Source organism: Macrotis lagotis, chromosome 1, assembly GCF_037893015.1.
Source record: "Macrotis lagotis isolate mMagLag1 chromosome 1, bilby.v1.9.chrom.fasta, whole genome shotgun sequence".
In the NCBI taxonomy this organism is placed as follows: domain Eukaryota; kingdom Metazoa; phylum Chordata; class Mammalia; order Peramelemorphia; family Peramelidae; genus Macrotis; species Macrotis lagotis.
In genome coordinates, this window is record NC_133658.1 from 308,180,912 (window position 1) to 308,253,000 (window position 72,089).

Sequence of the window (72,089 nt, forward strand, 5' to 3'; positions counted from 1 at the left end):
AATCAAGTCAGGAGACCAAGACCAAAGAGGAGCCTATAGTTCAGTCAATATGATACTGTAGAACTTCTCAATGTGTCCAGCAGTAGTCTACAAAAATTCAATAAACCCAATTTATAGAGATCAGATTTGAAAGGCAGTGAGCAGACCTCTCTCTAGATCACACCACTTTAGGAACACTGAAAAAAATAATACCAAGTTGTAAAAGAAGCAAAAGAAAATAAAAAGACAAAACCTCAGGTCAGACATATTCTCCTACTCCAAGAAATGAATAGAGTCCAACGCTAACATAAAGTCCAAATTGAGTAGCAGACTGAAAGAATGAGTAAACAAAAAAAGTTTAAAAATAATCTGAGCATACAGAGATACTCTGGGGACAGGGATGCTCAAGACTCACATACAGAGAAAAACAATAGCCTGAACACATCTAGGCAAAACCCCAAAGAAAAATTCAGATTGAAATCAATCTCAACAAGAATTCCTAGAGTAAATTAAAGAAAAGTAGAGGAAAATTATTTTATTTTTTCTCTCTATATTTAGTTTTCATTTTATTTTTCCTTCAATTACATGTAAACAAACACTTTTTTTTTTTAGTTTTTGCAAGACAATGGGGGTTAAGTGGCTTGCCCAAGGCCACACAGCTAGGTAATTATTAAGTGTCTGAGGCTGGATTTGAATTCAGGTACTCCTGACTCCAAGGCCGGTGCTCTATCCACTGCGCCATCTAGGCTCCCCTAAACAAACACTTTTAATAATCATTTTTAAAATTTTTGAGTTCCAAAATTTTCCCTTTTCCATATCCCTTTCCTCTCCGTCCTTGAGAAAGGTAGTAAATTGATAGAAATTTTATCTGTCTATGTATATATGTAAAACATTTCCATATTAACCATGTTGCAAAAGAAAACAGACCAAAAAACAAAAAACAACCCAAGAATAATAAAAGGAAGTTTTAAAAAAGATGCTTTAGTCTGCATTCTGAGTCCATCAGTGCTTTGTGTAGAGGTGGATAGCTTTTTGTTCATCATAAGTCTTTCAGAATTGTCTTGGATTGTTATATTGCTAGGTTATTCACAGTTGTTCATCCTATAATATTACTATTAATGTGTATGATGTTCAACTGTTTCTGTTCATTTCACATTATATCAGTTCATGTAAGTCTTCCAAGGTTTTTCTGAAAGCATCATTTCTTATAATGCTACTCATCATTTCTTATAGCCCAATAATATTCCATCACAATCATATACTACAATTAATTCAGCTATTTCTCAATGGCTGTGCATCCCCTCAATTTCTAACTCTTTGCTACCATAAAAAGAACTTCTTAAATATATATTTTTTAACATATAAGTCCTTTTCCTTTTATTTTGAAAATCTCTTTAGGGTATAGACTTAATACAGGTATTACTGAGTCAAAGGATATGCATGGTTTTATAGACCTCTGGGCATGATTTCAAATTGCTTTCCAGAATGGTTGAATCAGTTCTCATCTCCATCAGCGTATTAGTGTCACTATTTTTCTTCAACCCCTCCAACATTTGTCATTTTCCTTCTTCTTAGTCATATCAGCCAATCTGATAGTGTGAGGAGTGCCACAGAATTGTTTTTAATTTGCATTTCTCTAATCAAAAGTGATTTAGAGCATTTTTTCAATTGATTATAGATAACTTTTATTTCTTCTTCTGTAAACTGTCTGTTCATACCTTTTGACCATTTAGCAATTTGGGAATGATTTGTGTTCTTATAAATTTGATCCAGTTCTCTCTCTCTTTTTTGTTTAGTTTTTTTTTTGCAAGGCAAATGGGGTTAAATGGCTTGCCCAAGGCCACATAGCTAGGTAATTATTAAGTGTCTGAGGCTGGATTTGAACTCAGGTACTCCTGACTCCAGGGCTGGTGCTCTATCCACTGCACCACCTAGCTTCCCTGTTCCAGTTTTCTCTTAAAATTATTTGTAAAAATAAATGAGAACTATAGGAAAATGACATGAAAAGAAAACTAACACTATGGTAAAGGAAGTACAAAATCTAACCGAAGAAAATAATTCCTTAAAAATTAGAATTGTCAAAATGAAAGCTAATGATTCTATGAGACATCAAGAAATAATAAAACATCAACAAAGGACCAAAAAAATAGAAGAAAATTTGAAATAACTCATGGGATTTATTTGACTTAGAATAGACTTAGAAAATAGATCAAGGAGAGATAAATAATTTTAAAAATTATTGGAATAGGATTGTAGGAGGAAAAGGAAGAGGAGGAGAAGAAAGAGTTGGGGGAGGGAGGAGGAGGAAGTGATCAGTAGGGAATGATGACTTCAAAGTCAGAAATGATAGATCACTAAGCCACTTCCACCAGACAGCAATTGCCAGGATATATGGCAAAGGCTGTATCAAAATCTTTCTTTTAAAGAAGCAAAGACTGGCCAATACCCCCTAAAGAAAAAAATCTAATGCCTTGATTTTTCAGGTTCAGCAGATTTCAAAGAAGATCACTGAGATCAAAATGATGTTGAATGAAATTACATGAAAAGCTGTTTTTTTCACTTGTTGAGGTCAAATTCACAGCTGGCAGCTTAATTACCACTATTATTTGGACTATGAACAAAACTGAAGTGATTATCAGGGCAAAGAAAGGTAATGGAACAGGTGTCACTCTGCCAAGAATTTGAGCATTATCAAGAAGAAGCTGATAGTTATGAATTGATTGGTTTGGTCAAAGTTGGAAAATAACTGTCTAAACTGAAGTCAAACTATGCCAAACAGAGGAGCTATTGGTGGAGCTCGCATCACTACAGACATCATTTGTTACATTAAATGAGGTCATTAAAATAACAAACAGATGAGCAAATGTCAATGAACATGTGATCATTCCCTGGATTGTGTGTACATTTGCTTTCATCATCACAGAGCTTGAATGAACAAGAACATGAAGAATTTGGCAAGTTAAAGATAATACAGGAAAAAAAGATTCTCAAAGAGAAAATAAGAGAGAACTGGAACTCCAGAAAGTAGCTAGAAATGTCTTGGGGCCTATTAATCTACTGGCTGAAGAGAAGAATGAAAGTCTTCTGTTCAAATAATCCTTCCCGGGGGCAGCTAGGTGGCACAGTGGATAGAGCACCTGCTCTGGAGTCAGTAGTACTTGAGTTCAAATCCAACCTCAGATACTTAATAATTACCAAGCTGTGTGGCCTTGGGCAAGTCACTTAACCCCATTTGCCTTGGGGAAAAAGTTCCCTAAAAAAAAGTTCCCTCAAATAATCTTTCCCATTCTATAGTCTTTGACACTTTGGTCTTGTGATTTTCTGATAATACATGGTATCCAGGTTCTATATTTAATGTGGCTATTTGTTATGGTCTAAGAGTTATACTAATTTATATTTATTATTGGGATTATTTAGAGAGGTCACTATTTGTATGACCTATTAATATTTCCCCCTTTATTATTTTCTGTATGTAAGCAGAGTTGTGATGTTCTATCTTCTAAACATATTTCAGAAACATTCCTTTGAAAATAGCAATGATTCATGCTGAGATATAGCCTAACTACTACATATACAGACATAATTTTGACCCACTTTCAACCTCTGCATTATGTCACAGTGGTGTTTCAGTTAATAGTCTTGTGTAAATAGCTTCACATATTTCCCCCCTTGCTTGACTAGTCTCAATCTTGTGGAAGGAGATTTTTTTTTAGGTTTTTACAAGGCAATGGGGTCAAGTGGTTTGCCCAAGGCCACACAGCTAGATAATTATTAAGTGTCTGAGGTCAGACTTGAACCCAGGTACTCCTGACTCCAGGGCCAGTGCTCTGTCCACTGAGCAACCTAGCCACCCCCCATGGAAGGAGATTTTTTAATCTCCATTATGGAATAAATTCTGTTGATTCCTTGTCATTGCGGTATAAGCAAAGTTGTTGGTATTGTTATTGTTGTTATTCAGTCCATTTGCTGTGTCCAACTTTTTTGTGACTCCACTTGGGGTTTTCATGGCAAAAATACTGGAGAGGTTTGCCATATCTTTCTTTAGCTCATTTATCATATGAGGAAACCGAGGCAAACAGATAGTAAGTGGCTTGTTCAGGAATTCAGGTTGTAAGTGTCTAAAGCCAGATTAGGGGGCATTTTTATTTAAAGATTTTATTTATTTTGAGTTTTACAATTTTTCCCCTAATCTTACTTCTCTCCCCCCCCCCAGAAGGCAACTTGTCAGTCTTTATATTGTTTCCATGGTATACATTGATCCAAATTGAGTGTGATGAGAGAGAAATCATATCCTTAAGAAAGAAACATAAAGTAAAAGAGATACCAAGATCAGACAATAAGATATCAGTTTTTTTTTCTAAATTAAAGGTAATAGTCCTTGGTCTTTGTTCAAACTCCACAGTTGTTTCTCTGGATACAGATGGTATTTTCTGTTGCAGATAGCCTCAAATTGTCCCTGATTGTTGCACTGATGGAATAGCAAGTCCATCAAAGTTGATCATCATGGGGTCATTTTTTTAAATTAAAAAAGGAATCATTGGACTACCTAAGACCTAAAAATAAAAAAAAGGAGCCTGAACATACTTTTCAAGAAATTATAAAGAAAAATTGCATCTGGGGTGGCTAGGTGGTGCAGTGGATAGAGCACCGGTCCTAGAATCAGGAGTGCCTGAGTTCAAATCTGGCTTCAGACACTTAATAATTACTTAGCTGTGTGGCCTTGGGCAAGCCGCTTAACTCTATTTGCCTTGCAAAAACCTTTAAAAAAAAAGAAAAAAGAAAGAAAGAAGAAAAACTGCATCTGAGGGCAAAGTAGAAATTGAAAGAATTCACCAGTCACCTCCTGAAAGAAACCCCAAAACAAAAACTTTCATGATTATTACAGTCAAAATTCAGAACTCCCAGGTCAAGGAGAACATTTTCATTTCATTTCAAGTCCAATAAGAAAAAAAGAACTCAAGTACCATGGAATCCCAGTCAGGATCACACAAGATATAGCAGCCACCACTATCCCAAAAAAGAGGTCTTGGAATATGATATTTTATAGAAGGCAAAGAATCTAGGATTACAACCAAGAAAAACATATCCAGAAAGACTAAATATAATCCTATGGTGGTGGTGGTGGTGATGGCAGGGGAACTGGACATTTTAATGAAATAGAAGACTTTCAAATATTCCTGATGAAAAGACCATTATTGAATAGAAATTTGACATTCTAATACAGGATATTACAGAAGCATAAATGGGTAAATATGAGTGAGAAGTTATAAGAGTCTAAACAAGGTTAAATACATTCTTATATGAGGAAATGATATATGTAAATCCTCAGCACTTTATCATCAGGGGTTTTAGAAGAAATGTAATTACACAGAGAGTCTTGAGCATGATTTTATTATGTTTGAATGATCTCAAAAGAAGAATGGAAGCATGGGGAAGAGTAATATATTGTGACAGAATAATAAAGGATAAGAAGAATGAGGAAAATTATCACACATGAATGTGATGTACAAGAAAGAATTTATACAATGGAGAAGGTAGTGGTCAAACTTGAACCTCACTGTCATATATATTGATTCAAGAAGGGAAGAGTAAATTTTAGAAAGTCATTTTATTCCACAGGGAAATAGAAAGGAAAGGGGTTAAGAGAAGTGGGGAGGGGGCAGCTAGGTGGCACAGTGGATAGAGTACCAGTCCTGGAGCCAGTGCCAAGGTCATCCACTGCATCCCAGGTCATCAACAGTTATCTTGTCTTGTTCTACCACTGAGCTTCGATGATTCTAGAAAAGAGTGTGCAACTTTGCATTATTTAAATCGAATTCATGTGCAAGTCAAGACATTATCCCATGATGTCATTAGTCCTCTTCAAAAATGAAGGATGAAGAACAATAACATTTAGTGGTAAAATAAGGGATTGGGGGAGGCTAGGTGGCATAGTGGATAGAGCACCAGCCTTGGAGTCAGGAGTACCTGAGTTGAAACCCAGCCTCAGACACTAATTACCTAGCTGTGTAGCCTTGGGCAAGCCACTTAACCACATTGCCTTGAAAAATCTAAAAAAAAAAAAAAAAAATAAGGGATTAGAGCAGAATTTATTATGATTTAGATAAAGTTAAAAAAGAGAATGTTTTCTAAATTAATGGTTCCACTTCTTTTCCTCTCACTCTTTTAACTTTCTTCAAGATGACTACTAAGCTGATCTTTTCATTGAAATTTCTTTTTTCCAAAGTTATCAATGATCTTTTAATGGACAAATCTGATGACCTTTTTCAGTCCTCATCCTTTTTGACTTCTCTGCAGCCTTTGGAACTGTTGATCATCTCCTACTTAATGTTCTTTTTGCTAGGTTTCTGTAGTACTACTCTATCCTAAACTCCTTTGCAGTATCTTCATCTAGGCTACTCATGATAATGGTATGTTTCCCCCCCAAGGACCTCTTTACCCTATGTCTCTAGTCAATTCAGTTCATTCAAAGTGATCCTCCTAAAATACAGATCTAGTCATACCATTCCTCTACTTGTAAAAAAATTGCCTCTAAGATAAAATATAAAATCCTCTGTTAGGCTTTTAAAACTTTTCATAATTTGTTCTCTACTTTTTCCAGTCTTCTTACACTATACTCCCCTACATGTATACTACATTTCATTGAGTCTGGTATGCTTGCTATTCCTCACAAAAGACAATCCAACTCTGTACTTTTACTGTTTATCCTCTTTGCTTGGCATTTTTATCTTTGCCTTAGGAAACTGGATTCCTTCAAATCACAGCTACAATTCCATTTTCTACAAAAAGTCCTTCCCTGTCTTTAATGCTACTGCCTGTCTTCCCTCTAAGATTTTCTCTATTTTTCCTATTATCCCTATCATTCCTATTTTCTAGTAGGTATTTATTAAATTTTTTTGGTTTCCTGACTTCAAGTTTAATTGAAGAGACGCAATAAAAACATGTGAAACAAGTAAGAATAGGTGGCAGGGTATGGTACCAAAATGAGGGATACTCACAACAATCACTTAGGGAGTTAAGAGAAGGGGGAGCAAAATTTCACCAAAAAGGTGGACTTTTAGTAGATGAGGGATTTGAATTGATGGGGGAAGGTGGGTCAGTGTCATTTAGGGGCAAAGGAATGAGCAGACTTGGAGTCAAGAATGAGCATAACAAGGGCAGCTAGGTGGCGCAGTGGATAGAGCAATGCCCTGGAGTCAGGAGGACCTGACTTCATTTTTTTTTTAATTTTCTTTTCTTTTTTTTTTTTTTTTTTTTTTTTAGGTTTTTTGCAAGGCAAATGGGGTTAAGTGGCTTGCCCAAGGCCACACAGCTAGGTAATTATTAAGTGTCTGAGACCAGATTTGAACCCAGGTACTCCTGACTCCAGGCCGGTGCTTTATCCACTGCGCCACCTAGCTGTCCCAGGACCTGACTTCAAATCTAGCCTCAGACACTTAATAATTGCCTCGCAGTGTGACCTTGGGCAAGTCACTTAACCCCATTGCCTTATATAAATAAAATTTAAAATAATAAAAAAGAATCAGTATGACATATAATTATACATTCTTAACATTTAAAGAAACCTCAAAAAACAGCTGACCCAGTCTCCTAATTTTACAGGAGAGGAAACCTTGACCCAGAGAAAGATAGTGACTTACCCAAAGTCACACAGCCCATTATTTGGGGATTTAGGAATGGAACCCTGAGTTTCTTGACTTGCATCTCAATTCTCTTTCTATTTCACAATTCTGGCTATGAATGAAGTTCAGGTCCTGTGTATTCTCTGAGACTGGATAGTAGAGAATGGGATTCCTAAACTTCAAAGCAGCAGTCTGCTATTTGAAAATGCTTAAGCTCTGTGCTTATTAAGTTTCTGTAACTGTTGGTGACTTCCCCTTATCCTCAAATCCTGGTAGCCATGATGATTAGTCCATGAAGGTATTTGAGGATTTTCATTGAAGATCAGAGGGACTCAGATGGTTAAGGAAGGAGAAATTTGTATATGCTCATTTACATATATATATATACATATACATATATATACATATATGTATATATATACATATATATAGATAGATAGATAGATAGATAGATAGATAGATAGATAGATAGATTATTTCCCCAGATAGGATATAAACTTGATGACAAGGACTTTTTCATTTGGAGTTTGAATTTACAAGACCTGCCTTATAGTAGGTGCTTAATAAATTCCTTTTTGGTTGATAGAGCATCATGGATATTTAGTTGGAAAAAGATTAACTGATTATTACTCATTCCAATGTCTAATTAGGCCTGTCCCTCACATAAAAGTTGTTAGAACTTTTTCAGTCCAATTTTATGTCTCCCCTTGTGCAAAACTTCTGGGCAAAAGAAAGGCTTACCCTCTTCAGGAAACTTAGCATTTAGTTGAGGAGATAAGACCTAAGTGCCACACTTTTATGATAAGAACTAACATTTATATAGCATTTTTTCCCCTAATAAGCTTGTGTGAGCGAGGTACTGAAGGTATTATACTCCCTTTAGAGATGAGTGATTGGGGTTTAGAAAGATTGAGTAACTTCTCCAAAACACATAGTCAGTGAAATGAGAACTGGAGGGGGGGGCTACTGGCCCTGGAATCAGGTGTACCTGAGTTCAAATGTGACCTCAGACACTTAATAATTACCTGTGTGGCCTTGGCAAAAACCTAAAAAAAAAAGAAAAAAGAAATGAGAACTGGGCTTGAAACCAAATCATCTGATTCCTTCCACTAGACCAAGTTGCCTCTTATGGAATGGGTTGGTCCAGGCAGACTATTGTGGTAGTAAAAATAATTTTAAGAGACAAAGTGTGGGGGTAAATTATAATCAATTTTTATCAATCACAGTCAGCAAGTGAATGGCAAAAAGGGCTCATAGTCTTTTCAACAATCAAAGAGGAAGTATGACCAGTTCTTGAAGTTTATGTGCCCTTGGACAAAAGATGTTCCAGCAGATGGCAATCAACTCTGATAGGTTAACAATTAATGAGAGGTGTGTTTTACAAAGAGAAGTGAACTCTCTTCAATGAGGTGCTGAATTGACAATCTAGTCAAAGAGAGAGAGAGAGACTATCCCTATACACAAACCACCCCCAGTCTAGGGCAATCTAGACAAAGCATTGACTTCCACTCTGATTTGAGTGGAATTCACCTTAAATTGGAGATTCCATGTAAAGGTAGGGGTCTGATAGAGAAGAAAGTACTCAAGTTTTGAAATAAGGACTTTGGAAAAAGTAGTGGGGAGGAACTCTGGATTTCCCCAAATCATTGGTTATTAATATTTATTTCTGTGGGGCTTTTTTGAACCCCATCCCTCCCAGAAGGCTGTGCATGAGCTCATAGCATGAGAAATCTCTGAACATGAGAAATCTCTGAACATGAGAAGATTTGAATAGCCCTGGGGGAAGTCTCTTAAAAGCTAAGAAGTGGAATTGGAGATTTGAGGGAGAGACCAGATGAAAACAGCTATGAACTGAGCACTATATCATCTGGACTTTGATGATGATGGTAAGAGGTGCTGTCCAGGTTGCTAATGAGAGATTATCCTCCTTTGCCAGGAGTTCAGTGCTCTCCAGACTGCAGTACTTCTCAGCTTGTGTAAAAGAAATCGCCACTCTGCTGTTGTTGTTCAATAGGTCAGTCATGCCATATTCTTTGTGACCTTAGTGGATCACCTGTTCTCCTCTATGACCGGTCCAGCTTGAGGAACCTTGCATGTCCTAGCTCATAGTTTTAGTGAGTCTCTCCACTAGGGACAAGTCAATGATCCCTAGCCCATTGTAAAACCCCAGGAAGCCCTGTATTCTCTAAAGTGGCAGCAAATTTCCCTAGTACATTTCTTTGAATTACTGTTTTATCTTCCTCCTCCTCTTAGGTTGGAAAGACAGAGTGATTAATAAAGAGCTGAGGCTATCATTGCACAGGAGACACATATGGAAAGAGAAATCATTTGGGAATGAACAGCAAGAGCATCTAATGCCTGATTCAATTCCCTGGTATTTTCTTATTATTTTCCCCTTAAATGTCTTTACTTTGAATTCGAAGTCATCTTATTTGATTTGATTTGATTAAAAAAAGAAAAAAGATTTAATGGGGGCTTATGAGCTAGAGAGTGGAATACATAGCTACTTCAACCATTCTGGTGTAGATGGAAAGGGAGCCCCATTGTGAGACCCTGGGTGCTGAACATACAAAAAGCATTTGTGAATCAATATTCAACTGTAAAAGATAATAGAAAATGATACTCCAAATGCAAGTACATGAAAAAGAACAATCAGTCAATGGAAAGAAACATTAATCAGGGAAGACTTCTTGGAAAAGGTTAATTTTGAACCTGGGACACCTAAAGAAGGGACAGGATTAATGAAAAGAGAGTGGGAGATGGCAGTGGCAGCCCAGTGTTGTTTCCTGCCCCCCAGACAATGGTGCTTGTTGCTCTGTTGGTTGTGGAAATAGATGCTTATTACATCCCAGTGTTTCTGAACTTGAGGGATTGCCGATGGGATGTCTATATATAGTAGGATTTGTAAATCCATTTGCCAAGTTGCCATAGCCCTGAGGGACCCCTCTGGAGGAGATGCTCTGTGGCAGGGGGATCATCAGTGTTGTCATTACTGGCAGGGCAAGGCACAAAATCTCAGTTCTGGAAGAGAGGAGAAGGAAGGTAAAAATGAGAATCATAACACCTGTATGGTCTTCTTCACAGGGTGAATAAAAGTACTTGGCTCATTTGAAGGAACTAAGGGGGTTAGGCCTAGAGACTACTTAGAAGAGGGTGGCATATTCCCTGTGTTCAAGAATTTGAAAGGCTACTATGAGTATGAGGGATTATATTTGTTCTACTTGGTCCCCAAGGAAAGAATGAAGAACAGTAAATGGGTAGAAGTTTTAGGAAAACTTATTTCAATTATGAGTAAAGCAAAATTTCCTAATAATCAGAGTCTCCCAAACTTGAGATCCAATGTTTCAATAGGCAGTGGATTCTCCATCTATGGATTCTCCAGCAAAGGCAGTGGATTCTCCAGCAAAGTCTGAATAACCACTGGTTAAAGGATTTTAGAAAGGTTTATTGCTCATGTAGAGATGGTCTCCAGAGGCTCTTCTAACCCTAAGGTTCTATAATTCTAGATAAAGGGTAGGAAGCTTCTAGTAAGGGTAGAAGCTGGTCCCTTTCTATATTTCTGTACATCCAAATCACAACAGCAAAGAATTCTGCCATCACTGTACTGTCCTACACTGCTCAGAAAAGGAGGGAGTCCTTGTTTGCTCATCTGTCTTCTTCAAAACCCTGTTGGGGAATGGGTTCATTACTCATCCAAGGGGCAAGTTGAATGGGACCTGCATTGTTTATCTTCATTAATTGGTCAGTCAACAAATACTTATTAAACATTTAAGGTGCTCCAGGTGTTATATATACTATGTACTGGGGACATTAAGACAAAAATGAAACAGTACCTGTCCTCAAAGAACTTACATTCTAATCAGGGAAAAAAGCTTGTATATCTAGTCTAACCTCCTTCCTTTGCAGAGAAGAGCCATGAGGTTCAGAAAGAGGAAGCAACTAACTCAAGGTCATATAGTCATTATTTGCATAAGAACCATGACTAGAATCTAGGTCTGACTCCTAGTCCAAATTCTCTTCCATTATGCCATACCAGCACTTTCCTTCTCTCATTAGATGAAGTCAAAGCTTGGGGTCTGATGGGGCTAAAAAGGCTAAAAGACAAAGACATTGCAATGTAAAATGGGAAGGCCTTCACTGGGTATCCTATTTCATTTTTCCCAGACTTCATGCGGGCAGCTTATTTCATCTTACATTTCAATATGTTTTTTAACTCCTCCAGATCTCCAACTTTTGCTAAAGTCTCACTGGGATATATGATTTCATTGGTACAGTCAAGATGTATAGAAATCAAATATAAGGGAACCTTCTGGGGAAGACACTGGCATTTAGGGATGGGGTGCTACAATAGATTAATGCACAAGTGAAGCTTAAACTGAGTCTTGAAATAAATTAGGTATTCAAGGCTGCAATTCAATTTAGCAGTGAGGGTACCTGCTCCCAGGGTTCAAGGAAAGCAGTTTCAGGAACCTTCGCTCAAATAGCAAATTCCATCACTAAGCCCCCAAAGTACCACCAGGAGAAACAGGGATAATCTGGGATTTTTCTTCCTAGAATTTTTTTTTCCCAGAGAATTCTTGAAATAATTTTCTTTAAATTCCTGTTATAAAATTTCATGGGCAATTAAAAATGATGAATTGATGGCCTTAATTATACAACCTGGTGGCACTTTGTTTAAAATTATAGATGATTTAAAAATACTCCATAGAAAATACTCTCCCAGATCAAGCAAGCTTTGCCCAAAGAAACAGGTCATTGTTCCAGAGGTAGTTTCCCATCTCCATCACTCAGCTCACCATTTCCTAGGGTTTCATAGCTCAGTGGACTAACTAGACCACCATTCTTTGCCTCTTCTGGGGAGGGAGGGGAAGAAAGGGGAATAGTCTCAGGAGATCCTCCTTCTCAGAAAACAGGGTGAACACCCCTCCCCTAGATCTCAGCTCCACCCATTCCCCCAGGAACAAACTACAATTCTGAAAAGCTCAGTCCTCCTCTTCTGGGGTGGAGCCCAGACCAGGAAAAAGCAAGCATAGAGGACCTGGGGCCCCAGGCCCAGCTACCGCGCCTAACTTGATGAGGGGGAGCTGTGGTTGGGGCTGGGAAGGAATCCAGAGGCTGGGAAAGAGATCCCAGATGTTGTTTGCCGCCGGCCGTCTGACAAGTGTTGCTGCTTGGCTCTGGGGTGCCTGTTTGCTAGTTCTCTGAGGAATTCCAACCTAGCTATGTATGAGAACAGTTCCTAATCTATTACCGTAACTGGAACTAGGCTGAGGGTTTCTATTGTCCTCTCTTTTACCAGGCTGGGGGGGGGGGGGCTCTGTGTCAGCCTCAGAACTCTAGATGCTGGAGATGGAGAGTAGACTAGTTTATCCAGCACCCCAGGGGATGTTAGAACTGAAAAGGCAATTAGAGACCATCTAGTCTAACCTCAATTTGCAGAGAAGAGCCATGAGGTTCAGAAAGAGGAAGCAGCTAACCCAGGGTTACAGAGTCATTATTTGCATCAGAACCATGGCTAGAATCCAGGTCTGACTACTAGTCCGAATTCTCTTCCATTGTGCCATACCAGCATTTTCCTTCTCTCATTAGGCTGTGAGTTCCTGGTCTTTTGTTTCCCCGTTCCCATAGTAGGTACTTTATGATTGTTTATTGATTGAGTTGATTGATTCAATGCATTTAGACAGAGATGGGATCCAGACATCCCCTGTCTTTTAGCTCCCTGTATCCTCAAACGAAATAACTGATACTGTCTTGCCACAACATCTCATAGAGCCCAAAGTTAACTGATAAAAATAGAGTTCCCTTTTAGCCCTAGTTGACTTTTCATTGAGAAAGTAAAGGATGATGGGCAGAAATGTTTACAGGAGAATGTGGCTACTTTACATCCTGCAAAGTGACAGGTGTGTTGGTCTGGCTCTTTCTTGGGAGGTATTCTGAATGTCTCCAATAGGAAGGGTAGAAATGTCATTATGAGCAGGACCTCCAGCTGTTCAATGGTTGGGACTGTAGCTTCTCTGTCTCACCAGTTGGAATTTTATCTGTGTCCTTGCAGTCAGAGAATGCAATATTTACAGAATGCCTATATTAACACGACTCATATACATAATAATTCCTTATATTCAAGCAACTTCTAATCCAAGTTCCAGAAATTGGATCCTTGAATGTCAAAAGTGTCAGAAACCATTAATCCAATTCTTTTTTTTTATAAAGGAGGAAAGAGAGAGAGAGAGACACCAGTGTAGACAGTCAAGAAGCTGAGTGTGACATTACTCGCTAAACATATACATATATATATGTGTATATATATATATATATATATATATATATATATATATATATATGTATATATATTTTGGCAAGGCAATGGGGTTAAGTGGCTTGCCCAAGGCCACACAGCTAGATAATTATTAAGTGTCTGAGTCTGGATTTGAACTCAGGTACTCACGATTTCAGGGCTGGTGTTCTATCCACTGCGCTACCTAGATGCCCCGACATTACTCACTAGAGGTGAGAAAGGCTGTACCTGAATCTCCAACTGTAAAAAGATTTGCATCTTCAAAAAACAAAGTGATGCTAGTTTGGACAGCTTGGGTTAGAGGATGGGAAATGGATTCTAGTGGATGAACCAACAGAATTGTAAGGCAAATAGTTAAGGACTAGAGAAGGGCAGTTTACAGGAGGATTATTTTATGTGTTGAACCAACATCAAACTAACTGGGGAATAAAGGCACTTCATTACCTATCAATAGTTAGTACCCTTCGTCTCCTTGACATTGGGGTACTAATATTTTCTTATGCACTCACTGTGTATGCTGGGCATCAGTGAATTGACAAGGTGACAGAAAGAATTGTCACCAGAGAATGAAGAGTCAGGAACGACTAGAAAGTAGGGGTATTGAGTTCATAGGAGACATTTCCCAGTTGGTACTTTGATTGTGAAAAGTGGAGCTGAACCCTAACTGGGACTCAGAAATGGGACAGAGAACCATTTACATCATTTGACCAAGATTTCATTCCCTCCCTTCTCAATTTCCCCTCTAAACACAACCAGAGCTGAATGTGTTTGAGGCTGCAGAGAGAGGCTCTGGGGGAAACCAAGGAAAAGCTGTATGTAAGCCTGGAGAAGGGTGAGAAGGGGAAAGAGTACAAAAGCAAAGTTGCTTCCTTGATGGATTTGTTCCCTCTGATTAGAATCACATCTGGTGCTACTCAGGCTGAGATGTCTGACCTGTCCAAAAGGCAGCGATCCATGCACAGCCCACTCCCAGTAGTGCCGACATACAGACTTTGCTGACAGGAAATAGCACAAGTCAAGATGACGGAAGGAAGCCTGGTCTCCCAGAAATGGTCCTGAATTCACCCCAATGCCAGAGGTCCCAGCTCAGTTGGTAGGAAGCAAGGCAAAGAGGAGTTTCCTTGACAATCCCTTCACCCTCACCCTGCCTACACTAGAGCATCTTTCTTTTGGGTGTATAAAAGATCTCTGTGGATAGCGGAGTCAGGGCAAGTTGAAACCATTTGCTTTAATTGAGATGGTCTGGTATCTTACTTTTCCTAAAATAAGTGAGTAGACAACAAGAGAGTACAACTAGAACTACTGTGGACATAGGATGGTACTTACTTGGTAGAATGGATCATACCTAAGTAATGAGTTCTAGAGAGGACTTGATCCTCTAGTTTTCATCATACCTTCTGGGCTCAATTTCTACTTAGTAACTAGAAGAACCCAATACCTCCCCACCCTGCCGTGCCATCTCCAGCCTTACTTCTGGAAAGTCCACTCTTGCCACTCTTTACACACCCCAAGGAGCTTATATTTCAATGAGACAACTCACAAAGGGGAGTAGTGGTCAGGGATTATGATTTATGATTATGAAAGTCACAGACAAAGTGAATGGCATCTTTAGGTAATTGACATTGGGCGGCTAGGTGATGCAGTGGATAGAGCACTCCCTGGAGTCAAGAGTACCCGAGTTCAAATCTGGCCTCAGACACTTAATGATTACCTAGCTGTGTGATCTTCGAGAAGCCACTTAACCCTATTGCCTTGAAAAATCTAAAAAAATAAAAAGAGGAATAGTGTTATTGATTTGATTACCATTCCTAGAACTAGAGGTGGAAAGTTACAATGGGGAATAAGAGATGTGGTGACTGTGGAGGAGGGAAAGAAGAAAAGCCTATAGATGCTATATTGTGGCATAAAAATTGGTGGGCTGCAGTATGGTGTATCTATGTTTGGGCTGGTTATGGTGAACGTTCACCAATCAGACATCCAGAGCTTCGGTGTGGGAGCTGTAGTTGCCTCATTGAAGATGGAGATTAAAGCACAGGAGTGTAGCTTGAAGAAGACCAGGGAACAATATGGCACGTCTGGGTTAGTTCTTAGAAAAACCAAGAGTGAATGAAAAGAAATATTCTACAGGTATTGCTTCAGTGATCAATGCTAAGTAATTATGAAATTCAGTTCCTTTCCTTAAGGAGCTTATGGTCTAAATGAGGAGATGAACCATTTATATGAGAAATGCTCTGGGAACAATGAAAGACATATAGTTGTCAAAAGATGTGCATGTACAATAGAAAGAGTTGGGCTTAAGAAGTGGAGAATGTTGTTGGAAGGAAAGTTTCTTGAAAAACATCAATTTCAACTGGAATTTAGAGACTGTTCTCAAAAATTTTCAAGTTGAAAATTAAAAAGAAGAAAAAAGGAATGGAAGGCAAAATCTAGGGCCAGTGTTAACAAATTTATTTTCTTTCCATTGGGTTGCTTCTTAAGTTCTAAACAATATCCAGCAGCAAAAATAAACATTTAAAAACACACATTTTTTAAAAAATATAAGATAAAACTATAACCTCTGAATTATACCCAGTTTGTTTTTTAAAATGCATGTAAACTTTAACAATATCAATACATATTATCTGAGACCTTTTCCCCATGAATTCCAAGAAGCCAACCAAGGTTCTATACAGGTTGGGTGATCATTTTGGGGGTTTTTTTGGTCTTTTTTTTTTTTTTGCAAGGCACTAGGGTTAAGTGATTTATTTGTCTAAGGTCACACAGCTAGGTAAATATTAAGTGTCTGAGTCTGGATTTGAACTCAGGTACTCCTGACTCCAGGGACAGGGCTCTATCCACTGCGCCACCTAGCCTCCCAGGGTGATCATTTTCAAACCATAGTTGATGAACCACCACTGATATGTTTTCTTTTCTGTGTCAGAGGATACACTTAGTTAAAAACAAAGGCATTTAATAAAACCTAATATTCGAGGGATCTGTAATCTCCTCTATGTAGATATTAGCTACAATAACCCTGACTACATCTGCTTCACTATTGTCTATTCATGTTCTTCCTTCAGTTCACGCCAAGTCATCCACCCTGTGTTGAGGGCTTTCCTCATGTTCTCTTGACATTGTAAGCATACCTGAAGAGCACATTAACCTTCAAAAGATTATCCTTTGTTCTTGCCATGTGGCCAGTTCATTTTCTTTTTAAATCATAGTTTTCTTTGATAATATCCATTATTCCCATTCTTCTTCATAGTTATTTATTATGTGGTATGACCTCCTCACTCACCATGTATTTTTCCATTGCTTTCTGAGTAATACTCAAATTTTAATTCTTCAGAGACTTGTGTTCCATGACTTGTGAACATATAAAAACACTAGTAGAATATTAATAATTTAAAGGGTAGATCTTCATTTTAGGGAGAAATTTGGAATCATTAAAGAAGTGTTGTAACTCCAACAGGCAATTTGATCTTCTTTAACTTTGAGACCAACTCATCCATCAATTTTGTTCAAGGTACATAAACTTATGGATAATCTATAAGATGCCCAAATAACTCAGGAGTTCTTAACAAGGACTCTGCTAACTTTTTTTTTTTTTAGTTTTTATTTGCAAGGCAATGGGGTTAAGAGGCTTGCCCAAGGCCACACAGTTAGGTAATTATTAAGTGTCTGAGGTGGTATTTGAACTCAGGTACTCCTGACTCCAGGGCCAGTGCTCTGTCCACTGTGCCACCTAGCCTCCCCGTTACCTTGTTTTTAAAAACATGTTTTAATAACTGAATTTCAATATATTTGATTTTCTGTATAATTCAATGGATATTAATTTAATACATTAAAAAAGAACATTATTCTGAGAAGAAACCTTTGGTTTTACCACATTGCTAAGGAGTCCATGACAAAAAAAAAAGATTAAGAACCCCTAGCTTGGACAAAGTGTTGTGTTTACAGAGGAAGGGAAGGAATAATTGTCTATGTCTCTGTGTTGTGTGTTGTGTGTTTGTGTGTGTGTGTGTGTGTGTGTGTGTGTGTGTATAGAAAACTGTATCAGAGACAAATGAAGGAAAATACAAACCTATCTTTCATAACTTTAAAAATGAATGGATTGAATAATAGAATATAAAGAAAAAAGTGATGGATTGGATAAGAAAAGAAAACCCTGCAATTTATTGCTTAAAGGAAGATGTCTTAACATCTAAATTCATTAAGGAAAGAATAACCAAACTACAATAACACATAGACAGTAATACAATAGTGGCAGGAGATTTCAATGTCCCTCTCTCAATTTTGGATAAGTCCAACAGAAAGATAAATAAAAAAGGAAAATATAGAATTGAAAAATTTTTAGAGAAATTAGAAATAAAAAGTTATGGCACCTTCACATTGGGATTGTTAAAGAATATATGTATTTCACAGCACTGCATGGAACTTTTTCAAATATTGACCATGTACTAGGGTAGAGATATTGCAAACAAATGCAAAAAGATATAAGTAATAAGCACATCCTTTACACACTGTGATGCAATAAAAATCATAATCATCTCATAGACATAAACCAAAGACAGAACCCCCCCCAGAGAATTAACAAAACCCTAAATAATAAGGGGACAAATCAAAGAATAAATCATAAAAACAATAATTATTTGAAGGAAAATTATAATATGAAACAATATACTAAAATTTCAGTTAAAACAGTCAAGCAGAAAAATAATATCCCTACATTAATAATCTAGACTAAAATACACCAATAAGATAAAAGGAGAGATTAATAAAGTAAATATGAATAGAAATACCAAAAAATGAGAAAACCTATAATGAACACAAAAAGGGACATTAAAAATTAGAGCAGAAAAAATAGAAACCAAAAAAGCAATAGAAATGATAAAGTCAATAACTAGTTCTTTGAAATTTTTAACAAAATTGATAAGCTTTTAGTCAATATGATTAAAAACAAGAGAATAGGGGCGGCTAGGTGGCGCAGTGTATAGAGCACCGGCCCCGGAGTCAGGGGGTACCTGAGTTCAAATGTGGCCTCAGACACTTAATAATTTCCTACCTGTGTGGCCTTGGGCAAGCCACTTAACCCCATTGCCTTGCAAAAACCTAAAAAAACGCTCTTTCCCCTTCTCTCAAGTTGGCGGACAAAAAACCTCCCAAAGCCTCCAAAGGAAAAGAAGGTCAAAAAGGAAGATGGGGCTGAAAAGGTGGTGAAAAAACCTCGAAAGCATTGCAGTCGAAACCCAGTCTTGGCCTGAGGGATAGGGAGATACTCCAGGTCTGCAATGTATTCCCTCAGAGCCATGTACAAGTGGAAATATGCTGCACCAAAAACCCGGATTGAAAGGAAAAAGAAAGACAGGGTGCCTGCTACTATCTCAAAGCCAGTTGGTTGTAATAAAAATGGAGGAAACCGAGTGGTAAAGATTCGCAAAATGCCCAGGTATTACCCTACTGAAGATGTGCCCAGAAAACTCCTAAGTCATGGCAAAAAACCCTTCAGCCAGCATGTGAGGAAACTTCGCTCTAGCATCATCCCAGGCACAGTTCTGATTCTGCTCACTGGCCGCCACAGGGGCAAGTGTGTGGTTTTCCTGAAGCAGCTGGCTAGTGACTGGACCTCTGACCATCAATCGGGTTCCTCTACGAAGGACCCATCAGAAATTTGTCATTGCCACCTCTACTAGGGTTAACCTTTCTGGTGTAAAAATTCCAAATCGTCTTACTGATGCTTACTTTAAGAAGAAGAGGCTCCGTAAACCCAGACACTAAGGAGAGATTTTTGACACAGAGAAAGAGAAATATGAGATTACAGAGCAGCGCAAGGCTGATCAGAAAGCAGTGGATTCTCAGCTCCTGCCCAAAATCAAGAAAATTCCTCAGCTCCGCGGTTACCTGCGTTCTGTATTCTCTCTCTCCAATGGAGTTTATCCTCACAAATTGGTGTTCTAAATGCCTTGCAGAGAACTCTTATTAAAATATTTGGAATAGCGAAAAAAAAAACCTAAAAAACAAAAAACAAAAACAAACAAAAAAAGAATAGGAAATAAACTAACAAAATAGAAAATAAACTAGCTTACATGACAACAAAATCAGAACAAAAATTATCAAAACTTACTATGCATAGTTACATATTAACAAAACTAAAAAACACAAAAGAAATAGAGGAATATTTGCAAAAACAAAATACTCAAACTAAGTGAAGATTAAGTAGAGATCTTTTAAAAATCTGCTTGCAAAAAAGAACTAGAACTAGTGATAAGTAACTTCCCTTTTTTTTGGCAAGGCAATGGAGTTAAGTGACTTGGCCAAGGTCACACAGCTAGGTAATTATTATGTATATGAGGTCAAATTTGAACTCAGATCCTCCTGACTCTAGGGCTGGTGCTCTGTCCACTGTGCCACCTAGTTGCCCGGATAAGTAATTTCCAAAAGAAAAAAACTGGTCCTTTTGGATTCACAGGAAAATTTCATCAAACATATAAAGAACATTAAAAAGCAATACTACACAAATTTTTGTGAAAAATTGAGAAAAAAATCACCCTGCCAAAGTTCTTTTGAGACTATTTATTCTTAATATCTAAATCAAGAAATGATATATCATAGGAGAGCTCTTGGCCAATATCATTAAAAGATACAAAAATCAAAATTTTATTTTATTTTTTTAGGTTTTTGCAAGGCAATGGGGTTAAGTGGCTTGCCCAAGGCTACACAGCTAGGTAATTATTAAGTGTCTGAGTGCCACCTAGCCACCCCCAAAATTAAAATTTTAAATAACATCTTATCAAACAGATGTAGTGATTCATCCAAGAAATCATTCATCACAACCAAGTTGGATTTATACTAGGGATGTAAGGATGGTTCAACAATGGGAAAATAATCAATACCAATTAATCATTAATAATGAAAAACAAAAAACATTCCAAATCATATAATTTATCTCAATAACAAAATACAACACTCATTTATGCTAAAAAGGAAAAAATGCCTGCAATGCATAGACATAGGGAACTTTTTAATGTCATAAAAAGTTTCTATGTAAGGCACATTAATACATTGATGGTAGGAACTGTGAAGGGAAGCAACCATTTTGGTAAATAATTTGGAATTATAGAAATGAAATAACTAAACTATCTATACTCTTTGAACCAGTGATTCTATTGCTGAAATTTACCTAAAGGAAGTCATCAGTAAGAAAAATATTTCCATGGTCTCTAAAATATTTACAGCAGCTCTTTTTGTGATAGTTAAGAATTGAAAACAAAGTGGATGCCCTTTGATTGGGAAAGGATTAAACAAATTTAGTACATGAATGTAACTGGATACTTTTATACTGTAATAAATGATGAGTGTGATGAATATAGAGAAGCTTGAAAAGATTTATATGAACTATGGAGAGTGAAGTAAACAGAACCAAAACAATAATAGGGTAACTATGGCAATGAAAATAGGAAGGACAATAACATACCCAAAATAAAATTAAATGTAGCAAAATTATAAAGATCAAATGAGAAGACATGGAGGTGGGAGGTCCATGGGTGTTATATGTTAGCATGTGTTTTGGGATTTTCTCAATGTCTCAATAATTTGTTCTGACTTTTATTTTCTCTCAGAAAAATCACCCCCCACTATCTGTCTAGATGGGATGGCTCTTGGGGAGGGAGAGGGAGAGAAAATCACAGAATACTATAGTTATGTAAAAAACAGAAAAAAAATCAATAAAATTATTTTTTTAAATAAAAAAATAAATTGAAAACCTAAAATCAAGCATTATATGCAATGGTGATAGAACCTTCCTCAATAAACATAAGAGCACAGCAAGGATGCCCATTTTTCCTACTATTATATATTGGTATAATCCTAGAAAAATTAGCAATAACAAGAAGACAAGAGAACAAAATTATGGACATAGATAAAAAGGAGCTAAAACTATCCTTATAGGACACTTTAGATAGAAAATAAGACCTTTTACTTAGAAAATCAGTAAAAATACTAATTGGAAAAATTTATAGTTTCAGCAGTTGTAAACTACAAAATAAACCTCAAAAAAAAATCAACAGCATTTCTATGTAATATTAACAAAATCCCAGAGTTAATAATAGAAAGGGAAATTTCATATCAAATAATTCACAAAATAAGGATCAATCTACAAATGCACGCAAAATTCTTGTATAGATTCAAAAACAAAATGCTCCTTAAGGAAATAAGCAATTTAAATAGCTGGAGTAATATTCAGTGCTCATGGCAAGTTCAGACCAATATAATAAAAATGGTAATACTTCCAAAATTGATTTTTAGTTTCATGTTATATCAATCAAACTATTGAAGGAATACTTAACAGAACTTAATAAAATAATTACAAAATTAATCTGAAATGCAAAAGATCTAGCATTTCAAAAGAAATTAAGACATAAAGATAAGGATAAAGGAAGAAACAGTAACAGAGCTTCTAGATCTCAAACTATCTTATAGAGTAACTGTCATCAAAACCATCTGATCCTAGTGTTGAAAAATAGAAAGGCTGATCAATGGAATAGATAGAAGAATAAAAATAGAAAGAAGAATAAAAAACAATGGAATTCAAAAATTCAGTGTTCAATAAACTGGGAAAGATAAACGACAAAAGAAATAATTCCCTAAAGATTGCTGGGGAGGGGCAGCTATGTGGCTCAGTGGATAGAGCACCAGCCCTGGAGTCAGGAGGACCTGAGTTCAAATCCAATCTCAGACACTTAATAATTACCTATCTGTGTGACCATGAGTAAGTCACTTAACCCCATTGCCTTGCTAAAAAAACTAAAAAAAAAAAAGCTGCTGGAGAAAGCAGAAAGTAGTCTGGTGGAAATTAGGCTTAGATCAATGGATACCAAAACTTAATATTAAATATTATACTATTAAATTGTATTATTGTTTTAATTGTACTATTAAATTGTAATACTATTATATAATTATATTATATGTGTATCATATAAATATAATTATGCTATTAAAATTAGGAAAAAAGCAAATCATATGCCTTTCACAGCTTTGGGTAAGAAATGTATTCTTAATCAAAGAAAGGATAAAGACAATTACAAAAAATTAAACTGAAAAGCTTCTAAACAAACAAAATTAATATATCTTGGATAATAAGAAAAATGTTGAAAAAATTGGATCTGTTAAGTATTTGGTATTCAGGATATAAAAAACAATGAATATGTATATATACATGTGTGTAATCAAAAGTAATTTTCTAAAAGATAAATGTTTAAAAGATATGAACAAATGATTCTCGGAACAAGAATTGTAAACTATTAACAACTACATTAAAGAATATTCTAAAATAAAAATAATAAGAAGAATGCAAATCAAAACCCAAACCAAGAGACTTTACCTCACACTATGTAAACAGGCAATGATGATAAACGATGGCAATAGTCATTGTTGGAGGAATTGTGAGAAGATGGGCACACTAGTGCCACCATTATGTTCTTAGAACTTTGAATTAATGCAATTCTTTTGAAAAGCAATTTGGAATTATGCCAATAATGTGACTAAAATGTCCAGACCCTTTAACCCAGAGGATTCATTACTAGGCTTATACCCAAGGAAGTCACTGATAAGAAGAAACTCCCCCCAAACACCAAAATATTTATGGCAGCATTTTTTAAAAGATTTTATTTATTTTGAGTTTTACAATTTTTCCCCCTAATCTTACTTCTCCCCCCCCACACACCCCCACAGAAGGCAACTTGCTGGTCTTTACATTGTTTCCATGGTATACATTGATCCAAATTGAGTGTGATGAGAGAGAAATTATACCCTTAAGGAAGAAACATAAAGTATAAGAGATAGCAAGATCAGACAATAAGATATCAGGGTTTTTTCCCCTAAATTAAAGGTAATAGTCCTTGGTCTTTGTTTAAATTCCACAGTTGTTTCTCTGGATACAGATGGTATTTTCCATTGCAGATAGCCCCAAATTGTCCCAGATTGTAGCACTGATGGAATGAGCTAGTCCATCAAGGGTGACGATTGCCGCCATATGGCTGTTAGAGTGTACAGTGTTTTTCTGGTTCTGCTCATCTCACTCAGCATCAGTTCATGCAAATCCCTCCAGACTTCCCTGAATTCCCATCCCTCCTGCTTTCTAATAGAACAATAGTGTTCCATGACATACATATAACACAGTTTGTTAAATCATTCCCCAAATGAAGGACATTTACTTAATTTCCAATTCTTTGCCACCACAAACAGGGCTGCTATGAATGTTTTTGTACAAGTGATGTTTTTACCCTTTTTTCATCATCTCTTCAGGGTATAGACCTAGTAGTGGTATTGCTGGATCAAAGAGTATGCACATTTTTGTTGCCCTTTGGGCATAGTTCCAAATTTCTCTCCAGAAAGGTTGCATGAGTTCACAGCTCCACCAACAATGTAATAGTGTCCCAGATTTCCCACAACCCTTCCAACAATGATCATTATCCTTTCTGGTCGTATTGGTCAGCCTGAGAGGTGTTAGGTGGTATTTCAGAGAAGCTTTAATGTGCATTTCTCTAATTAATTAATTATTTAGAACAATTTTTCATATGACTATGGATTGCTTTGATTTCCTCATCTGTAAATTGCCTTTGCATATCTTTTGACAATTTGTCAATTAGGGAATGGCTTTTTTTTAAAACTATGACTCAGTTCTCTGTATATTTTAGAAATGAGTCCTTTGTCAGAAACATTAGTTCTAAAGATTGTTGCCCAGTTTACTACATTTCTTTTGGTCTTGGTTACAATGGTTTTGAGATCTTGGTTACAGTGGTTTTGTATGGCAGAATTTTTTATGAAAACACATGCCCATCAATTCGGAAATGACTTAGTAAATTGTGGTACGTGAATGAAATGGAAGGTTTGTCCACTATAAGAAATAAAGAATGTGATGAATACAAAGAAATATGGAAAGAGCTACATGAAGTGATGACCAAGTGTAGTAAGCAGAGTAAAGAAAGTAATATACATAAAATAAATAAAAAGTTCAACCACAGAATAAATCAAAAAGAAACGTTGCAAAATATATTGAACAACTATGCCTTGAAAGAAAAGATTTGAGAAGACACTTCCACTCTACCCCTTTTTAGAAATGGAAGGTTTATAAGTATTAGATCTTATACACTTTTTTCAGGTTTTTTGAATATATTGATCAATTAGGCTGATTTTTTTCCTCTTTCTTATTTTGTCTTAAAACACTATTTGCTATAAGGGACAGTTCTCTGGGAGGAAAAGGTAGGGAAAATTGGGAAATTAGGTGATATTAAAAAACAATTAAAATTTATGCATTTAAAAAAAAAGATTCTTGCTAAAAAAAACACTCTAGGGGGCACTAGGTGGCGTAGTGGATAAAGCACTGGCCCTGGAGTCAGGAGTACCTGGGTTCAAATCTGATCTCAGACACTTACTAATTACCTAGCTGTGTGGCCTTGGGCAAGCCACTTAACCTCATTTGCCTTGCAAAAAAAACCTAAAAAAAAAAAAAAAGATTCTCGAACAACATCAGAGTCCAGACAATAGATATTCTTCAGCTATTTGATTTTTTTCTTTGCATATAATTAGAACTCTTCTGAATGGATATATCTCCTCCCAGGAGGCTCTCCAGTGGTCTAGGATTTTATGTAGCTAGCATGTACCTCACCATCAATAATAGAAGAATCCTCTTTGCTTTGAATTCTGTGTTGCATCTCCTCCATAAATGTGGCTAAATCCTGTGGCAAGAGTATCTTCCTGTTTTATACCTAGCCTGATATTTATGAGTAGAGGTCATGAAATAAAGCTACCTCAGTTATATCTTTCAAAAAGATCTTGCATAATTTTGATGTATTCGTAAGAGACACTTTGTTTTTTGCAAGGCAAATGGGGTTAAGTGGCTTGCCCAAGGCCACACAGCTAGATAATTATTCTGTGTCTGAGACAACATTTGAACTCAGGGACTCCTGACTCCAGGGCCAGTGCTCTATCCACTGCACCACCTAGCCACCCCAAGAGATACCTTTAATAAGAGAGCCTTTAAGTTGGTTTTCTAAAGCAAGGGAAGAAATGGTCAGGAACTACCACTGACTGTTAGCATGTGGAGTTTTTGTTGAGACAAGGATATGCTACATGAATTTGCAATAAGAGCTATACTGGAAAAAAAGCTCAAGAAAGAATGAACATACAAGTAAAGAGAAGGCGTGGTGATTCCACATTGACCCAGGAGCAAGACTAAGCAGAGAGTATGTCTACTGGGGAGTCAGAGGGTTGTCACAATTTGAACAATAGCCATAGACCACTCTTTTTAGGTATGGGGGAAAGGAAGTCAAGACAGGGAGGAAAGAATGGCTAAAGGAGTATAGACTATTCTGATCAGTGATTATCAGCCTCAAAACTAAACTCTTCCTATTCCACACCCTTTTGACTGAGTGTAAGTGGTGACTGTTTCATTATTCTCTTAGAATATTTTTTCAGACCATATTTAGTTGTGTTTTTTTCTTATGAGATGAGTGAAGTCTCCAAATATCAGCATTCTATGTGGGTCTAGGCCACAGAAGGTATTACATTCTACCAAATCAAGAGTTTAAAATATTAACAAACAAGTAAAAAAAGAGCATGTTTAATTCATTGACTCTGCTTACCCTCCTCTCAATTTCTTATAATCTGGTTGCCCACATCATTACTCAACTGAAACTATTCCTTCCAAGTTACCAATGATCTCCCTTTTTTAAAAAAGAAATTGTAACTAGATTTTTATGTTTTTCAATTACATATAAAGATACTTTTCAGCATTCATTTTTTATAAGATTTTGAATTGAAATTTTTTTTCCTCCACTCTCCCTAAGAGTGCAAGCAATCTGATATAGGTTACCATGTGCAATTATGTTAAACACATTTCCACAACCAATGATCTCTTAGTTGCTAATTACTTCCTTAATCTATCTGTAATATTTGACATTGTTGGCCACCTTATACTTCTAGAAGAATACTCTCTTCTTCTTGAGTTTCCTCTTTTCTCTTGGTTCTCTGGCTGCTGCCCTTATAGTTACCTTTGCTGGATCATTATTTTTGCTCACTCACCCCACATATTGAATCTAATTACTGAATCTTCTTTTCTAATTCTCCAACACCTACCCTTCTTTTTATCCACCAAGTCACTACCCCAATTCAGATCCTCATCATATCTTACCTGGAATATTTCTAAATTCTCTTAATTGATTTCCCTATCTCAAGTCTCTTCAAATTTTAATAAATCTCCCACACTATAGTAATAATTCTTTTCTTCAAGTTTGACTGTCATTCTCATATGCAATAAATTCCTCTGGCTCCCTATTACCATTAGGGTCAAATTTAAGCTCTTCTTTTTAGTATTTAAAGCTCTTCATAAATTTCCCCTAACCTGCTACTTCAGCCTTCTTACTCCTATGCATTCAACATTCTAGCTATACTGCTGCTCAATTCATAAGAAACTCTGACCTTTATGCACTCCCTCCTCATATCCACCTCTTAGGATCCCTGGCTCCCTTCAAGACTCAGCTCAAATACTATCCTCTGTCTTTATCCAACTTCTTGTTCCTTTCTCTCCAAAGTTACCTTATATCAACTTTGTACAGATCTTCATTTTATATGTTGTCTTCCTCTAATAGAATGTAAGCCCCTGATGGTAGGGACCATCTTTATTTCCCTAGCTCAGAGCACTTTGTCTGGAACATAAATGTTAAATAAATATCTGCTTTCTTACTTAGTTGACTGACAGTAGATTCTTGTGTCTTCTATATCTTTGGTATCTGTGTGATGATAAAGATGCAGTATACTATGATATTGGTTTTGAAAGCCTGCCTATTCTTTCCTATATCCTCATCTAGGATGTCCTTGATGAGCACATATATTATTCTTATAAGAGTTTTATATAAATGGGAAAGTAGGCATAAGAAATAACATAGTAACATTTAAAACAACAAAGAATTTCCCCATAAACCTAGAGCTCTCTCAAAAATACACATAACTTTAGTGGGAACAGGGATTATGTGTAGTATTCACTTATGGAATACATACACATGGGGATCAGATCAGAGCACCTGGGTATAGATACACTCAAGGTAACCAAGTGGCCAGGGTATACATGAAGAGGGATAACCCATGTTCTGGTTTACAGAGCTGCTGATGTCATATGTGATCGCATTGAAACCCTTTCAGTTCCTTTTTAAAAAAATCATACCCACTCTGGTTGGGACAGCTAGTTTTAAGGCTCTACTTCTTTCAGCTGAAAAGTAATTGAGTGATACTGTAGTAAAGAAAATATTCTCAGCGTTCTCAATAATTCTTTTCTGTTCTATGAAATTACAAAGATTGGGCTGGTTGGAGAAGACTGCAAAGATTAGTCATTTTTCTCCAGTCATCTCCCAGAAACAAAGCACAACCTGGTCTCTCTACAACAACTATGGTATCTTCTTTGCCTTTGTATCCCCTTTTGATCTCTTTTCTTTTGTTCATTTTTTAAATTTGTTGCTTCTATTATTTTTAAGCATAGTAATAATCAGAATGCTCTTATTAGTTTTTGATTCAATTTCACTTTATATAAGGTATTCTAATATTTCTTCATGTCACTTATTGTGGCATAATAATCCTATTACATTCATGTGCCATAATCTATTGACTCATACTTTGTACATGTGGGTTATTTCCAGGTTTTTTTAATTATCAAACATATTATTGAACTGATATGTATTTCTTTCCCTTAATTCTTCCTTTATTAATGTCCTCCTTTTATTACTTATTGAGTCCTGGAAGTGATATGAAGGCAGTAAAAGATAAATTCTGGCAGTTCTACAAGGCTGGAAAGAATTTGAATATGGGTTCAGCCACAGAATGCACATATGTTTTCTGGCCTAACCAGGTTCAGGAGGACTCATCACTAGGTTGGCTAAGGTGTTGAATTTTTATGGCCAAGGTAATCATCTATCAATTCAGGCAGCTAGATGACATTGTGGATAGAACACCTGGACTCAGAAAGCTCTGAATTCAAATCCAACCTTAGACATTTGTTAGCTAGTTGTGTGACTCTGGGCAAGTCACAATCTTTAAGCTGTCTCAAATTTCTCTTTTGTTATATAGGTGTAATAATAGTACCTAAATTTCTTGAGCTGTCATAAGAATCAAATGAGACAATATCTGAAAGGTGTGTTGTAAACTTTAAAGTACTATGCATTTGATAACTATATTATTGTTATAAAAATGTGTAAAGGAATCATGATTTACATTGGTAGACAGAAGACAGACCTTAGTAAAATTACAAACTCTTAAAATATTTAAGTAATAGCTTTTAGGGTCATTATAGCTATTGTTGTACATTGTTGTTCATTATAGCTATTGTTGTATATTGCCACATTGTTTTCCAAAAACGTTCCCCCCGATCCCAATTCATAGATCTTCCAGCTTTTTTCCCATCCACAGCCCCACTTATATTGAATTTTGTTGTTAAAGCAGATAGTTGTTAAACTATCTTTGTCTATTTAATGAGTTGTAAGAAGAAACTTCAGAGTCATTTTCATATTGTCAGATAATTGTTTTTTAAGATAAGATATATTAAAATTATATATTTTACATTTATATACAAAAACATCCTAAATTTTTACTAATAGCTTTTGTTTCAACAGGCCCAATTTTCCCCCTAAATCCTTCTCTATTTAAAGCAATTTCATTTAACAAAGAATTTTCCTAGAATTTTATATGAGAATTTATCACCCAAGAAGACCCTCACAAGAGAGAAAAATGTTTTCTTCATGTAGTCAGTTGAAGGACTGAATAAGAACAAATAGTCTTATATTAAGGCAGGAGAAAGTTTAACTTTTTTGACCATTAGAAGACAAAAAAAGACAGTCTGTGAATCTGTTTTGCATAGCTTGGTCATTAGTACTGGGAGGGGGGGTCAGCTAGGACAGAATGACCTCTGATCTGCTCTCTAAAACCCTGGGATTCTATGCAAAGGCAAGAGTGATTTTTACCTGAGAAAACCACTAGATCAGGGCTAGACTTTTCTGGGAAAGAATGAGGTAGGATCTCCAACTGGAATCAGAAACTTCGCCATGATTGGACTTTTATGCTTTGTTCTTTATGTATTTCCCAAGGGGGTGAGGAGGAGTGCAGCCTGACTTGGGATTGGGAGAGGGAGCAGAGAAAAGAGGGAGGCAAAATAAATTTTTGTAAATTTTTGCTGGCAACTTGAGGTTTCTCCTCTAGAGAGTCAGGTGGTTAGAATTGGACTCTGAGTTCTGAGGGAGCGTGGGAGTTTGCTCAGGGAAAGAAACCTTGGCTGGAATAGCAGTAAGGAGCTCACTCTCCAAGGTCTGGTTCCTGCTTGCAGAAGAGTGATCATCTGTAGACTGAGAAGAAGGCTTACCTCTCCCTATTGAAAAGATAAAGGGAATCCGAGCCCTTCTCTGCTTCTCCTCCTGATCTCACTCATGAGATCATAGAACTAGAAGGGATCTTAGAGGTCATTTATTTAGCACAAGTCCTTGATTTTTCTTAAAAGGAAACTGAAGCCCAGAGAGGTTAAGTGAATTGCCCTAGATCACCCAAGTGATAATTGTCAGAACCTTATCCTTGTCCCTGGCTGGCAAAGAATTGGGGAATTGGACTTGTCCCTGGGTAGGGTGGCCTCCCAACCAGAAGAGTTGCCAACTTTCCTCCTCACAGTCCTTCATCTGTCCCTGGGGAAACCTCCTGTCTCCTCTAACCTGCTCCGGAAAAACTCCTCCCTACACTGTGGCTCCCTCAGCTGTGGTCCCCAGTGAGCCAGAGGCTTGGTAAGAGGTGGAATGAGTCCCCAGGGTACGTGAGAAGAAACCACTTGCAACCTCTAGGGGCCCTGTCTTGGGTCTCCGTTGCCAGGTGCCCCTGGGTCCCAAAGTGACTCTAGATGAACTCTCCTTGCATCCAGGCACCCGTTCCAATGAAGGTCTTTGCTTCATGATCAGCTGCACCCAAACTGAAAATGCCTCTTCTGAGCATCCATATCCTGACCCCTAGTTCCAGCTTCCAGTTTCAGCCTCTTTCCTCTGGTTCATTTTAGGTGACTTGATCCTGTGGGACCCAAGGTGAAAGATTCAATATTTGGAGTAATTAAAGACTGGTAGATGTGTTGAGGGGAACAAAGAAAATACAATTCAGAAAGAAATCTTTATGTTTTAGTATCTATCCTGAAATAGTAGGGCCACTGCCCTCTCGAGGGAGAACATATATATACAGAATATAAAATCAAAGTATCTGAATAATCTAGGACCAGTATGTTTTCTTCCAAATTTAATCAATTCTTGCCCTCCTGCTACATCCAAAAATAGAACTGTTTAACTATAAACACTTTACCATTTAAAGAAGAAAAAAGGATCTTCATTGGTCCAAGATTTCAATTCAAAGGAACCTCTCTTCCCTTTTCTCTCCCCTGCCCCCCAATGACAATTCAATTCAGAAACTAGGTGGCACAGTGGATAGAGCACTGGCCTTGGAGTCAGGAGGATGGGAGTTCAAATCCAGCCTCAAACACTTGACACTAGCTAGGTGTATGACCTTGGGCAAGTCACTTAACTCTCATCTCCAGGATCATCTCCAGTTAGTCTATCTGGTCACTGGACTTAGATGGCTCTGGAAGACAAAGTGAAGCTGGTGACTTAGCTCAATTCCCCCTCAGTCGAATACAAATCATGTGCTTGTAAGAGCATCACCTCCCTGATGTCATGGCCTTTTTCCATAAGAAAGGACAAAAGCATCACTCACTGCTTACAGACATTTATGGCAGCTGATGAAGCAATGAATAGAGGCTTAGGTTTGGAGTCAAGAAGATCGGAATTCAAAATTCTACCTCAGACAGTAACTGGTTGTGTGGCCCTAGACAAATCATTTGCCTTCTCTTTGTCTTTTTTCCTCAGTTGTGAAATGGACATAATAATATGACTTATACAACCTGCTCATTTCCTTCTCCCACTTGTGTGATAGAAGAAATTTAGATAAGACTTAGTACCTGCTCTCAGGCATCTTCAACTCTAAACAAGGGATTAGGTATACAAATAACCACAGTATGAAATAACACATGATAACTGCACTAGAGAAATGTGAACAAAGTGGGAGGACAGAAGGGATTGGACATCTTTTCCACTGAGATTACACTAACTTAAGTTCTTCCCCTGAGGCTTCTGGAATGCTTTCTTTATTATCATCAACAACACTTATAGCAAAGGCTAGCATTTATATGGCCCTTTAAGGTTTACAGAGTACTTTACAAAAATTATTTGATATGATCCTCACAATAGCTCTGGGAAATAATTTCTATTATTATTCCCATCTTGTAGAGAAAACTGAGTAGATAGAAGTTAAATGTCTTGTCCAACTAGTACAGTATATGAGGCAGGATTTGAACTCAGGTCCTTCTGACTCCAGGGCTAGGAACTCTATCCATTGTGCCACTTCAGTCTCTTGGATTTACTTTCTACCTTTTTCCTTTCCTGCTAATTAGTTGGAATGTTTCTATGGCCACATCATATCTAAATCTATATATGTGTATATATATATATATATATATATATATATGTATATGTATAGTTGACCTATAATCCCCATTGTATCAGTGGTCACTGGATGGCACTAACATTATGGAAGGGGAAGATTTACATGCTTTATGGAGGTCTTAGCAAAATTGATCCTGGGTTGGGCAAAGTCATTTCTTCTGGCATGTCCTCCTGGGCATACCTCCCAGAAGGTACGTCTAGTATCTAGTTCCATCCTGAGTTGAGGGCATCTCCCTTTATGGACCCTAGAGGCAGCTTTTTTTAGATCCTACCTTCTGATAGTGAAATGGCATAAATAATCCCTCTTCTAAATTCCATTTTGGGGTCTGATTTTCTTGCTAGGGCCCTATGCATGCCTGCAAAATCAACAAGCTTAGAGAAATAGTAAGCATGTATATTAACCTAATTCTGTTTTGCTCTTTCTTGAGTCAAACTCTGGAGGCAAATGATTGTCCTTCATTAGAACAAATTGAATGTTAAAACATGTTCAATTTAATTATCTTTTTAAGGCCAAACTCAAAGAAGTCACCAGTAACCATACATATACACATAGATATATACATTTGTGTGTATATCATATATATATACATATATAATATATGTTATCTGGAGCACAAAAAAAGCTTGGGGACAAAGACAAAATCAAAAGAATGAAGGTAACATGTGTGCAAAAGAACAATAGCAATGGTAGGGAGAAGGAAGAGAGAGTTAAAGTCCAGATACTTGGCAAAAAAGACCTACTAGAGAAATGTTACCCTTAGGGGCTCAATAAAAGGAGCTATAGAATATCTTACATTTTGATAGTCTGAGTTTTCACATTCTTTGTGTCACTTTGTCCTCCCCAACCTAATTCCTACAGAAAGCAACGGCATTTATAATTATCCTCTTTAGATAGATATGGCAACTGAGGCTGAGAAAGGCCAAATGACTCTTCTAGGTCTTGCTTGGTTAGACTTACAGGGCTTGGGGACTCATGAGAGGTTTGAACCCCTACAGCCAGACTGAATGCTGGAAGTCATCTTTTTGTAGAATATTTGGGGGCTCAGAATTTAAATTTCAGCCACTGAGGAAATGATATCTGTCTGGCAGATCAGGTGGTAGCCAAATGTCTCCCATATGATTGTATGAATAGAACAAAGGTCTACTAGTATGTGAAAATGCCCCCTTGCTAAGCTGGTCCAGGAACTGCTGAGTTTTGGCTCCTGTTCAAGGGAACATACTTCAGAGATGAATGAACAGTGCCCAAGCATTCTGCAAGCTTCATAAAGAAGACCTCATTCCTGAGCATTCCATCTCTTTCCCATTTCCCCAGACCAATTTCAGCCATAATTTAAGGCTATTTAAATTCCACAGAGCACCTGCTTAGCACCTGTCAGACCATAGGCAAATTGCTTCCCTATCAGGGTCTTAGTTTCCTTCTTTGGCAAAATGAGGATCTTTGGGAAAATGATCCAATTCTAAATCCTATGACAGTATGATTACATGAGGCCCCATTCTGTATCAGAATTCAGATCTGCCATACCCTTTGCACAGTCCTGGAATCTTAGTCCAGTGATCACAGATGACAAACTCTTAGGTGTGGGTCATTTACTTTGACTTTCCACTCACTGCCCACATCTATTCTTTGCAGTACTGACAAATGCCTATCTAGTACTTGCCTGAGTGTCTCCTTTAGGAAGGGTGAAATATATTCCATTTTTTGAACACTTTTATAATCAAGAATTTTTTTTGTTTTGTTTTAGGTTTTTTGCAAGGCAGTGGGGTTAAGTGGCTTGCCCAAGGGCACACAGCTAGGTAATTATTAAGTGTCTGAGGTTGGATTTGAACTCAGGTACTCCTGACTCCAAGGCCGGTGCTCTATCCACTGCGCCACCTAGCTGCCCCTATAATTAAGAAATTTTTTAAATGAAATTCTATCTCCTTGTCATTTTTCCCTATTGTTCCTACTTCTGATTTCTCTAAAATTACAAAGAATAAATCTACATTTTCACATTACAACCTTTAGCATATTTAAAGACAGATATACTGTTCTTGGATGGAGAGAGTTCAGGGCTTGGAATCAAAAAGACTCATCTTCCTTACCTTAGACAATTATTAACTATATGACCCTGGGTAAGTCATTTAACCCTGTTTGCCTCAGCTTCTTTATCTATAAAATGAGCTAGAGAAGGAAACGACAAACCATTCTAGTGTCTTTGTGAAGAAAACTCCAAATGGACATGACTGAATAACAATAATGCTTACTAAATCCTTACTAAGACATCTCCTTTGTAGATCAAGGATTTTCACTTTCTCAGTCATTTTCAGACTTCTCATCACTCTGGTGGTCACTTATACCCTGAATAAATCTAAGTTTATAAATGTTCATTTTAAAACTTGGTACCTAGAACTGAACTAATGCAGAACATTCTAACACTACTATCCCTTTTAATCTAGGTGTTTATTAAAGGAACCAAAAGTTCTCTGTAACTTCTAGGGCCCTTAGTAAAGCTATTCTTTTTGGTATACTCTCACTCATTTCCACGCACTTAAAATAAAATCACAAAAATTGGTGGACTTCCTACTTGTGAAGTGAGCAGTTTTATTTCTTTTTATTTCTTTTATTCATTTCTTTTTAGTTTTTGCAAGGCAATGGGGTTAAGTGGCTTGCCCAAGGCAGCCACACAGCTAAGTAATTTGTAAGTGTCTGAGGTCGGATTTGAACTCAGGTACACCTGACTCCAGGACTGGTACTCTATCCACTGTGCCATCTAGCCACTCCTGAAGTGAGCAGTTTTGGGGGGGGGTAAAGAGGGGCAGAAAGAAAAGTTTTTCTACCAGTAAGTATTCCGACTTTTGGCACAGCCACTCCCATCCTTGGTTTCAGGACTTCTTGCTTAAGATTTTACTCTGGGTAGATGAGAAATGATGGCATTTCCTCCCAGAGCCATCTGTCTACACAGCATAGCACATATTTTCCAAGGACCTTATTAAAATTGTCAATATCTATTTAGAATGTGCTTTGCACTTAATAGGTATTTAATAAACATTTCAAACTATTCACTATAGTTCTAGAAATATGACCTTTAGTAAAATAAGAAAAAAAAATTAAATGAGTAAGCATTGCAAATAAGAGTCTAAACCTCTATTTTCAGACAGCACAATGATTTACTTAGAAAACTCAATAGAATCAACAAAAAAAACATAGCTAAGAAGCAAAATAACTTCATCAAAGAAACACCCTAAACCAACATTTTCAGATATATCTAGGAAAAACCAGAAACAAACTGACAAAAAGGAAACAATATTTAAAATATGAAAATGTATTAAAAACAGGGATTTATAAAGATACATACAGGATTTATATAATTAATAGAAATAAAGGATGTTCTAAATAATTGCTAGAATATTTAATGTTCAAACTTTTCAGTATTTTTTCATAAGTATGTTCTATAAGTTGGCAGTCTCTTTCAAAGAAGGACCATAAAATCTAATCTTATAACAATGTTTTCCATGCATAAATTCTAAAAACCACAAGTTTCCCTTAAGGGTAAACTGTCACAGTAGTTTTAAGAACCCACACCAAACCTAATCTTATAATATTCCCAAATTAAGCTACAGATTTAACTATACCAATGTGATGAATTGTAGCACTAAAAAAAAAGGAATTCATAGCAAGGAGGAAAAATCAATTAGGGGATGTAAAAAAAGAAAAAGAAGGGGGGAACTGACGTTGCCAGATTCATATTAGACGATAAAGTCACAATTACTAAAACAGAAAAGTAGATCAATGGAATAGAATATCAAAATTTAGAACCAAATGAATGCAGTAGTCTGGTCTTTAGTAAATCTAAAGAATACAAATTTCTGGTTAGGAAATTCATTATAAATAAAAAACTATTAGAAAAACGGATAGCATTTTAATAGAAAATGAAATGAGATCATTAATAACAAATGATGCCATAAAACATTAGAGAAGACTATAGAGAAATGTCTTTCACAGTCAAGGACTGAATTTACTTTTATTTATTAAATTATTTGTTTGCTTGTTTGTTTATTATTTTTCCAACTACATGTAAGGATAGTTTTTAACAACTAATTTTTTGGTAAGGTTTTTTTATGTTTAATATTTATTTATTCTCATTTTGCACAAATAATGTTTTTTATACATTAATAAAATATTCTTGTTTAAGAGTAAACAAAATACCCCCCCCAAAAAAATATAGACTTGCTTGAGCGATAAATAAAAGGGGAGAGAAAAAATTAAAATTAAAAAATAATAGTAATAATTGTAGGTATGGCCAGGTGGCGCAATGGATGGAGCACCAGCCCTGGAGCCATGAGCACCCGAGCCCACATCCAGCCCCGTACACCCAACAATCACCCAGCCATGTGACATGCAAGCCACCCCAACCCCACTTCCCTGAAAAAAACAAAAAAAGAAAAAAAGACCCAAAATAAAATAAAATAGTAATAATAGTAGGGGTGGCTGGGTAGTGGACAGAACATTGGCCCTTGAGCTAGGAGCACCCAGGTCCAAATTCAGCCTCAGACACCCAATGATCACCCTGCTATGCAGCCCCAGGCAGGCCACCCAGCCCTATTTTCCCTGCACCCCCCCCCAAAAAAATAATAATAATAAATGTGCCTGAGTCTTTGTTCCAACACCAACAACTCTGTCATGGCATGGGTGGATCACATTCTTTATGATAAGTCCATCACAAAAGTTACTTCCATATTTTTCTACCATTGCCATTGCTGATCGCAACTCCCCCCCTTTCGTATTTCTCCACTACCATGTACTATATTTTCTCTCTCCTTTCACTCTGACTCTGCTGTAGGGTAGCTGAGTGGCACAGCAGACAAATCCCTGGCCCTGGCCCAAGCCCCCATACCACCCCTTAGGCCCAGCATCCACCTGGCCCTATGGTCCCAGGCAGGCCATCCAATCCCAGCCCCTTGCAAGAAGTAAAACAGAAAATGTGTTATATGGGACCACTCTACCCTCATGGTCCATCCTCTCCTCCTTTATTCACATCCCCACCCCTTCCCCCTGCTCCCCCCCTCTTACTCCAGATGTCTATACCTCATTGAGTATATTTGCTGTTTCCTCTCCTAGCCACCTCTGATGAGAACGAAGATTCCCTCATTCCCCCTTGCCTCTCCCCTTCCATATCATTGCAATAGCTCCTTGTAATAAAGAAAAATGTTATTATATGAAATATCTGGGCCTATTCCCCCTTCCTTTTTTTTCTCCCATTACATTTCCTTTTTTTTCTATTGACTCCATTTTTACACCATATTTTGTCTTCAAATTCAGCTTTCTCCTGTGCTTCAACTATAAAAGCTCCCTCTACCTGCTCTATTAATTGAGAAGGTTCATATGAGTATTATCAGTGTCACTTTTCTATGCAGGAATACATGCAGTTCATCATCATTAAGTCTCTCATATTTTCCCCTTCTCCTCCACTCTCTATGCTTCACCCGAGTCCTGTATCTGAAGATCAAACCTTCTGTTCAGCTCTGGCCATTCCAAAAGGAACATTTGAAATTCCCCTGATTCATTGAAAGTCTATCTTTTTCCCTGGAAGAGGACATTCAGTTTTGCTGGGTAGTTGATTCTTGGTTGCATTCTAAGCTCTTTTGCCTTCCAGTATATTATATTCCAAGCCCTACGAGCTTTTAATGTAGTTGCTGCTAAGTCCTGTATGATCCTGACTGCAGCTCCATGATATTTGAATTGTATTCTTCTGGCTGCTTGTAATATGTTCTCTTTGACTTGGGAGTTCTGGAACTTGGCTATAATATTCCTAGGGGTTGGTTTTTTGGGATCTCTTTCTCAGGGGGGATTGGTGGATTCTCTCCATTTCTATTTTGCCCTCTGCTTCTAGGATATCAGGGCAATTTTCCTGTAAGTAATTCTTTGAAAATGATGTCAAGGCTCTTTTCCTGATCATGACTTTCAGGTATTCCAATAATTTTTAAATTATCTTTCCTAAATCTGTTTTCCATATCAGTTGTTTTTTCAATGGGATATTTCACATTTTCTTCTAATTTTTCATTTTTTGGTTTTGAAGTATTGAGTCCTGATTTCTCATAAATTCATCAGTCTTCCTGAGTTCTATTCTTTGTCTGAAGGATTTGTTTTCCTCAGAGAGTTTTCTTATCTCTTTTTCCATCTGGCCAATTTTGTTTTTTTAAAGCATTCTTCTCCTCAATAACTTTTTGAACTGTTTTATCCATTTGACCTAAGCTGGTTTTTAGCATGCTATTTTTTTCTTTTTTTTTTAGGTTTTTTTTTTTGTAAGCCAAATGGAGTTAAGTGGCTTGGCTAAGGCCACATAGCTAGGTCATTATTAAGTGCCTGAGACCAGATTTGAACCCAGGTACTCCTGACTCCAAGGCTGGTGCTTTATCCACTGTGCCACCTAGCTGTCTTTAGTATGCTATTTTCTTCAGCATTTTTTTTGGATTTCCTTGACTAAGCTTGTGACTTCATTTTCATGTTTTTCCTGCATCTCTCTTATTTCTTTTCCCAGTTTTTCTTCTAACTCCCTCATTTGATTTTCAAAGTCTTTTTTGAGCTCTGCCATAACCTGAGTCCAATTTCTGTTTTTCTTGGAGTCTTTAGATGCAGGAGTTTGTGCTTCTTTATCTTCAGACTGAGTATTTTGATCCTTCTTGGGCTCATATGCAAAATATTTCTCAATGGTGTTCCTTTTTTTTCTCTGCTTGCTCATTTTCCCAGACTAAGCCTGTTTTTGGGGTGCTTCCTGAGCTTTTGGGACACTCCCACAAGGGTCTCAGTGTGTGAGGCTCTGTCCTCCCTCCTGGTCTGTGAATGACCATAAGCGCCCCCCTCTGCCATGGGGCTGAGTTGGGGGGTGCTCTGCTGTTCTATAGGGGGGCCTAGACTGCGATCAAGATCTGAATGTGGTCAGAGCCCCAGAGTCCTGTTCCAGGGGCAGAGCTCTGCAATCTCTCTCTCTCTTCACTCCCCTCCCTAGGTTCAATGGGCTCATGCCCTGGGGGCTCCTGCTTACTGGCTCTGCCTGCTTCTGTTTCTTGGATCTGGGCTGAGGTGGCCATGCTGCTCGCTGTGTGCCTTGAGGGATAGCCTTCACATGCTCACTCTGGCAGAGGTCCCCTGCTGTTACCCCAATCTGTGCTTGGTGCTCCCCGGGGCATAGATCAGGAAACTCCCCCGCTGCTGTGAGCCCTGGCTCCCAGTGCCCTGGGGCTGCCTCCAGGAGGCTGAAATTCTTTTGCTCTGGCGGGCCACCCCTCTGGCAGGCTGCCCCTTCAACCCCAGGGAGCAGAGCCTTTCTGCTCTCTTTCCGGTTACCTTGAGTAGGAGAACTGCCTCCCTGGGTTCCCTCTGTGGGTTTTGTCTCTCGAAAATTTAGAGTCCTTAGTTTTGAAGATTTATGAGAGAGTGCCTAAGACACAATCCATTCTTGTCGCCATCTTGGCTCCACCCTTGCTAAGGTTTTGAGTTCCATATTTTTCTCCCTCCTTTTTTCCTTTCCCTCTCCCTTTGACAGAGAGTAATCTAATGTAAGTTATATAACTGTTAAATATATTTTCATATTAATCGTGTTGTGAAAGAAGAATCAGAACAAAAAGGAAAAAACTATTAGAGAAAAAATATAAAATATAAAAGAAATTTTAAAGATTGAAAATGGTAAGCTTTGGTCTGCATTCAGTCTTCATAGTTCCTTCTCAGGATGTGGATATTTTCTATCATAAGTCCTTTAGAATTGTCTTTGATTATTGTATTGCTGAGAAGAGCTAGTCTATCATAATTGTGGATTCACTTTTCTATTTATATTTTTAGTGCCTTTGAACAAAATATTCTCTTAAGAATTGTTTGATGGGGGCAGCTAAGTGGTGCAGTGGCTAGGGCACCAGTCCTGGAATCAGGAGTACCTGAGTTCAAATCCGACCTCAGACAATAATTACCTTGCTGTGTCACTTTGGGCAAGTCACTTAACCCCATTTGCCTTGCAAAATCCTAAAAAAAAAAAAAAAAAAGAAAGAAAGAAAGAATTGTTTGATGATTGATTGAAAAGGGAAAATTCTTACTTTAAATATCTCTGATAAAAGTATGAATAGGAATTCTATAGAGAGTAGTCAGAGATTTCTAATTTTAAGTCATTCTCTAACAGAAAGTTCTTAAAGGAAATAAATAGAAATTTCCAAAGAAGCAAATTATCAATAATGTCTTGTAAAATGTTCAGAATACATCTAATTGGACAAAAGCTACTCCGAATTACCCATAAAATTGTAAAAAGAATAGTAAAAGATGACAAAATTAAGTGTTGGAATTTAAGAAAATCAAGATGCTAATTCACTACTGATTTTTCTTAAGTACAGATTCAGTGTCTTCCTTTTGCTCTTGGGAAAAAAATAACTCCTCTGTTTGACTTATCCAAGACCTTTACAACTTGGCTTGAATCTATTTTTTCAGCTTCATTATACACTAATTCCCCTTTCTTCATTCCTTGATCCATCCAAACTGGTCTTTTCTCTGTTCCTCACACAAGGTAGTCCTTCTCTTGTCCCAAGACAGAGCCACAATTTCTCCCCCATTCTTGCACTGATATCTTTCAGCATTTCTGTTTCATAGAATACCTTCTTCAGAAAACATTCCCTCCCTAGTGAGTGCCTTTCCTCCCTCTCTCCCTAATTACCCTATATTTAATGACTTTTAATTTATTTTGAATTTATTATTCATCTCCCAATTATATATATATATATATATATATATATATATATATATATATATATATACATACATATGCTTATCTATGGATGTATTGTCTCTCTGGATAGAATTTTAACTTCTTGAAGGAAGACATTGTTTCATTTTTTTGATCTTTAGATTCCCACCTTATAGTATCTGACATATAATAGGTGCTTAGTAATTCTTGTTGATTGATTGCTGGTAGAGTTGTGATTCAATTGTTTTAGAAAGCAATATAGAATTGTACAATAAAACTTTCAATATCCCTTTTCCCCATAATTCTTGTAAGGGTCTGAGTGACAATAAAAAGAATCCACTTGTGTAAAAATATTCATAAAAGCCTTATTTCAATAGAAAAAAATTGGAAACGGCCTGTGCATAATTATGATAAATAAATTATGATAAATAAATTGTGGTATGTGGATGCAATGCAATATTATTATAAAGAATGACAAATATGAACAATATAAAAAATTTGGGAAAATATTAAGTAAAGCAGAATGATGAAAATAAAAAAGAACCAAAAAATAATATGCACATAGTTAAATGTGTTAAGTTGAGCAGCTTGATGGTGCAGTGCAGAGAACATCAGCCCAGAGTCAAGAACACCTCAGTTCAAAGCAGCTTTCAGACAGTAGCTGTGTGGCCCCAAATAAGTCTCTTAACCCTGCTTTCCTCAGTTTCCTTTTTCTGTAAAATAGGAATGATATATTGTACCTACCTTACAAGGTTATTAGGAGGATCAAGTGAGAAAGTAATAGTAATTAGCATATAAGTACTACATGAATGGCATTTATTATTATTATTATTATTATTATTATTATTATTATTATTATTATTATTATTATAGGAAAAGAACATGAAACAGCTGCAAAATGTAGGATAGAAACAATGGACAAAATTGGAGCTACTTTGTTAAAGCTAATTTTTTTTAATTGGTAAACAGCAGAGGAGCAGGTTTGCACGTGCAATCTAACGAACACTATTCATGTTATTTTGCTTAATTGTGACAGCTTTGGGGGGTATTTGTTTTGCTCTGTTTTGTTCTATGTTTGGTTTAGCTTGGGGAAAATAAATCAATTTTTAAATAGTTGTTGAATTGAAAAGTTTTCAAGTTTTCTTCATTTTGACAAATTTCTTCTGAGAGTTCAAATAGTATATGTTTATTGTGACACCACTCCATCTCCAGATTTGAGCTTCCTGCCTTCTAGGACCTAGCAATCTATTTGGAAAAGAAAATTAAGCCTCAAGAAACAATTTGAAAACAATACTTGATTACCTCACCATGGGAACTCCTTGAATCTCAGAGAGACTAAGAGATTTTTTTTTATCAAATTGATACTTTCTCTAGAAGACAGTAGGATTCAGGGGAAAGAGCATTGGTTCTGTAGTTCTGTCCTGGAACCTGGCTTCAAATTCTGCTTCTTACTCCCTGTGTGACCCTGGAAAAGTCATTGAACCTACCTGGATCTTCATTTCCTCATCTGTAAAAAGCAAGTGAGACTAGATGACCTCTGAGGGTTCTTCCAGCACCAAGTCTATGACTCTGTGACTTGTGTCAGAGGTACGATTTGAACCCAGATCTTCATTACTCCCAAGTACAATATATGCTTTGTGCAAAACCCTGATGCTAGAAAGAAAAAACAGAATACTCTTGCCCTCAAACTTTTGGAGGTTAAGACACTTATCCTGAATTATTTAACTAAATTGTATGAGACATGAAACCAGTTCTTCTGAGCTCTTAGGACTGTTGTAAGGCCCTTATGTCAAAGGTACAAAAATATAGACTCTTATCTTCACCCATTATAGTATCATACATTTAGAGCTGGAAGGGACTTCGGACACAATCTGGTCATTTTGCAGAGGGAGAGTTGAAAGTTTAAGTGATCTGCATTACAGACAATGTGGCAGAACCAAGATTTGAAGCCATCAGACTCCCAATTTAACACATATCCTATTATACTATACTGCCTACCCCCAATTTCTATCACCAAAGTGCTCTATGAAAACTGAAATCTAGGACTCATGACTAGACTGAAACTTGAAATCTCAACGTGGGTCAAGTGAAACAGAGTTCAGAGGTTGCCCTGGAGCTTGTGATTGAGGGGTCACAGGGTGAGGGAATCAGAGACTCCTCCATGGGCCTGAGAAATGCAGGTTCAGTTTCCTAGCTCAGCCAAGCTAGGATCCTGGGACAATTGAAATTCCCCTCCTGTCAGGATATCTGTTGCTTTTGCTTAGGGATAGGTACACCCCAGGAATTATTAGACTTCAGTTAATCTTAGACACAGTGCAAACCCATTTTTCTTTCAGTTCTGCAATTTGGGAGTGGGAAAGAGCCAATCCCCCCAAAAAATGTTCATTTTCCAGGGCTCTCTTTTCCACAGGGGTTATGCCAGGGAGCTCCTGTTTGATAGAGTTTCTAGAAGAAATGGAAACATTGTAATTAACACATAAAATCCTTACTTCTGATATTAAATTCGTTACACTTATTCTCTGCTAAGCATATTGAAAAGACAAATTAAAATGTTACATGTTAATAAGCTTGGATTAAATTAGGCTCTTATAACCCTGACAAGCTGACTTGGTCCCACATGAATGCCATATAGAGGATTTTAAGGAGTCTTTTTTTCTCTATGAGGTGGTTACCAGCAAAATTATCTTAGAAGAAGGGGAAGCTTAGGATTCCAAGTGGGATCTGGAATTGCACAATGTATAGATTCCTCATTCTATCAAGTGTAGATTTAACTGTGGATTTGTATGCACTTAAGCCCCTCTAATACTAGCATATGGAGAAAGCAAAGATTGTGGAAGCTCTTGAAGGAAAATAGCAAAGAAAAATATGATCCTTCAGGAAAACCCAAGGAACGGGTACAATGTAAAGTGAAAACACAAGTATTTTCTCCCTTGGTAGCTCCTGGCAGTTCACTTCCTAAGCACAGAGACCTTGAGTTAACAGTCTGAAATCTACTTACCTCCAGAGTCCTGGATTGTGCTATTCTAAACCTAGTGAGGAATTTAATAAAGGAGGGGGGAAAAAAGAGGAAAAAAACCCATCACTGTGATTCTGGATTGAATCCAGCAGAAGGGTATTTCAACATTCAATGTCAGTGTATGACCAAAGTGGAAGGCAACTGAGAAGTCACCCAACACATTTGACACCAAAGAGATGACTGGAATTTCACAAGTCTCACTCAGGGAAGCCTAGGACCCAGCCCAGTACCATTAGCAAGCAAGCACCAGGAGGAGGTGGCCCCTCAAGGCCTGCCTGGGCTCTTCTCTGAGTGTCCTCCCTCCTCCCGCCATCCTGAGGACTCTTGTGGCTCAGGAAGAAACAACACAGTACATTTGCCCTTCTCCCTCCACATGTACTCCCTGGTAGAGTTCATTTATTTCTTCATGTGTTTTTAACTACCACCCATGTGCGGATCAGATGACTCCCAAATCTGTATCTCCAGTCCTGACTTGGCCCCCTCCCTCTGGGGCTGGGGCTCAGGTTTCACTGGCTTTCTGCCCTGGAGCTTAGGAATGGTTCAGAGTTAGGGGTGTTGGTCACTCTGAACAGACCTTAGTATAGGGTGAAAACAGAGGTGGGGATTGTGCTACGCTATGGCTGGTATTCCTTCCAGGAAAAGGAGAGAGAGGCTGCTGCTAGATCTGGAGTCAGGAGGGCCTGGGCTGAAATCCTGCCCTGAGGCTTCCTAGCAGTGTGTTTCCAGGCAAGTCATTTCACTTTGCAAAAACCTCACTTTCCCTCTCCCCTACCCTGAGATAATCACACTAGTAGGACCTACCTCATTCAATTGTTGTTAGGCACAAATGCACTGATGAATGTAAAGTGCTTTGCAAACTTTAAAGCCCTATAAAAATGTCATTTACTAGTATTATTACCCCTCTGGTCCAGCCAGACTGGACTGACAATTCCCAGAATATGTCTGGTGCTTCTCTCTTCTGTGTCACTATAGCTACTGCTTTCTTGGCGGCTGATGCCTCCCCTCCCCCCCTTCTCCCCATCTCAGTCTGATGAAATTCTTCTAAGACCCAGTTCAAAAGGCACCTCCATCTTACAAGAAGCCTTTCAGGGCCAGGAAAAAGAGGCATTATTTATTAAGTGTTTACTTTGTATCAGGGAGGGGCTAAGCATTGGAGGTACAAATGCAATAAAAGAAGAAGGTTCCTACTCTCAAAGGACATATTCTAATTGGGGAAAACAAAATGAAAAGTGGAGGTAAAAAAACCAAGAGGTGGGGGGAGGGAGGAAAAGGGAAACCATGTTAGAGCAAGGTTTTCTCATGATGTGAATGAAGCCCTCAATAGCCACACTCATGTACACATTCCTCCAATCTGGAAAAACCAACTAAAGAATATTTATCTGTTGTCTAAGGACCAAGGAAAAGGCTCATCACTAAGAGTTTAGCTATTAGGGAATAAGATTTTTTTGGGGCCACTGGGACTCATTAAACCATTTACAAAAACATGAATAAGCTACAATCTGAACTGGCTGAGGGAGTACCCAAATGGACAAAAATCACATATCTTTGAACAATTGATTTGTAACACATCACCTTCTGGCAACAGTGGTAGAAGCCTCATTTTATATAGCATTGTACAAGGCTCTTCTCTCACAATAAATCTGAGGGATAGGCAGGAGATGTATATTGCTATGCTTCTTTTACAGATGGAAAACATGATCCTCAGATCAAATGACTTGCTCAGCCACATGACTAGAAAGTTGTAAAACTAGGATTCACACCCCAGATCTTCTGGTTTACTAAGGCCAGGACTCTTTCAGCTGACAGAGATAAGAATAGTTAGAGTTTTGAGTTTATTTCCATAGTGTTCTTGATTAAAAAAAAAAAGGATTTCTCTTTCTTATTCATGTTTTTTTCCTCTTAGTTCTAATTCCTCTTTCACAACATGACTAATATAAAAATATGTTAAACACAATTGTACATGTACAACTTTTACCAGATTGTTCTTTGTCATAGGGAGATGAGAGGGAAGAGAGTGTGGTAGAAAAATGTGGAGCTCATAAACTTGCAAATGGATAAATACTGAAAACTACCTTTGCATGTAATTAGAAAATAAATTTTTAAAAAATTTAAGAAGAATGAAAGGAAGAAAGAAAAAAGAGGAAAAGTATGAAAAAGAGGTAGGGAAGAAATGAGGCAGGCAGGTAGAAACATAGACAAACAAAAAAGAAGGAAGGGGCAAAGGAAGGAAGGAGGGGAAGAAGGAGCAAAAGGAAAAAGGGAGGGAGGAAGAAGACGTTTTGTGAAATAGGTAAACTGAAATAAGAATAATAAGGCTTTAATTTGAGAAAGGAAGAAATTAAAGGGGGTTATCTTTATTCTATCAGGTGAGGCTTAATCGAAAGGTCACAGGAACAGAATAGAATGAAGTATTTTCCCATAAGAAATCTTGGTTCTAGTCCGTATCAGGGTCTCAGATTTGACTTCTCATTCCCACTCATGGTAAGTTCTATAAGGAAAGGAACATGTCCTCCTCAATCATGTAACTCTCTTTCTAGAACAATATTTAATACCCTGAGTCTCAGTTTCTTCATTTGTAAAATGAGAAGTTTGCACCAACCCAGTAACCTCTAAGATCCCTTTTAACTCTAACTCTAGGAGCTTATGATCCTAGCAGTCAGTAAATAAATATTTGTTGAATGGATGGATAGAAAGGGAAATTGCTTTCTTTATAGTGTATCTTTGGTAGTATTGAAATAATATGAAAATGATTGATCCCCAGAAGTGATCAGTTCAGGTGACTAGCCTTAGACCATAACCTGATTGTGTCACAGAGCATCCTTAGCAGGAATAGGTATGGTTGTTACTGATGAAATGGTTCCTTGAAAGTATTGCACTGAATTGGTTTTGCTAGGAACTTTAGAAGAATCAAAATCCTTTTCCCATGAGGAGTCCCGGACACCTACTTCTCAAACCCTCTAAAGGTCAAAAAAAGAGGTATGAAGGTCTCTAGTGCCCAGGCTGGAAATATCTCAGGGTGCTCCTATTGACAGGAGCAACCACTGACTCACCATCATCTCCAAAGGACTCTGAATTTGCACCTAGTATAATGCATAACCCAAGACATAGACAAAGGATTAAAAAGTTGGGGGACTGAGAATTTGGCTCCACCTCTTCAAAGAGTTAGGGTCTAAATGGTACCAAAAAGACACATTTAACTATATAAAATATATAGCCAGGGCAATATGGCAGTGCATTCTACAAACCACAGTCTTTATTGAGCTCTTTATGAGGTTAGGACTGTTCTAGCTTCTCTGAGATATATAAAGAAAAGACAGTGTGGCACAGTGCATGACAGAATTTGAAGAACCAGGTCCTAGTCCCAGCTTGCCATGTACTAGTTGTGTGAAGGAGGTCCACAAGACCACTATCCCTCTTGGAGTCTCAATGGCCTCCTATGCAAAATGAAGGGGGGTGAAAGGGGAGGTAGTGGAAAAAATGATTTTTCAGGTCTCTTCCAGCTACAACATATATGTTTCTATGGTTTCTAAGGCATAACTATGATTCCTCCTGACTGAATTGTTTTAGTGTTTAATGGAGGGGAGGTAGGGAAGGAGAGAGATTTGTCCATGGCCCTCAACCTTTTCTGAGTTTAGTCATTCTCTTACTCATAAAGGGGCTTTCTATCTTTTGGAGAATCAAAAGTTGCAGAGAAATAAGAGCCATCATCTGCCTCTGGATAAATGATTTGGAGGTGGACAGTGTAGCTTCTTCCCTGTGGTTTATAAAGATAAGTCTCCCCCCTACACACACACAGTGCATTGTGGAGAATCTGTGTGGCCTTCAACTATGAAGAAGTGTCCATGCTTCCATGGACACAGCATGGTGCTCTTGGAAAACAGAGAGTTCACAGCAGAATTCCTTAAGCCTAGTGACCGTTCATCAAACAATGATAGGAACAGACCAAAGATGGATATAGATAGAGTTGGTACAAGATTAGAAGAGGATTGAATTAAACAGGACAAATTAATAGCTTCTCACTCTGGCACCATTTTGCTGTCTGACTAGCCCAGACTGAGACAAGCTGCTTTTTAAGAGCAGAGTCTTAAATATGAAGATTAAGTCCATAAATGAAAATGTAAATTTGACATTATGTAAGGTTAAAAAAAGCAGGATCCAAGACTGACTATATGTATACTAATTATATCTATGTAGAAATGCATACTCATGCAAATATGACATGGGATCAGAAGAGACATCAGATATAAGAATGGGCAGAGCTTTGAGTTTGTTTCTTTAGGGTTCTTGATTAAAAAACAAAGAAGGAAAAGAAGAAATGAAACAAGAGAAAGGAAACGAAGAAATAAAAATAAAGAGGAAAGCTAAGAAAGAGAGGGAGGGAAGAAATGAGATTAGACAGGTAGAAACATAGACAAGCAAGAAAGAAGGAAGGTGAGGGGCGGCTAGGTGGTGCAGTGGATAGAGTACCAGCCCTGGAAACAGGAGTACCTAAGTTCAAATCTGACCTCAGACACTTAATAATTACCTAACTGTGACCTTGGGCAAGCCACTTAACCCCACTGCCTTTCAAAAAAAAACCAACCTAAAAAAAAAAGAAGGAAGGTGAGAAGGAGCAAAGGAAAGGAAAAAAGGAAGGAAGTAGGAGAGGAAGGAGTGAAAGGAAGAAGGGAGGGAGGGAAGAAGGATTTATGTGAAATAGATAAACTGGAATAAGAAGAATAAGTCATGAATTTGGGCAAGGAAGGAATGATAGAGGATTTTTTTTATCCTATACAGTCAGGATTAATAGAAAGAAGGTCACAGGACCAGGACAGAATGAAGTATCATCTTTCCATAAGCTAGTGGGGTTTTTCCATTGGAAACCTTGTTTCTAATCAGTGTTCAGACCTCAGTTCAATGTTCCTATGTCTAGAAATTTACAGAAAGTCTGGTATTACCCTTAGACCCAGGCCTGGGTGACACATGTTCCATTGCTCTATTGGGGGAATTCTATCCTCCTCAGGGACGTCTCTGATTTTGCTAGCCAATTCTGAAGTGGGAGCAATGGGCTTTGGGACAGGGGTTACACCATGTTGAGCAAATTGCGTTCTAGTCCTGATCCAGAGCCCAGAAAAACCATAACCATCAAGAGATGGAATTAGTCTGGAATAAAACCAACTCTTTCAAATCTAGGGACTGGGAAGATTTTTGTTTTTGTTTTTTGAGAAAGAAAAAAATCAGAGAAGGGTCTACACTGCTTAGGATCCTCAAGACTGGCCTGGTTCTTTTCAGGGACTGTCAGGAAAACGGGAAAAAAAATAACACTGGATTTATCAGGTAAGGTCTGAACTAGTCAGAAGACACAATTCTAACTCCATTGCCATGAAATCTTTCTTTTTTCCCTTTACAGTTTAACTGTGACTGAAATCTGGTTGCAAAAGACCCCAAAATGGGGCAGCTAGGTGGCACAGTGGATAGAATACTGGCTCTGGAATCAGGAGGACCTGGGTTCAAATTTGACCTCAGATGCTTAATAAGTACCTAGCTATGTGACCTTGGGCAAGTCACTTAACCCTATTGCCTTGCAAAAACCTAAAAAAAGACCCCCCAAAAAACCTATATGGCTTAGTAGAAAGAATTCTGGATTTGGAGTCAAGTGTTATGAACACATACAAGATACAGTGGATTGAGGGCTGGTCTCAGACACTTAACTGTGTGACACTAAGCAAATCACTGAATTTCTGTTTGCCCCAGTTTCCTCAACTGCAACATGAGAATAATAACAGTCCCTATCTTCCTGGTTATGAGGATAAACTTTTTTAAAATAGTTTGTAAACCTTAAAGAGCTAAATAAATTTTAGTTGATATTAATAAGTCCTGACCCTATTACTACTCATAATAAGAGCCTAGTGTGGACAACTAGGTGACAGAGTAGAGTGCAGGGCCTGGAGTCAGGAGGCCTTGAGTTCAAATCCATTCTCAGAAGTCACTTAACTCAGTTTGTCTTGGTTTCCTCATCTATCAAATAGATGGAAAAGGACAAAATACTCCAGTATCTTTGCCAAAAAAATCCAAACAGGGTTACAGAGTTGGACATGAATGAAAAATGACTGAACATATAGAATTCTCATCCAATACCTTTCTTGGAGACAGGAAAGGGGAGGAGCAGGAACCAGCTCTCCATAAAAAGAGATCTCAAAGTCTCTTCTTGGAGTGTGTGAAGGGTTGCCAGATACCCATGCCATCTCTGAGTCTAGCCTTTTTATTACATGGTCTAACTTAAACTGCCTTGCATATAAGCCTGGACAGGTAGGGAATCTTAGGTTCTTCTACAGAAGGGTGCTCATGATGCTCAACAAAATCCCATTCAGGAGTCCCCAAGTTCAAATTCTGACTGAGTCACTAGAAGGAACTGAGAGACAAGGTAGCCTCTCCTTGAGAGCCCTGCATAGGCTTGGTGGTAGTGTGAAACAATGGAAATGGAAAATGATTTTAGAGTGAGAATTGGGTCAAAATTCCACTTCCATGCTGTAGGACCACCAGTAAGATACTTCATGAGCCTGAGTTTTTTCATCTGTGACGTGAGAATCATTAATATCTGTGCTAATTTCCTCCTCATAGTAGGGATCAAAAGAGAGAATGTGTGCTAAGAATTCTGTGAACTCAAAGGTACAACATGAATATCAGGGATGTAAAGATGAGCCAGAATAACTATTATTTGCAGAGATAGGCTAGAAAGGAGAAAATCTGAACTTTGGGGTGTTTTATTTTTTTCCTAGGTGAGCAGTTAGCTGCAGTGGTACAAATCCAGTTTTTTTTAGCAGTTGACCTGACTTTCTATCTAAGTTGAGCACTATGGGTTTAGGGAGATAATATAGAGGCAGATGATTCTATAGTGGATGGAGTGATGAATATAGAGTCAAGAAGACCTTGCCTCAGACATTTATTAGATAGATGATCTTGGGTAAGTCACTGAATTGTGTTGAACCTTAATTTCCTCAACTATAAAATAGGGGTAACGATAACTCCTTCATCACAGGGTTATGAGAATTCACAAGGTAAGATATGTTGGGGGCAATTAGGTGGCATGGTGAATAGAACACCAGCCCTGGAATCGGGAGGACCTGAGTTCAAATGTGACCTCAGACACTTAATAATTACCTAGCTGTGTGACCTTGGGCAAGTCACTTAACCCCATTGCCTTAAATAAATTAAAAAAATTTTTTTTAAAGATACATAGAACACTTTGCAAACTTAAATGTAATATAAATGCTAGCTATTATTTTCTTTGTGTTGCATCCTGCCTAGGGGGTCAGCACTCTAGAGACCTACTCTCATTATGCTTTGCTGCTGGTGGCAGTAGAGACTGGCATCCCTCAGGGAGGGGGGAAGGCCCAGTGTATATTTTATCTCCACTTAAAAAAAATAACCAGCAAAGAATTACCCGTGGTAGCAGCTGTCACAGATGAAAAGGCTGCGTCTACAGAGAAGCATCATCAACTCACTGGTGTTTGGACACGAGGCTCTCTAGGGAAGGTCATGGATTCCCCCAAGGCATTCCTCAGGGTCTCCTTCATCATGTGGGCCTTCAAGCAAGCCGAGTAATTTGCAGAGGCAGTGGGGGACAGCTCCCTAAAGGCTGTCTAAGGATCCTCCATGGACCCCAAGAACCAGGAGAAGGGGTATACAGCCAGCAGGGAGTGGGGTTTTCCCCTTTTCCCAGAAAAAAAATCGCTCTGCCTCTCCCACTATTCCATCTGGAGACTGGAGGCTGAGTGAGCCTTATGCAGTGTGATACAGTGGATAGAATATTGATCTTGGAATCATGAAGACCAGGGTCCTAATCCTGCCTCAGATATGTGTACTGAGGCAAGTCATTTAATTAACCTCTTTCAGCCCAGTTTTCTTATCTGTAAAATGAGGAAACTGGAATCTCTGACCTCTAAGGTATTTTCTAGCTTTAAAATATATAAGCAATGTCACAGGCAGGTTGTGTTATTGAAGGAACTAGAAATTCTATATGTTTTTGGAAAGAACTAATCAGAGAAGTTTGCCTTCAGTTAACCTTAGGCACCCAGGTCTTGACCTGGGCCAGTTTGGAAAGAGGGTTCCCTTGCATTCACCAAAGATTCACGGGGTCCAAGAGTATCATCTGATCTGGGGGCTAAATTTAGAAATCTGTATTTATTGGACAGATGTCTGCTTTGTAAATACCTTCACAGTTTAGAGCCAGAAGAGATCTTGGAGATCACTGAGTCCAACCTTCTTATTAAAATAAGAAGGAAAGGAGGAAACCAGTACAAAAAGAAGCTGCCAAAGGCACCCAAGTAGTAAGAGATAGAATTAGGACTTGAATCCTTATCTCCTGACTCCAAATCTTGACCTCTTTCCACCGAAACATACAGTCTCCTTTCTCATGGTAGTCAGTGATAAAAGAACTTGAGGGCCAGAGTAGGATAGCCTTCCCCCAGAATGCTGACCTGATCCCAGGAGGGTTGTCCAGGCACAGAGCAACCATGTATCCTAAGGCTGAGGGCGGCCCTAGGAAAGGTCAATAGGTGAAAATCCTTCCTGATTTCTCCTAGGCCACACACATATCTCCAAAGGCCTTCTGGAAATGCTGCCCACTTTTCAATTGTTGTATAGTGAGTGTTCTGGGGCCAGAGGGAATCATCTAGATCTCTTTCCATTCTGGAGCTCTCGCTATAATATCTATTCCTTCCTGGGCACTGTACTACCTGAGGCTATCTCAAGATCCTTTCTTCATTGAAGGTCTTGGTTTTAAGACTTGGGGAGACACTTGGGCTCCAATTACTGGTGATATCTTAGCTCTCCAACCAATTAAAATTTTATCATCCCTCCTCCAACCCTGGTGGACAAAGAGCTGCACCAGGTCAAGAAATATCTGCCAGCTACTACTCTTGTTCAGAAATTCCCCCCCCCCCCTTAAACTCCTGGAGGAATCCAGCCTATAAAGAAAGGATGAAGCAGAAAAAGGCTCTTTTAAACAAACCCAGAAACTCACAACCTCCCCTAGCCTTTATTTATTTATTTCTTGCTTTTCATAGGATTCAATTTTGTACTTGGGCAGGGGCTGCTGCACAATTTAGCTTGAACATAATGAAGAAACCAAGGATCCCAGCCTAGGGGGCAAACAAGCAGTCTAATGTTGAGAGCCTGTAAAAGGAGAATTTTAGAATGAGCCAGAGTCCAGCAGCTGGGTGGTTGCTGCCTTTCCTTCCTCTGGACAAAAGCTGCCACGTGGCTGCAATTTTAATGGTCCAAGCATGGACAAGAAAGAGGGAGAGAGGTTTTGGCTTGTGTGTGTTGTGGGAGAGGGTCAGTGGGTAGGGGCAAGAACAAAAATGCTACCTAGATTTTCTTGGGGGTCTGGCTCAAGTGAAAGGCAGTGTTGTATAACAGAAAAAAAATCCCATGAATCTAGGAATTGGAAAGTAGAGGTTCTCATCCAGACCTTTTCATTTTAACTCATTAGGGAATCTTGAGCAAATTAATTCCCTTCACCAAGCCTCAGTTTCCCTCTTCTGTAGAATGGGAATTGTAACATACTATGGGTATTATAAGGAAAGTATCTAAAGTTATATAGCAATATGAACTCAAAGAATTATAGAGATCCAGGAAGGACCTTAGAGGTGATCTACTTCAATTCTAACTTAGAAGGAAATCTCCTAAGCAGGAAACCTTATAAGGAAGAAAATATTTTCTGGTCCTTATCCATAAATGTTAAGTGACTTGTTCAGGTTGTAATCAGGTTGTAAGTAAGTAAGTAACAGAGCTGAGATAGGAAACCAGTTTTCTGATTCCAAATCCAGTGATTTTTCCCCAGTGAACTGCAGAAATTTAGGCTAATCTCTTGGCTGTGGAGAGAGGCAGCAGAAGAGACTAGAGACCCTCCAGACAAGCTATCTTGTAGCCCTTCCCACCATCTAATTGGCTCTGGAAGGATTTCTTCATCTCTAAGAGATTGGATAAATTCTGCAATTTGCAGGCTGTGGAAAACTATTAGAAATCTATCAGAATTGGGGGCAGCTAGGTGGCATAGTGGATAAAGCACCAGTCTTGGAGTCAGGAGTACCTGGGTTCAAATCCGGTCTCAGACACTTAATAATTACCTAGCTGTGTGGCCTTGGGCAAGCCACTTAACACCATTTGCCTTGCAAAAACCTAAAAAAAAATCTATCAGAATTGCTGCAATAGATTGTCTGGGGAAAGTAGATCATCCCCCCCACGCCACTCCCCCATCCCCTCCTTAAAGGTATTAGAAATGAAAATGAATGATTTTCAAAGCTCATTTGATACTCACCATGACTTTGGAGGTATTGTTCAAAATTTAGCATCTTTATTTGTTAGGTGAGGAAATGAAGGTCTAGAAAATATAAGTGACTTGTCCAAGGTCATAGACTTCTGACTCTAAAATCTAAGTACTTCTTTCTGCTAACCCTCAACTGTTTCTCTGAGTCACTCATTTCTGGGTATGTGATTGATAGCCTAGGAAAGGTTAAGACCTGCCAGGAGACCTAGCTTATGGTTAAGCTTGTATTTACTGTGCCTTCTGGAAGGCATGGCTCGCTCAGGTGGTTGAGAGAGCTATCCTGGCTTTATAAAGTTGTTTTTCAAGGGCTTATTACTTTTGGGGGTCCTGGGCAGAAAGGAACAGAGAGGAATAAGGAAAAAGAAAGGAAGAATGTGCTGAGAAACCTTTCTCTTAACTCCTTGTCCTTCTTGGAAGGAGAGTGTGAAGAAGGTTAAAAATAATCTATTTAAAGAGAGGAGCAAATCTCTCTTTCCAGGAGACTCATGTGCAGCCACTGTACTGTCATCTTCTCTCCTTCACAGAGGGAGAGGTTCGATTCTTTTCTTCCATTCCCTTTTCTTTTCCATCAGAGAAATTTTGCTTTTGTGAAGCCTACGCTTTCTTCTCTGGTCTATGGAGGATTAACCTATGCTCAATTGCTAGGTGGCCTTGTAACCTAAACAAGGAAACCTGACAAATCTGGTCTACTTAGTGCTCTCCCACATCCCTTGTTTGGGTTCCCAGAGTTCTTTTCCTACTAGGCCCTACAGGTTTTTGCTGGTATGGGTTTGGGTGGAAAGTCATGTGACTTCCCTGTCCTACTTGGGATGGCAACAAAAATAATCTGGCAATGCCTTTCTCCCTGTAGGACCCCTTTCATGACCAGTCCCCTGCCTCAGCTAAACTGTCCTTAATCTGTCTCATTCTTTAATTCATGTGGTGGAAGTAGGAGGGGTTAGGAAGAAGGATCTGTTTGCTTGTGGGAGGAAAATACTCTTCTGCAAGGTAAGAGATGAATAGATCCTGGCCTCATGCAACTAATGATAATGGTGAGAAGGTAGAACTTAGAGCTAGTCACCTGCTCTGCTGAGGGGACAGAATCAATCCTGTCTGATCATGCCTTGGCCAACTTGAATACTTAACTTAAAACCCTTCTCACTTCACTGCTTCTCTATTGTGGTTCCTCCCTTGTTGAATGTCTGGGTTGGGGTCTGGCTCAAATGAAAGGTAGTGTTGTAGAAAGAAAGAACGTGGATCCAGGGATTCGAAAGCTAGGGTTCTCATCCTGACTCTTCCATTTTAACTCCCTATGGAACTGGGATATTGGTTGGGTTTTTTAAAGTGGAGATTTTGTTCATTTGTGAATTGGACTAGATAGCTATTGGATTCTTTTGTGTGGCAGGGGTAAAATCTAGTCCAACATGGATAGGCTAATTTTCCCCTAAAAGATAATGAAATTGTCCTTGTCCCTAAAGGCTCTAAAGTGCCAACTTTTAAGGTGGCTTCCAGGTCCCTTAAGTACAAAAAGCCAGTGTGTGTGTGTGTGGGGGGGAGGGAATTGGAGATTTCTCCAGGTTAATAAAAACTTCTTTAAGATCCCACCACAGCAAATAAGGAGGGAAATGAACTTCACCTGAGTGGGAAAAATGATATATACCTGCTGAATAGCCTTTGTTAGTTAAGTAAACCTTTTATTAAAAGTAAGATTATATAAGAGTATATCATTTTGTTTTATTTCTGAACTTGAAGGTGTCAGTCTTGCCTAGAACCTTTCCCATTTTTTCAAGTTCTGTGACTCTATGAAACATCTAGGTGTTGTATTGTTCAAAAAATTAGTATCTTTATTTGATAAGTGAAGAAACAAAGATCCAGAAAATATAAGTAACTTGCCCAAGGTTAAAGACTTCTGACTCTAAAATCAGTGCTAGCCTTGGAGCTGAGAATTCAAGTCCTGCCTCAGACACTCTCTAGCTCTGGGATCCTTAGATGAGTCATTTTATCTCAATTCTAAAATGCAGATCATAGCATCTACCTTCCATCATAATTAAAAACTGTAATATTTATAAAATACTAATCACAGTACTAATAAATATTTGTTCTCTTCCCTTACGACTCTCCAACTTGTAGATGAAGTCTTCCTTCATCCTGTGCCCCCTCCTCAAGTGAAAGTGATCTGAAGTCTGACCCTCCTCCCAAAGGTTTTCCCCTTTCCCCCTGCCTCTATTTGTTCTTCTAGAGAATGGAAATTGCTGTGGAATACCGGACACTTTCTCCTTCCTTCCAGGCTGCTTGCTTGGGGCAGTATCTGGCTGTTTTCATTTCAACTAGAGGACTGGCTTGGTAAGTTAGCCCTCAAAATTGCTTTCCCCTTCACATACACACATCCTGTGGATTTCCCCCTCCTCCCTCCCAGGCTGCACAGAGGGCCCCTGTGTAACATTTGCTTTCTACCTCTCTTCAATCCCTCACATACAGACAACCTTGTATGAGTCCCACTCATCGGCATCAGAATTCCTGGGGGCAGGGGGAGTGAGAAGAGAGCCAAGGGGACAGGCATGGAGATGTGGAATATAACAGGCTTAGGGAATTTTCTGACTTTCCTTGTTCCCTTGTCCTGGACTAAGCAGATCACAAAGACAAACTCCTTCTACTGGAAAGAATTTGGTCTCTGGAAGGCTAATTATCTTCTCTCTGTCCCAAGACCTCATCCTCTCCCAGTTGTGATGGAAAGCAGGACTGACCAAGGAGAAGAGATAAGGGAGTTGAGAGGGGCTTCAAAGAAAAGGGGGGCTCTCTGGTAACTACAGCCCCTTTCCATGGTTTCCCAGTCTGCTGATAGGAGTCTGCTTGACTCCTGCAGAATGTAGATAGTGCCGCCCTTCACTCCTCTTGAAAAACTTTCTTTGTCCCTAGAGGATCACAGTTTGTCCTAGAGGCCCCTTTCCTGAGCAGGCGCTAACCAACCAGAGATCCCCTTGACTCTTCCTGCCCCTTACTCAGCTCCCTGGGGCTTCTAGTTAGCAAGCTGGCACTGCAGGGGTCCTTGCCACACCTCACTGTGTTTCCCTGGGGCTCCCTGCTCAGGAAATGGGAACATTCTGTCCTTTGGCTCAGGCTGATAACTTGTCTGAGTAGGAGTTTCGGGCAGCAGTCCCACCAAGCCTGGCCTGGCATGGGAGGGTGTTACATTAAATGAAGTGAGTGTGGGAGGCCAAGGGGTGGGAGGTAGGTGTAGTTCCCCCAAAGAGACCATGTGACTTGGGTGAAAAGGAGACCTCCCTCCACCCTAGATCTACTCCTCTCTAATTATATGGTTTGGAACAGTTTAATGTAGTGGAAATAGCCTTAACCTGAGAGTTCTGTAAAAGATCCAGTTCTCCCTTATATTGACTTAATTCACCCTAATATCTTGGTTGAATTTTTGAGCCTCATATAAAATAAAGAGGCTTGCCTAACTGATCTCTAAGAAGTTCTATATTCTGTGATTTCTCAGCTCAGATCAGTTTCCTATTGTATAAAACAGAAACTCAAGCAATCAAGAAGCATTTATTACCTGCCTACTATGTGCCAGCCACTGGAAAGATACGACAAAAAGGAAACGACGGTTTTTGCTCTTAAGGACCTTAATATTCTATTATATGAGACAACTTCGACAGAAAGAAGAAAGAGATTTCTAACAGTGCTCTCTACAGTCCCCAACTGCAAGGACAGAGACAAACGTTCCTTAATTTGGAAAATTTTTATTTCAGGTTAACTGTAGCCCAGAGCCTAGGGGCACCAGCTTCTTCTACCTTAGCAGGTACCTGTGGAATTCAGCTAGGCTCCTGAAGGTTCCAGTCCACTAGGTTAATCCAATTTATAATTCATCAACTTGTAATTAGCTGGATATTTAAAGTATCTATTTAGATGCTGACTCATTCACTGGAGCCTCTCTCTTGTCTGATTCCCAATCTCCCTCTGCAAGGCTCTGGAGCAGGAATGATGAGTGCAGGGAGTGGGACCAAGGTTGGTCTCATCCCATCCTCTTCCCCCCCACCCCTTTCCATGTAGCCACCTCCTATTCATCCTTCTGAAAGCCTAGCTTCCATAGCAAACCTTCTGGGATCACCTCCAGTCAGCATTGATCTCTCCCCTTCCTGACTGCCCAGAGCACTTATCGACCACTATATATTTTGGCACCTGATATATTCAACTGAGTCCTTGATTATCCACCATCCTTTCTTGTTTCATGTTTGAAAGTATTGCCTTTCCACTTCAATTCAACAAAATTATTAGGTACCTACTATGTACAACTAGAGATACAAAAGTCAATCCTTGATCTCAAGGAGTTAACAGTTAAATGTGGACAATAATGTGAAGCAACCACTGTAAGAACAAATAAGATCAGGGGCGGCTAGGTGGCGTAGTGGATAAAGCACCAGCCCTGGAGTCAGGAGTACCTGGGTTAAAATCCGGTCTCAGACACTTAATAATTACGTAGCTGTGTGGCCTTGGGCAAGCCACTTAACCCCCCTTTGTCTTGCAAAAACCTAAAAAAAAAAGAACAAATAAGATCTCTACAAGGAGCAACTAGGTGGCACAGTGGACAGAGCACCTGCCCTAGAGTCAGGAGGATCTGAGTTCAAATTGACCTCATACACCTAATAATTATCTAGCTGTGTGACCTTGGGCAAGTCACTTAACCCTATTGCCTTAAATTAAAAAAAAATTTTTTTAAATATCTACATTAATGCTGGTATCTAGCATTAATGGCCATCATAAATGACTTCTAGGAGAAAATGGAATTGTAACTGGGACTTGAAAGAAACCAGAGAAACTAGGAGGTGCTGATGAGAAGGGAGAGTATTCTAGATTTGGGGAGAGTCAGGGGAAAATGAACAGACCAGAGAAGAGTGCCTTGTGTGAGGAACAGCAGGGAGGCCTTTGTCTCTGGTTTGCAGAGTGAATGAAGAGAGGAGTAAGGTGTGAGAAGACTGGAAAGATAAGAGAGGCTAGGTTGGAAAGGACTTTGAAGGCCAAATAAAGGATTTTATTTGATGCTGTAAATGATAGGGAGTCATTAGAGTTTGTTGAATATAGGGAACAGATATGATTTAATTAGATCTGTGCTTTAGACTCCTTTTTTTAGAGGCAATGGGGGTTAAGTGACTTGTCCAAGGTCATACAGCTAGTAAGTGTGTGAGGTCACATTTGAACTCGGGTTCTCCTGACTTGGGGTCTCCTGACTTGCCATATCTCCTGTCTCTATCCACTTAGCTACTTAGCTACCCTTGTGCTTTAGACCTAATGAATAAAGGGGTGGGGGAGTAGGGGGAAATGCACATTCTTACAATTTATTCTACAATCATTCAAAAAGGATTTATTAGTGCTACTACCATGCCAGGTCCTGAGTTAGAGGAAAGAGATACTGAGACAAAAACACAAATACCCTGTCTTCAAGGAACTTATTGTCTAACAAGGGAAAGTATCCAACTCCTAGATGATCAAACATAAACTACAGACAAAGCAAAAAACGAAGTAAGTGTTGGGAAAGGGGTCCAGGGAGACAAGTAATATGTGGGGAGAACAAGAAAGACTTAGACCTTGGGCAAGGTCTTAACTCCATTGCCTTAAATAAATAAAATTTAAACAAAAAGACAGAATAAATTTAGCACTTGAGTTTATCCTTAAAGGGAGTTAGGGGTTCCAAGAAGTAGAGCTTTTGAGGCAAGAGAACATTTTAGGCATGAGGGACAGCTCTCCAGGCAGAGAGGGCATAGAAGATCCCTTTAGGGGAACAGTAAATAAGCTAGTTTGCTATAGAATGTGTACACAGAATGTATAGCGGGGAGATTGTGAAATCAGCATGAGGTTGGTATCAAAACTGAGAAGGATTTGCAAGCAGAGGAGTTTGGATATCACCCAAGAGATGCTAGGAAGCCATTAAAACTACTTTTGCATATATTTTGTTGCATTTTATTTTTTAATATGCCTCTTGCAATGTACTTTTGGACTATCAATTTGGTAATCATATGAAGGATAGATTGGAGAGAAGAGAGAGACTTGAAGCAGGGTGATCATTTAGTAGGCAATTGCTTTAGACCAGGCAAAAGGTGATGAAGTCATTATCTATGGTAGTGAGCATGTGAGTTGAGAAATGCAAGAGATGTTGTAGAGGTATAATTGACAAGACATGGCAATTATCGCATCATTTTCCACCTGGCCATTCTCCTGGACTTCATCGTTGTCTTTCTTCATGCAAAATTACTTCAACTCTGAAATTCAGAACTCCCCAGTATTCCTGGTCCCTGGGGTTCCTCCTTCTCTCTAAGTAGAGAGGGTGCACATGATTCAAGAGTGAAAAGATTTAAGTTCACCTTCAGTCATCTGAAGATAGTCTACAAAATCATGAAACTTGCTTCTCCCAGATCTCCATTTAAGGAGAATGTCCAAGGTAGCCACCTCATAATTTTCCACCTAGTTGTAAAACTTCATCATACCCTTATTTTGGGTACCCTTCCTCCTCCTTTCTTTTCCCTACTGTTTTAAGATGCCTTTTATATGTTGCCTTTCCATATTGGATTGGGAATTTTTGGGGGGGTTTGTTTGTTTTTTTGGCAAGGCAATGGGGTTAAGTGGCTTGCCCAGCTAGGTAATTATTAAGTGTCCAAGGCAGGATTTGAACTCAGGTCCTGACTCCAAGGCTAGTGTTCCCTAGCTGCCCCCTATGTTTTTCTAAAAATCAGCCTGCTCAATATTTCATACAGCCCAGTAGTACTCTATCATATTCTTATACTACAACTTATTCAGTCATTCCCCAATTGATGAACATTCCCTTTTCCATTTTCCCTGATCACCTTGGAAAATAGATTTAGTATCTTTTTTTTTAAGGTTTTTGCAAGGCAAAGGGGGGTTAAGTGGGCTTGTCCAAGGCAACCCAGGTACTCCTGACTCCAAGGCCGGTGCTTTATCCACTATGCCACCTAGCTGTCCCAATTTAGTATCTTTCTAAAGAAAAAAAAAAAGAAAAACCTGAAGCATTAAAAGAAAAAGAAAATAGATTTAGTAGTGAGTAGTTGCACATCAAGGAGTATGTATATATATACATATATATATAGTTTTATAATTCTTTGGTTATAATTTCAGATTATTCTCTAGAATGGTTGGATCAATTCACAATTCAACCAACAGAGTATTAGCTTCCCAATTTTTCCACATCCTAGCTAACATTTATCATTTTCCCCCTCTATCATTTTAACCAAAGTTGTTTTATTTGCTTTTCTCTAATCAATAATGATCTAGAGAATTTTTATATTATTACATATATAGCTTTTATTTCTTCTTCCAAAAACTACCTCTCCATATTAACAACTTATCAATTGTGGAATGACATTCTTATAAATTTAACAAAGTTCTCTAGTTGAGATATGAGATCTTTATCTGAGAAACTGTCTATAAACATTTCCCCCCAATTTTCACTTTCCTTCTAATCTTGGCTAAATTGATTTTATTTGTACAAAAAATTATATTTAATGTAATCAAAAGCATGCACTTTAGGAATGCCCATCAATTGGGGATTGACTAAATAAGTTGTGATATATGAATGTAATGGAATACTATTGTTCTATAAGAAATGATAAGCAGGCAAATTTCAGAAAAACCTGGAAAGACTTACAGGAACTGATGCTGAATGAAGTGAACAGAACCAGGAGACCATTGTATTCAGTAGCAACAACATTTTGTGTGATCAACTATGATAGAGCACTTCTCAACAAAACACTGATCAAAGACAATGCTAAAATTAGTGGAAAATATCATTCATATCCAGAAAAAGAGCTATGGAATCTGAATGTAGATCAAAGTATACTATTTTCACTTTTTAAAAAATTTGGGTTTTGTGTCTCATGAGTTTTCTCTTTTGTTTTGATTCTTCTTTCACAAATTACTACTAATATGGAAATATATTGGGGAGGGAGAGGGGAAGGACAAAGATTTGGAACTCAACATATTACAAAAATGAATGTTGAAAACTATCTTTACAAGTAATTGGAAAAAAATAAAATACTATTAAGATAAAAAAATATCCATTTTGCATAATGCTCTTTAAATCTTGTTTATTCATAAATTCTTCTCCTGTCCATAAATCTGATAGGTAATATGTTCCATGTTCTTCTAATTTACTTATGCTAGCTTCCTTTATGTTTCCAATCCCTTATTGTACAGATGGGAAAATCTAGGCTCAGAGAGGCTTATCTGTGGGCAAACAGCTACTGAGTGGCAGAGTTGAGACTGGAACCCAAATTTTCTACCTGCCTTTCTATTCTTTCATGCTTATAGCTCTAAGGTGTATATTTTGTTTGGAGGGAAGCGGTGAATGAGAGGAGTGGTGTGAATTTATTTAACCAAGTGGATTCTGATGTTAAATCTGTTATTTTCCCATCTTTCCTCTCCATACCTTTTTCATCCTTGCAGACCCAGCCCAAGTCCCTGACCGTCTCTTTTCTCCATGAAAACTTAGTAATGGCATATTAGAGAATTCTTGGCTTGGATTCCAGAAGACCTAAATTCAAATTCAGCCTCTGATTACTAGCTGCTCAGTCCTGGGCAAATACTAATCTCTTTCTGTCTCTTTTCTCATTCATAAAATGGGAATTATAATAACTAACTCACAGAGTCATTGTGAATATCAAATAAGATAATTTATTTAAAATGCTATGAAAAATTAAAGTACTGTATAGAGTTTAGCTGTTATTAACTCTCCAACCTAAGCAAATCTTAGTACTCTCAGTTCCTGCAGTACTTAATCTTATATCACACAATATTATTCATAGAATATTGTAAGAACAGTAGGTACAAAAGATACTAGGTACCTTTCTTCAAACTGGGGACACATTTTTCCACAAAAATGCTCAAGGACCATGAGGAAGGAGGGTACAAAAGTAAAATGCAGTGATCAAGAGGTGCATATGTTAAGAAGTTATATGGCAATGGGGTAGTTCACATCTAGGACCATTGAAAATTCCTTTTCCTTTTTTCAGTGTCTTCATGAAGTTTCCCTGAGAAGGTGTATCTGAGGGTCTGTTGTTTTGTGAAATCCATAACTGGGATTCTCTCTGCCACGAGTGGGGCATATTCTCTCTCTCTCTCTCTCTCTCTCTCTCTCTCTCTCTCTCTCTTTTAGGTTTTTACTAGGCAATGGGGTTAAGTGGCTTGCTTAAGGCCACACAGCTAGGTAATTATTAAGAGTCTGAGACAGGATTTGAACTCCTGACTCTCTGATGACATAATCTGTGTGTGTGTGTGTGTGTGTGTGTGTGTGTGTGTGTGTGTGTGTGTGTGTGTGTGTAAGACAGAGACAGAAAAAGAAACTCTTCCTTGCCTCTTGCCCTGCTGCCCCCCCCCCCAAACTACTTCTCTTTTAGAGTCCATTCTCTACCTCTAGAACTGGAATCCTCTGAACTGAAATTTTCCCATCAGTACACAGATTGACCAATTGATTAGTTTACAATTGAACTGATTGCTATTTTTATATATAGACCCAGAAGTGTGTCTGATCCTTTTAGCCAATCACAAGATGTGATTGTCTGGCATCATCCGAATTCCTCCAATGATCAAACTACCATAATACTTTCAAATTGATTAAAGACTTGTAGGAAAATTCCTGAACATCTAATTTAAAGAGTTCATTGATTGATTCCAATTGAAGTTTCTGTGCCTTCTCTGATTACATTAATTGGGGGTGGGGTAGAATAGTGGTTAAGAGCAGCAGACTCAGACTCAGGCTACCTGGATTTGAATTCATGAATGCTTACAAGGTATCCCAGATGTGTCCAGGCACACCCTAAAGTGTTATCCCCTCTCTCCCCACAGAGAGGCTGCCTGGAATTTGTAACTTGGCTAAAGTTAGGAGTGGTTTTCTCAGTTGCTGAGAATCTTCAGTAGCATATGCTGCTATTGTTGCTAAGGCTGATGTTATTACTGCTTCATTTTTCTTTTTTCTCATTTATATGTCCTTTACTATTTTCATGAATCTCTGATGAGAAATGATGGAAGAACTAATTTAGTAACATGGTTGCTCAGAAGTCCTGAGTCCCCTTTATGACAGACTCTTTCCTAAACTCTGTCCATTTGGCTCTACTTCTCTAACTCAAAAATCCTGGAGCCTCCTTCCTGTGGGGTCCAGGGAGGCTCCCTCCCCCCTCCTCTCTACTCCCAGCAGACCCTACTCCTGTTTGGAGACTTCAACGGGTTGCAGACTGAGTTGGGGAAAAAACAACTAGATATTTTTTCTGCTTCTCCTTCTCTGACCACTTTGTTTTACATGAACCAGCCTCTAGTCTGTAGTCCTTGGGCTCTGATTCGAATGGACAACCCAGACAGAAAGTTCAAGGTTTCAATTTTAAAGAATGTGCCTCTGGTCACCAGTTCTCAATCCCTGCCACAAATCGAAAGATACTCTTTTTTTTTGGGGGGGGGGATCTAGAATATAAAGGTAGAAAATATTGATCTGTATTTTAAGATGAAGGGAAGGTTTAAGAGGAGTACTTGGCAAAATTTATATTCCCTTAAGTTCTAGTTATGTTCAAAAATCAGATTGAGTTGTTTTGTTTTTTTAAGTTTGAAGAATGAAAAAGAAAGCCTTTTGTGTTTCAGCAGTCAATGAATGTCTACCCGAGACAATACAATTTCCTGGATTACTCTAATGAAGTGTGCTGTGTCGACCTGGGTTACGGGCAGATGCATAAAACCTGGACTACATCCTCTCCGTGTGTGTGTGCGTGTGTGCGTGTGTGTGTGTGTGCGTGTGTGTGTGTGCACGTGTGTGTGCGCGTGTGTGTGTGCGTGTGTGTGTGTGGTGCAACCACATACATGTGGCACACAGACACACCCCCGGCCGCGGGGCCCCGCTTCTTTCCTTCCCACGCCCGAAGCCCGCCTCGCCGCGCCGGCCCGGGCCGCTCCAGGCCCCGCTGCGCCTCCGCAGCCTCCGCAGCCGGGCGGACGGGGTCCCGCGCCCCCGGGGCTCCGGGGCTCCGGGGCTCCGGGGGAGGCGGCGCCCGACGCGGCCGGGGCCGCGGTGAGGGCCGCGGGGCCGGGCTGCGCAGCCGATGGGACTCCTCACCCTCCGGAGTCCGGCCTCCCCAGCCCTGCCTGTCGCGTCCCCTGGGCCAGCCTCGGGCCTCGGGCCTCCCCGGCCGCAGCTTCTCTGAAGCCCCCCCCCCGCGGAGCCCCCCCCGCGGAGCCCCCCCACCTCACTCCCCCGGCCCCCAGCCCGGCTGACCTCCGCCCCCCGCCGGGCTGAACTTCCACCTCCTCTCCCGCTGGCTCGGCTCCTCGGCGGGGAGGCGTTCTGCGCCTCAGATCTCTCCTCCAGGGGTTCCGACCCTCCCCCACACTGATGCTCCTCACAGAGCCCCCCTCCCGCCTCCCGCTCCCATTTCCCCGAGCCCCTTCCCCCTCCCTCCTCCCTCCTGTGGAGTCCGGCTTCCTTCTCCTCCCCACCCCCCGAGGCCTGGAATTCCAAGAGGAGCAACCCCGTGTGTGTGTGTGTGTGTGTGTGTGTGTGTGTGTGTGTGTGTGTGTGTGTGTGTCAGTGAGTTTGTGTGCCTGTGAGAGTATGTGTATGAGTATGAGCTTGTGTGTGTGTCTCTGTGTGTATGTGTCTGGTGTGCATATGTGTCTCTATATGTGTATATGTGTCTCTCTGTGTGTGGTGTATGTGTGGTAGATGTGTCTGGGTGTGTATGTCTGTCTCCGTGTCTGTCTGTGTATCTTCACGTGCATCTGTCTCTGTGTGTCTGTTTCTGTCTGCATGTGTGTGTCTCTTTGTGTGTGTCTTTCTGTGTAGGTGTTTCTGGATGTGTGTGTCTGTGTATGGTAAGTGTCTCTGGGTGTGCATGTCTCTGTGTGTGTGTAGAGTCTGTATGTACATGTGTGCCTGCTTCTGTGTGACTGTGTGTATGTCCATCTCTGTGTTTGTGTTTCTGTCTATATGTTTGCCCGTCTCTGTCTTTGTGTGTGTGTGTGTGTGTCTGTGTAGGTGTTTCTGGATGTGTGTGTCTGTGTGTGGTAGATGTCTCTAGGTATGTGTGTGTGTGTGTGTGTGTGTGTGTATATATATATATATATATATATATATAAATCTGTGTGTCTCTGTGTGTATGTTTGCATGTCTTTTGTCTGTGTCTGACTGTTTCTGTGTGTGTGTGTGTCTGTCTGTCTGAGTGTGTCTCTAGGCATCATCAAATTGTTGTGTGGGTGAGCACAAATGTCCAAGGCTGCTGTATAGAAATAGATGAATGAATGTGTTGTGTTGTGACCTATCTCTGCACATAGCTTGGTAAACTTTACCGAGGATAAAAATGGAAGATATTGTTAATATACAATTATATGCACATTCAGTTGTGCTCTTCAGCTAATCGAGATGTGCACATTCATGCATAGCATGTATGCATATATACAAATATAAAATATACATTATGTATGTTTATATACATACATCCACACACAGATAGGGCTCCAACTCTGGGGAAAGTTTTGAAAAATCTACGGCTGTCAGTTTAAATATAAAAAGGCTTTGTTTAATGCCAGAAACATTTCCCCTGTGTTCAGGAGCACAGACTGCCTTTCCTGCTTTTCACCTGCAAAGTCCTTCTTCAATATAAGCTCTGCAGGCTCCAGGGACTGAGAAGAGGCAGCATGCCTTCCAGGCTCTGGGGTGAGGGGCTATGGAGGGAAAGGGAGAGCTGAAGCTGAGCTCCTCCCTTCATCCTCCCGTGAAAATTCTTTCAGAGTTCCTACCCTTCTGCTTTCTCATTCCTCACATCGTGGTTACCTTCCTCTTGGGGCTGTTAAATTCTAATTTGAATGAAAAAACGAAAAATAACAAACCTAAAAAAACTCTTAAGAATGGAAAAAAAACTACCCTTGTTAATAAATGGAAAATTAAAATTGGAAGGTAACCACAATCTTTGGGGGTTGTTTGTATTATCATCCCATTTTAAAGATAAGGAAACTGGACTTCAGTCACTTACTTATGGTCACATAGTTTATCTGTAACAGAGCTATCATTTGAACCAGATTCAATATTCTCACTCTGATTTGTGATCCTCCATCAAGCAATCCATCCATAAATGTTTTTTCTTTTTCTTTCTTTCTTTCTTTCTTTCTTTCTTTCTTTCTTTCTTTCTTTCTTTCTTTCTTTCTTTCTTTCTTTCTTTCTTTCTTTCTTTCTTTCTTCTTTCCTTCCTTCCTTCCTTCCTTCCTTCCTTTCTTTTTTTTTTTGGCAAGGCAATGGGGTTAAATGACTTGCCAAAGGGCACATAGCTAAATAAGTACTAAGTCTCTGAGGCTGGATTTGAACTCAGGCCTGCCTGACTCCAGGTTCAGGGTTCTTATCCACTGTGTCCATAAATGTTTTTGAGATATCTACAGCCATATGTGTCCAAAACTGTTCTAGGTTACAAGAAAGACCAGAGAAGAAGATCAAGGTCCTGCTTTGGAGAAACTTAGTCTAATTAGCCAGATCATGACTCAGAGGTATGAAACATGTAGAGAAGAATAAAAGACAGATAAAATTAATTAGCCTATTGAATAATTTGAGCCATATCAATGCAGATAGACAGAGAAGGAAGAAATGTATTGAGCTGGAATCATCCATAAAGGTCAAACTTGAATTGGGCCTTTGAAGGAAGGCCAAGATTTGAATAGCTAATAGTAGAAGGGGAGAGAATGAGGTGGATTGAAAAAGGAAGATAAATGGCCAAAGAGACGAGATGGCAGAATAATGAAAACTGGCTAAACTTTAATGCAGGATTTTGTTTGAAATACAAGGGGTGGATTATGAACAAAATTCCTAATTCCAAGTTGTGCTAGAATAGGTGGGAGAAAGCTTTAGAAAAGAGGAATAAACTAAGAGTTGGAAAATCCAGGTGGCGGGGATGGCCAAGAGTGTACCATTTGTTCTTCTGTGTAATATATTCCATCTCAGTTACATTTGCACAGGTTGTCTCTTGGAATGGAATGTCCTCCTCACACCTCATTATGCCCACTTCCTAAAATCTTGATCTCAAGTCTTCTGATCTCACATTCATTCATGCTGCCATTACAGTGCTATTTCTCAGTGATTATCATCTTTACTTAATAGATGAGAAAGCTGATTGACCACGCTTTCTCTCACTCATAGTGATGGAACAGAGATTAAAATCTAGATCTGCTGATTCCTAGTTCTATCTTCTTGTCACTCTATCATCTTGCCAAACTGTCTAGTGGTTTTTGAGTAAAGAGAGCTTCATCTAGGTAGTCTGAGATTGAAAACTTTAAATATAAGGGAGTTGAACTGAGGGATTGAGTTAAGGGCTATTGATGAGGTTTCTAAATTAGAATTTCCAGAAATTCTAATTTAGAATTTCCACTATTCTCTTCACAATTTCTTATGAATGGGGCTGAAGCTTCCCACATTCCTAGGTTTGGCCCAAGGGATCCTTAGGAAATCAAACAGATGTTTCTTTGGAGATTCAACGGAGTAGTCAAAGATCTCAGGTCTCCAGCATCTCCCTATAAGGCATTCTTCTTTAGGAAGACTGACATCTCTCAGTACCCTGTCCATCTGACCCTTTAAAAAACTGAGTTATAAGTTTTGCAACTAAGAAGCATCTGACCTCCAAAATGACACATCTATAATGTAAACACTCTTTTCTATCTATTGAAGCTTTACATGCCATGGAATCTAAGAGGGAAAATTTGTGCCAAGAAAGACTTTCTCTCCCCCAATCTTGCTGTCTTCAAGGACACTCAAGAAGGTAGAGATTTAAGACTTGCACATCTAATAGAATATATTAGCCTCAGCATGAGCATGTGGGTAAATGGATCACTAATCACACCTATGGACTTTCCTTGTAAGATTCAGGGAAGTGAATCAGGTAGAAAATAGTCACTAAGAGCACTTACCGAGATGGGGTTTGGTTCCACTTTACAAAATTATTTCATTATAGTCCAACAGAACATTCTTTTTTTTTTTTTAAGTTGTTTTTTTTTTTTGCAAGGCAGTGGGATTAAGTGTCTTGGCCAAGACCACATAGCTAGGTAATCATTAAGTGTCTGAAGCTGGATTTGAACTCAGGTACTCTTACTCCAGGGCGGTGCTCTATCTACTGCACTACCTAGCTGCCCCCAGCAGAACATTCTTGTAATCTTCAGGATGAACACACACACACACACACACACACACAAACACACACACAAACACTCATACATACATACACAGTAATAATCAAAATCTGTCCTGCAGGAAACTTTCCTGTTCTCCTGTTCAGACACAATGTTGTGCCACGATTAATGTAGAAATATGTTTAACATCGTAATATATGTATAACCTCTCTGCTCTCTATCGGAGGGGGGATGGAAGGGAAGGGAAGGAGGGAGAAAAATGGGAGACTCAAAACCTTACCAAAAATGATTGCTGAAAACTATCTTTGCATGTAGTTGGGAAAATAAATAATAATAATAATAATAATAATAATAAATAGAATAATACTAAAAAGAAGTGAATTTTGTAGAGGCCAATTCTCCAGAGGGAAAAGGAAAGGACCAATGGGCATGTTCATTCCAAAAGGCACACTGCAAAAAGGTTCTTTATATACATACCTAAGGATTGACAGTTGTGCAGTCACAGATTCAGAAAATCCAAAGAAATAAGTAACACAAAATACTGCATTAACACAGCATTTTACAAAGTAAAAAGGGCTAACTTACCTATTTTGGGCAGTAACTGAACTTTACTTCCTGTAATCTCTAAAAGTAGAGAGCTAGAATGAGATGGTCTCTGAAGTTCCTTTTAGCTCCAACTCTCAACATAAGACATTGGATGTAGACTGAGTCATGTATTTATAGACTCTCTTTTTAATTCTAACAATAGGACTCAGATAGTAAAGTCATATTCTTTTTAATTAAGTAAATGCACTCATATTTGTGACTATATGATATTTATTTTTTCTTTTTACTTTGATAAATATGATCTCATCAATGTGGCTACTTCCTCCAACAATGGAAATTCCAATTCATTCAGACCACTTTATCCTGTTACTTTGGTCTCTGTTCTCCCATAAATTCTCCTCATGGGGTCTATGTATTGGGATACTTACTCTAGAACTCTTTAAATTTTTCTAGATCTTATAACATCACAAGAATATTAACAGAGCATGTGGGCTATCCATTAGTTATCCTTTATTCTCACCATATGGTCATCTTATCTTTTTTTCCGTCCATGTCTTTTTTTTTTCATAACCCTTACCCTGTTTTGCCTGTGCAATTATTTGTAGACTAAAGCCTGCACCCTAAACAAGCTTATTATATGTTCCTTCATTGCTTTTTGGATGGTCCACAATATAAGCTCTTTGAAGAATGTAGTATTCCATAATATTGGTATGTATGGGATATTCAGAGAGGACCATCATTTCTGGTGTGAAGACTTGCTGAACCCTTTTTGGGTCTATTTATCTACCTTTGATATCACCTTGGCACTCAACTCTTACCTGTGGCTTCAAGAATGTGTAGGGGAAGGGGCGGCTAGGTGGCGCAGTGGATAGAGCACCTGCCCTGGAGTCAGGAGTACCTGAGTTCAAATCCAGCCTCAGACACTTAATAATTACCTAGCTGTGTGGCTTTGGGCAAGCCACTTAACCCCATTGCCTTGCAAAACCTTAAAACAAACAAAAAAGAAAATGAAAGACCAACAACAACATTCCATATCTGTGATATCTCCAGAAAAGAAATGATCTTTTTAAAAAATGCACTATGTTTTAGAGAGAAACTTGAGGTTGTTAAAAGAACTGTACAGTCTCAGATGCAACCAGTTCTCTATCCTCTTCCTTTCATTTCTTAACCAACTCATTGATCCTACATAGTATCTGTTCAAATGGATTTTCCATACAACCAGATATCCTGGACTATACAATAAACACTCAAATTTTTAATCCACTTGGTTTTCCTATTATAAATTCTTTTGAATGACTATATATTTTGTTTAAGAGTTCCATAGTGTTCTGTACCTGGATTAGGAATCCTGCTCTGATCTGGGCTCATCAATGGACATATTCCATGACAGTGGGAAATGTCTTTCTTTGGCAAATATACGTTTCCTTACTTTATGCTTTTCTTGGTATTAATAATTAGACGGTCATCAAAATTGTCATATTTTTAAAGGAATCTTGATGCCTTGATCAATGATTAAATTATCATCGGGTGATCAACTAGGACTAGGTGATTAGGTAAAGGATTTTAACACTTCCTTGGGGAACAGTTCGGTGAGATTATATATCTTATATATAAGAACTGAAAGGGACCATAAGAATAATTTACATTAACCTCATCATTTTACAGATAAAGAAATTGGATCTAAAGAAATTAGGTTTCTTTCCTAATAGCATACCAATAGTCAAACCCAGGCCCTGTGGTAGTATTTTTACTTTATCAAATCAAATTTTTTTAAATAACAGGGACAGCTAGGTGCCACTGTGGATAGAGCACTGGCCCTGGAGTCAGAAGGACCTGAGTCCAATTGTGACCTCAGGCACTTACCTAGCTGTGTGACCTTGGGCAAGTCACTTAACCCCATTGCCAACATTAACAAACAGGCATAATAGGGAAAACCTTACATTTTC

At 38.6% G+C, this 72,089-nt stretch overlaps 2 pseudogenes; both read left to right on the plus strand.

The window, feature by feature from the left end:
• Positions 1-2,304: 2,304 nt before the first annotated feature.
• LOC141495275 (V-type proton ATPase subunit D pseudogene) lies at positions 2,305-4,218 on the plus strand (annotated as a pseudogene).
• A 14,578-nt stretch (positions 4,219-18,796) lies between these two features.
• On the plus strand, positions 18,797-27,527 carry LOC141505498 (large ribosomal subunit protein eL6-like; annotated as a pseudogene).
• Positions 27,528-72,089: the final 44,562 nt, after the last annotated feature.